Source organism: Ananas comosus, linkage group 11 (assembly GCF_001540865.1).
Source record: "Ananas comosus cultivar F153 linkage group 11, ASM154086v1, whole genome shotgun sequence".
Classification (NCBI taxonomy): Eukaryota; Viridiplantae; Streptophyta; class Magnoliopsida; order Poales; family Bromeliaceae; genus Ananas; species Ananas comosus.
In genome coordinates, this window is record NC_033631.1 from 10,409,970 (window position 1) to 10,470,917 (window position 60,948).

The 60,948-nt window shown below is 35.2% G+C and overlaps 8 protein-coding genes across 11 annotated transcripts in view; 3 read left to right on the forward strand and 5 right to left on the reverse strand.

The window, feature by feature from the left end:
• LOC109717359 (UDP-glycosyltransferase 73E1-like) overlaps positions 1 to 6,127 on the forward strand; it is an 8,319-nt gene extending 2,192 nt beyond the window's left edge. Inside the window, exons 2-4 of one of the 3 annotated variants that reach the window (XM_020243105.1) lie at positions 1 to 3; positions 2,642 to 2,731; positions 2,826 to 3,149. The exon at positions 1 to 3 is cut by the window's left edge and continues 505 nt beyond it. In XM_020243105.1, coding sequence (XP_020098694.1) covers positions 1 to 3; positions 2,642 to 2,731; positions 2,826 to 2,908 — 176 coding nt within the window. In that variant the 3' untranslated portion in view covers positions 2,909 to 3,149. Of the gene's footprint in view, positions 4 to 1,206; positions 1,335 to 2,641; positions 2,732 to 2,825; positions 3,150 to 5,793; positions 5,852 to 5,945 lie in introns of those variants that run through there. The other 2 variants (XM_020243107.1, XM_020243106.1) reach the window with 2 other exon arrangements.
• LOC109717159 (UDP-glycosyltransferase 73B4-like) lies at positions 17,299 to 17,929 on the forward strand. Its single transcript, XM_020242832.1, has 2 exons — positions 17,299 to 17,337; positions 17,435 to 17,929. The coding sequence occupies exons 1-2, from the start codon at positions 17,299 to 17,301 to the stop codon at positions 17,927 to 17,929; spliced, it is 534 nt and encodes a 177-aa protein (XP_020098421.1).
• On the forward strand, positions 21,117 to 23,789 carry LOC109717160 (UDP-glycosyltransferase 73E1-like). Its single transcript, XM_020242833.1, has 3 exons — positions 21,117 to 22,337; positions 22,726 to 22,765; positions 22,931 to 23,789. Exons 1-3 carry the CDS (start codon positions 21,340 to 21,342, stop codon positions 23,426 to 23,428), a joined length of 1,536 nt encoding a protein of 511 aa, XP_020098422.1. The 5' UTR covers positions 21,117 to 21,339; the 3' UTR covers positions 23,429 to 23,789.
• Positions 28,698 to 32,411, reverse strand: LOC109717685 (protein YIPF1 homolog). 2 transcript variants are annotated; one of them, XM_020243551.1, is made up of 6 exons: positions 32,192 to 32,398; positions 32,055 to 32,094; positions 31,875 to 31,955; positions 31,582 to 31,777; positions 29,648 to 29,915; positions 28,698 to 29,132 (listed from the first exon to the last, which is right to left on the reverse strand). In XM_020243551.1, the coding sequence occupies exons 1-6, from the start codon at positions 32,249 to 32,251 to the stop codon at positions 28,917 to 28,919; spliced, it is 861 nt and encodes a 286-aa protein (XP_020099140.1). In that variant the 5' UTR covers positions 32,252 to 32,398; the 3' UTR covers positions 28,698 to 28,916. The 2 variants fall into 2 exon arrangements, with proteins under 2 accessions (XP_020099140.1, XP_020099141.1); XM_020243552.1 differs by having other exon boundaries at positions 28,913 to 29,173; positions 32,192 to 32,411.
• On the reverse strand, positions 33,059 to 36,202 carry LOC109717430. Its single transcript, XM_020243213.1, has 7 exons — positions 35,906 to 36,202; positions 34,199 to 34,241; positions 34,023 to 34,115; positions 33,860 to 33,922; positions 33,584 to 33,679; positions 33,422 to 33,499; positions 33,059 to 33,346 (listed from the first exon to the last, which is right to left on the reverse strand). The coding sequence occupies exons 1-7, from the start codon at positions 36,040 to 36,042 to the stop codon at positions 33,260 to 33,262; spliced, it is 597 nt and encodes a 198-aa protein (XP_020098802.1). The 5' UTR covers positions 36,043 to 36,202; the 3' UTR covers positions 33,059 to 33,259.
• Positions 36,639 to 40,879, reverse strand: LOC109717429. Its single transcript, XM_020243212.1, has 7 exons — positions 40,723 to 40,879; positions 40,413 to 40,604; positions 39,797 to 39,882; positions 38,866 to 39,012; positions 38,339 to 38,462; positions 37,453 to 37,739; positions 36,639 to 37,169 (listed from the first exon to the last, which is right to left on the reverse strand). The coding sequence occupies exons 2-7, from the start codon at positions 40,597 to 40,599 to the stop codon at positions 37,077 to 37,079; spliced, it is 924 nt and encodes a 307-aa protein (XP_020098801.1). The 5' UTR covers positions 40,600 to 40,604; positions 40,723 to 40,879; the 3' UTR covers positions 36,639 to 37,076.
• LOC109717353 (EG45-like domain containing protein) lies at positions 44,226 to 46,796 on the reverse strand. The gene is made up of 3 exons (XM_020243096.1): positions 46,607 to 46,796; positions 46,118 to 46,421; positions 44,226 to 44,441 (listed from the first exon to the last, which is right to left on the reverse strand). The coding sequence occupies exons 1-3, from the start codon at positions 46,710 to 46,712 to the stop codon at positions 44,435 to 44,437; spliced, it is 417 nt and encodes a 138-aa protein (XP_020098685.1). The 5' UTR covers positions 46,713 to 46,796; the 3' UTR covers positions 44,226 to 44,434.
• Positions 51,305 to 58,861, reverse strand: LOC109717352 (potassium channel AKT1-like). Its single transcript, XM_020243095.1, has 11 exons — positions 58,401 to 58,861; positions 57,350 to 57,715; positions 57,142 to 57,199; positions 56,736 to 57,053; positions 56,112 to 56,357; positions 55,931 to 56,029; positions 55,739 to 55,768; positions 55,469 to 55,654; positions 55,019 to 55,216; positions 54,845 to 54,920; positions 51,305 to 52,686 (listed from the first exon to the last, which is right to left on the reverse strand). Exons 1-11 carry the CDS (start codon positions 58,607 to 58,609, stop codon positions 51,827 to 51,829), a joined length of 2,646 nt encoding a protein of 881 aa, XP_020098684.1. The 5' UTR covers positions 58,610 to 58,861; the 3' UTR covers positions 51,305 to 51,826.

Sequence of the window (60,948 nt, forward strand, 5' to 3'; positions counted from 1 at the left end):
CAGGTTAGATTAGATTAAAAAAGTACTTCTAAAATTTATTTATCTTATTAAAGAATTGCTTATCTTCAAAAATAATTTGTTATTTATCTTGAAGGGGTTGGTGTCTTTCTTCTGTTGAGTTATGATTTGGTTGGAGTGGTTTGGTATTGTGGCAGTAAATTTTCCTGTTCTTAAAATTCTCTGGTCCAGTTGTTCATACGGCTGTCTCCTTTAATAATTAATGGTAAAGACTTTTCAATTTGCAAGAATGCTACCTCCCAAATTACAATTCGTTTCGTCATCATTTTTTTCTTGTCTTCTTTGCCTACGGTGGCGAGGCCTATGGTGGCGATGTATCAAACTACAGAGACAACTATGAATGTATCAGGGAGGATATATATACAAATCATAGAATATTAAGAAAATTAAATCTAATCACTTAATTTTTGCATAAACTTATTTACAATTTAGCACCTTTACATGGACCCAAATAAAACAAAGGGAAAACTTCAAATATCCATCTTGTGGTTTCACTTTTTCTCATTTTAATATCCTGTGGTTTAAAGTGTATCAAATTAGTACTATGTGGTTTTGCACTTTCTTACTTAGTACCCTGTGGTTTAAAGTGTATCAAGTTAGTACTCTGTGGTTTTGTACTTTCTCACTTTAGTACCCTGTCGTTTCGCACTTTTTCACTTTAGTATCCTGTGATTTAAAAACCACAGGATACTAACTTGATACAAAAATAAAATCACAGAATACTAACTTGATACAAAAATAAAACTATAGAGTACTAATACACTGTAAACCACAGAGTACTAAAGTGAGAAAGTGCGAAACCACAAGGTACTAACTTGATACAGTTTAAATCACAGGATACTAAAATGAAAAAGTGCGAAACCATAGGAGGGTTTTTCAAGTTTTTCCTAAAACAAATCCTTCTTTTATATGTATATTTTTTCATAGACCGAGATCTTTGTTTTTAAATATTAACAACATACTAATTTTTAGAATTTTTAATATTTATTTTTTATTATATTAAAACTATAAAAATATATATTAATTATATTTGTTATTTTTGGTAATATTTATTTTTGTTAACTTTGAGAAAAATACTTCAGATTTCTAGAAGAGAGGTTTTTATTATTATTAATACATTTATATGTAAATTTAGTAAAAATATTTATATTAATAATTTAAAATTATATTGCTTTCTTTTCGAGCTAGCGCCGTTACTGGAAGACGAAGGAGGCGCAGGCGGCAATGGGTGCACTTAGGGATGCAAACGGATCCCGGTTGGTGGAGCTCCCGCCCCGATCCGCCCCGACGGGAGCAGTAAATGGGAGAAAATAAACGGATTCGGGGCAGTAAACGAGGTAAGTTTTACGATCCGAGACGGATTCGGGACAGAAAACGGGGGAAATTTTGATCCGCCCCGAATCCGCCCCGAATCCGTCCTGTCATGATCCGCCCCGAATCCGTCCCGAATCTACCCCGAATCCGCCCCGTCATGATCCGCCCCGAATCCGCCCCGAATATCATTTATATTTTTTAAAAAATATTCCTAAAAAATAATATATTTACAAAAAAGCTCAAAATACAAATAAGTTATTACTCTTATTTCTAATGTATTTGAAACATTTGAATTTTGTTTTGAATTGTGATTGNTAATGGTAAAGACTTTTCAATTTGCAAGAATGCTACCTCCCAAATTACAATTCGTTTCGTCATCATTTTTTTCTTGTCTTCTTTGCCTACGGTGGCGGCGAGGCCTATGGTGGCGATGTATCAAACTACAGAGACAACTATGAATGTATCAGGGAGGATATATATACAAATCATAGAATATTAAGAAAATTAAATCTAATCACTTAATTTTTGCATAAACTTATTTACAATTTACCACCTTTACATGGAGCCAAGTAAAACAAAGGGAAAACTTCAAATATCCCCTTGTGGTTTCATTCTTTCTCATTTTAATACCCTGTGGTTTAAAGTTTATCAAATTAGTACTTTGTGGTTTTGCACTTTCTTATTTAGTACCCTGTGGTTTAAAGTGCATTAAGTTAGTACTTTGTGGTTTTGCACTTTCTCACTTTAGTACCCTGTGGTTTCGTACTTTCTCACTTTACTATTCTTGTGGTTTAAAAACTATAGGGTACTAACCTGATACAAAAATAAAACCACAGAATACTAACTTAATACAAAAATAAAATTAAAGTACTAACTTGATACACTTTAAACCACAGAGTACTAAAGTGAGAAAGTACGAAACCACAGGGTACTAACTTGATACAGTTTAAACCACATGATACTAAAATGAAAAAGTGCGAAACCGTAGGAGGGTTTTTCAAGTTTTCCCTAAAACAAACCCTTCTTTTATATGTATATTTTTTCAGAGACCCAGATCTTTGTTTTTAAATATTAACAACATACTAATTTTTAGAATTTTTAATATTTATTTTTTATTATATTAAAACTATAAAAAAATATATTAATTATATTTGTTATTTTTGGTAATATTTATTTTTGTTAACTTTGAGAAAAATACTTTAGATTTCTAGAAGAGAGGTTTTTATTATTATTAATACATTTATATGTAAATTTAGTAAAAATATTTATATTAATAATTTAAAATTATATTGCTTCCTTTTCGAGCTAGCGCCATTACTGGAAGACGAAGGAGGCGCAGGCGGCAATGGGTGCACTAATAGAGGACTCGCAAAGGCAGGAGGCGTCGAGCATAAACATGGTGTGAAGTGATTATCACCTCCTTCGCCGGGGGTACCACCTATCGGCTTATAATCCTTGAATGGCCTGCTCCATGTCGTTGTTGATGTCCACAGGGTCACTGGGCACTGCAACTGCCGCTGCCGCCCTCGTCCTCGTCTCCGTCTCCGTCCTCGTCTCCCTACCTGAAGCTACATGAAGACGCGACAATGCGGAGCTCATGCACTTGTTGATGTGGCCACCAAAAATGCATCGCGTATATATTTATATATATATATTAATTGATAATAACATCACGTCAACAAAATGGTCCCTCAATATGTCACGTCCTGCACAAGTCAATCACAGACTATCATGTGTCCAAAAAAAATATTGGACGCGTCCGGTGCACCATAAACCAATACTAAAATATGTATAAATGATAAATTTTCATAGTACAATAATTTATTTAGAGAAAGAGAGAGAGAGAGAGAGAGGAGGTGAAGTAGAAGTAAAAATTAAAGAGAGAGAGAGAGAGAGAAGGTGGAGTTAGGGATGTAAAATGAGTCGGGCGGCACGTGGGCCGTCCGGCTGGGTGCTATAAGCACCCGTGCTGGCCCGGCCCGACCAAAACATTTGGGCCGTGCTGGGCCTACATTTTGCAGCCTGATGGTCCGGCACGGCACGGCCGAAAACAGGCCTGGGCCGTGCCAGGCCGAGGAGGGGCAAGCGGCCCGGCACCCCAAGACATAGCCCCCCTCCTCCCCAGGAGCCTTCCTCGCAAAGTATGCTAGACCTTGGGAGGAGTGGGTTTGGTCCAATGGACCAAACAGTTTTGGTCCATTGGACTAAAAATTCATGTCTATTTTTTTTTCAAAAAAATAATACAAATTTATTTTTTTAATTTTTAAAATATTTGTTATTTTATAATTATTTTTATAAATTTTAAATTTTTAATCAAAATATCAATTTAAATATAAGTATTTATATTTTTAGATTTTAAAAATTAAAAATAAAATAAATATTTTAAGGGGCCGGTCTGGAGCACAGCCTGACCTGGCATGGCCCATGCCTTTCGGGCCGAAGGGCCGTGCCGGGTTTAAGGCTAGATAGCTTGGACCCGGCACGACCCGGCCCAAATTTGAAACCGAGCCGGGCCGACTCTTAGCCAGTTTCAGCNAAGAAGGAATTCCCACAGGCAAAGTTGCATCAATATTTAGTAATGTTGATCAACAATTCTCTAATAGGGATTGTTGGAACCATCTTAGAAACTTAAGAAGAAAGGACTTGGATAATGGAGATGCACAAGCAGTCCTAAGTTATTTTAAAAAGAAGCAGGCTGAGAATCCGAATTTCTTTTATGCTATTCAATGTGATTGTGATGCTCGATTAGTAAACTTATTTTGGGTGGATGCTCGATCTCGTTTGGCTTATGAATATTTTGGTGATGTTGTTACATTTGACACAACATACAAAACTAACAAGTACAACATGCCATTTGCCCCTTTTGTTGGATTGAATCATCATCGTCAATCAATTTTATTTGGTTGTGCTTTGTTACAAGATGAATCTGAACAAAGTTTTATTTGGTTATTTGAAACTTGGCTGGAGGCAATGCATGGAAAGTCACCCATATCTATTATTACTGATCAATATTTAGCTATTGGAGCAGCTGTGAGAAAAATGTTTCCAAGAGCTCGTCATCGTTTATGCCTTTGGCTTATTAAAAAAAAATTTCCAGAGAAGTTGTCACATATATATCATAAAAACTCTGACTTCAAGCGTGAATTAAAAAGATGCATTCGTAATTCACCTTCTATAGAAGAGTTCGAAAGGGATTGGTATGAACTGATGATCACGAATGGCTTAGAAGAAAATGATTGGCTTCAAGGTCTCTACAAGATTAGAGAGTTATGGATACCTGTGTATAACTGAAGGATCTTTTTTGCAGGAATGAATACAACCCAAAGAAGTGAAAGCATCAACACATTTTTTGATGCTTTTGTAGATTCAACAACTTCATTAAAAGAGTTTGTCACAAAGTATGAGAAAGCAGTTGATAATCGTTATGACAAAGAAAAGAAAGAAGATTTTGATTCAAGGCACAAATCACGCATTTTAAAGATTGGGTCAAAAATAGAGCAACATGCAGCATCAATTTACACAAGAAATATTTTTAACATTTTTCAAGATGAGTTTGTTAAAAGCTTTCACTTCACAAGGGAAAAGGTTGAAAAGAATGGCTCTGTTTGTCAATACAAAGTGTTGAGTTGCTTTGATCTCAAGGATAATTTTGTTGTTTGTCTAGATCTAGACTCAAAAGCTGGTAGTTGTGGATGTCATCTCTTTGAATTTATGGGTATTTTGTGCAGGCATATGTTAGCGGTTTTTCATTTTGAGAATATTTTTGAATTTCCTAGTCATTAAGTTTTACAACGTTGGACAAAGGAAGCAAATAGAGGCTATAGATGTTATGGACATGAAGTCGGTGTCGAAATTGATCCTCATATGTCTGTAGCATTACGAAGCATGAATATATGTCGTTATATGAACAAATTGTCTTGTATTGCTGAGAAATCTGATGAGATTTATAGAATTATCATTGCCGACTTGAGTCAACTTTGCACGAAGGTTTGTATGATGGAGAATCAATCTTCTGTATGTAATGAAATTGATGACACAAGTCAAAAAGTGATAGATCAACATGTGCACCAACAGAGAAATGAAGCAACTATAAGTGATCCACATGTATCGCAAACCAAAGGTCGTAAAAAAGTTACCGAGAAGGAGTCACACAGTGGGAGATTAAAAAGTGGTCTTGAGATCTCGTTGGCTCGTGTAGCAGTAAAAAGAAGATAATGTCAGTTGTGCGGGGGATATGGTCATAATAAGCGTAGTTGTAAGGAGAAAGAAGATCATACAAATGTGAAATCATCTGCTAGTCGAAATTCATAATTTCATGTGAATTTTGCTATATACTATATTTTGTGTAAGTATTTACTATCAAATATTTTCTATTTTTATTGAAATTGGCATGTAATTAGTATTTTTGTTACTAACTAAATAGTTTTCTCACATTTTCAATCTTTTCCAAATATCTTTCAGGTACACTTTTGTATCTTACTATAGCAGGTTAAATAGGAGCAAAGATTGCTTTGCACAGGTGATTAGCGCAAGTCGACATACTCATCTTATATACTTTCACTTTTATTATAGATTGAAGTTCTGACTTGTTTTTTAATTTTGACTACTTGCAGGTTCTTTTTTGTGTTCTGTTTTGTAACATTATAATTCATAGAATATTGTCTAGATATTATTTTTGGACTCAACTGAATGTAAACCTTTAAAGATTTGTGATGACATTTCAGGTTTTTGTAATTACTCTAATTATATATATAGGTTGCAAATACAATCTGAAAGGTGATATTTTTTTTCTATTTAGAATGGTTGAAATAGTGTAAATGTGAAACTTATGAAGTTTTTCTTTTTTTTGGGGGGGGGGTGGTTTTGAGCATGAAAGTTTACATAATTTTTTTTATCCCATACTCATGTATAAGGTTTGTTACTCTAATTATTTACATTAATTTTATGTGCACAAAAAACATTCGTTTTTTTAAAAGTGTGAAAGCATATAATGAAGTTTAACAGTAAAACATATTATAAAGGGGTTATTGCTATAATTGGCCCTTGAACTTTACTTAATCTGTTAATAATTTCTTAAAAATTTTATTTATTTTAATGTGAATTGTTGTAGTCAATTAAATTTTGATTTTTTTATAAAATTAAATTTTAGTGTATTAAAATCAATTGCAACCATCTAGTTAATTTTGAAATTAACTGAATTTTACTAAATTTCAGTGTATTAAAATTCAGATTCTTTATCCCTTCTAATGTATGTTGCGAGTAAGTGAAAGGAGTATAGAGCTGCACAGTTCAGGCCAACAAGGAGAAAAAAAATCATGAATGCATGCACCAAAAGATATTGGGGAGAGAGAGAGAGAGAGTGCTAGTGCGAGATCGCGTCAGGCATTAAAGTGATGGTGAGAGATATGACAATTATTTGATCTCAACTCAATGACCAGTTAAAAAAATTGCCATTACTTTATTTCGATCCCTGGATTATATTTAAATCTACGGTCCAAAAAGAGTATAACATTGTTCACCATTGAGTGGTTGTCTGGGGACAAAAATTTGTTGGGCAGCGTGCCCAAACTATTTGGGCACGCTGCCCAACAAATATTTGTCCGTTGTCTGGAGGAGGGTATTGAATTCAAATTCTTAATTAATGTACTTGCGATATATTTGAATTCAAATTCTTAATTAATGTACTTGCGAGAGATATATATATATATATATATAGGGTAATTTCATCACTAGCTTTCTTAAACATGAAAATATTACAAATACTCCTATAAAATTAAAAATATCATATATACCCCTTCAAATGTAGAAAATTATCATAATTATTCTTTCTTCTAACTGACGTTAGGGTAAAGTTATAAAATTACTAATTTACCCCTTAAAAAGTTGGTTGTGTTGTTCTTTTGATAACAAATAATAAAGGAGTAATTTCATGAATACCCTTCTAACTTTTAAAAATAACATTTCTAACACTAATTAGTGGATAAAATATGTGGAAACTCCTCACCTATAGGTCATTTTGAAATAGACTCCCTTAACTTCAATTTTTTAACATTTAGGGCCCTTGAACTTCTAGTTTTTTTTTGTTTTTGCATTTTACTTAGTTAAAAGTTTTTCAATTAAGATTCCTCATACATGAATTTGATAAGATTTTTAACTTAGTTGGAAAAAAAAACACTCAATTGTAAAAGTAAAGAATCACTAAGGTTGAGAGGATGTATATATATAGAGAGAGAGAGTCAGGTTACTATACTCTTATGAGTGTGATCGGCTTTGTACTCATAAGCCGTTTTCAATAATAAAGCTTCTGAATCGACGATCCATACCGTTAAATATTATCTAAAATATTTAAAAATTTCAAGAAATCAAATTTTATAATTTTTTTATATCATTACGATCAAAAGATCTAAAAATTGATAATTTTTAATGGTCGGTATGGAATACTTGCTATTTTAATGGTGTAAAAAAATCAGAATCGATTGAATTTTTGATAGAAAATTTTATTCACTATCTAAATAAAGATCAATATTGAGATTTCGACCGTTCATTTTATGCCCACTTGATGGACGTTATTATGATTTTGAAAAATTATAAAATTTATTTTTTAAAAGTTTTAAATACTCTAGATCATATTTAACGGAGTGGATCATCGATTCGGAAGCTCTATTATCGAAAACAACTTATTAGTACATATGGCTCTATATTTATAAAAGTATTGTAGCCCTACTTTTATATATATATATATATATAATTCAAAGTTAAGACCATACTGAAGTGGACTAATAGTTGAGAGGTTCTTCATACAATGTTACTTTTTTTGTTGACAATAAATGTTCAATTAAAAAATTACTGCTTGAGCAGGTTATATGAAAAATACTCTAATATCAAGAATTTTGATATCAAAATATTTTTAATGTGACTTATGTGAGTTATTTAAATAAAATTCAAAAAAAAATCTTGAAATAATTAATGTTGAATACTACAATGGACAATTGCATTACAACTATTATATAATTTAAAAGCAAAAAATTATAACAAGATTTAATTATTACACTTAATAGACTGTAGATTTTTAATTGTAAAATTTTAAAGAGAATGTTGAATTATTATGTGATTGAAAGGTTAATAATTAATCATATAATTAATCTTAAATTATTACACTTAGTTAAATTAGTAATAAGGGTAAATTGGTATTTATAGAATTTTCGATGATTTTTTAACAAAATGTTAGTCTTAAGGATATTTGTGAATATTTTTGCTTTTTAGAGGGGTATTGTTGATATTTTCTAATTTAAATGGGCATTTATGAAATTATTGTCTCCTAGAGGGGTATTGATGAAATTATCCCTGTATATAATGGGTGAGGCCGTGGGGGGTATAGATAACATATATAATAAACTAGGTTTTGGTTTTAATATTTTATAAAAATGTAAGAAGATGATGCTAAATTATAGACAATTAAGTACATTAATAATTGTCAGTTAAGAGCAAGTTCATCAATATTTCTTTTTTATAAATTTTCTGCATTTTCAGAAAGTATATATAATCTACCGTACGGAATAAATAAGAGTTAATTATTTATTACGACAGTTCTAATAAAAACTTATTAAGAGAATACTCATAATCATTTTTAGAGTTTAGAAGAGATAAATGAAGAACCCAACAACTCAGATTTATTTTTGCAAATTAACTCCCATCTGCGGGGCGGTAGAAATGCAAATGGAGCTCGCCCTCTACCTGTCTGAGTGTTTTCCTCACTTTTTTTTTTTTCTCTGTTTTTTTTTTTAATATTTTTTTGCTGCCTCGGCCTCAATCATCCAATAATTTTTATTTTTTATTTAAAAATTATATATTTATATAAGTTGGTTGGCTGGTTAAATTATCTTTTGAGAGAAATATAATATGCACCTGCCCACCACTTGGGGCGGTGTGAGTCGGCCAGCCAAGGAGAGGGGCAGGGCGAACTCTGGCTTTTTTTTTTGTTTTTTTTTTTTTCAATTTTTTTCTCAAGAAGATTTATAATTTTTTTTTAAGTCCATCTATTTTTATTTATTATCATAAAAATTTAATATATAAATAATTTTTAAATAGTTTAGACTATTTGTATATAATATAAAATTTTAATTTTATAATATTGAGCATTTAGATATAGATTGTATATTAAAAATACAAGAAAGAATTGATAGAGTTAGGTTATTTTATATTTACAATTTAGTGTGTGAAAATGCATAAATATACTAATAAATTTATAAAGTTAAGCGGGTACATTTATATTTAAAGTTAAAATGCTATTGACTGACTCAAATTTAATATATAGAAAAATTGAATAATAAAAATAAAATTTTGAAGATTGGATTTATACTTTTTGTCCTTAAAATTATAAGACGAGTGCACTTTAATTCTCAAACTTTAATATGGTTATAGATTTAAATTATGAACCATGTGACACTTTCATTCTCAAACTTTAATTAGTGTTACAATTTCTGACTTTAAATATAAAGTTTTTATATTTTAGTTTACATTTTTATTGTTATAAATATAATTTATTATTCGTATAGTTTTTGCTGTTATGAAGGACCAAAAAAAAATATTTTGCCGGAGCGTCCACACATCCTATTACATACAAACCCGACAATGGCAAGGTGCAAAGTTAATTTGGCCAGCAGAATAAAACAGCTTGTGCATGTGCTTGAATCAAGACATGAATACAAACAAATACGAAATGGTTGCTAGTGCTTGATCAAGACATGAATACAAACAAAAATACAGAATAGGTAGAGAGAGAGAGAGAGAGAGGAGAGAGAGAGATCTTCATGTGCGAAGAAAATAAAAAGGGCCCATTTGGCATAAAACAATCATAGTTTTTTGGCTTTTACAAAAACCGAACCACTTTTTCGTTTTTACAGATCGACGCTTTTTCAGCAAACTGACTAAAATACTTTTTTTTACTTTTTCTCTCCCTCTTTCTTTCTCTTCTTTTTTCTCTCGTTCATTTTTTTTTCTCTCGCCGAAGAAGCAAGGAGGCAGAGGTGGACGGAGGCGGGGCAGGCGAAACGGCGTCTTCGCCTTTCACCCTCATTGCTCACCGCCCTCGCTTGCCTAGCCGCGCACCCCATTTCCTCGCTCCGACCCACCGACGGCCCGCGCGACTCTTTTTTTATTTTTTTTCCCTCTCGACTCTCCTCACGGTCTCCAACAACGACGCCTCTCACCCTTTCCCGTCCTTTGTCATCTCCCTCTCCTCCTCCTCTGCGCTCTTGGACGACGACGCATTTCGCCGACGCCAACACCGTGGAGGTTGCTGCGGCGCTGCAGTCTCGGAGCGGGGAGTCCTTAACGGCACGTCTCGCCGACGACGTGGCGTTGGCAGGAGGAGACAAAAAATATTATAGAAAAAATAAGAAAAAAAATAGAGAAAAAATTATAGAAAAGAAAGATGAAAATAAAATGCACAGCTAAAAAAAAAAAATTATACTTGTTTTTAAAAAACGTTGCAATGTTATGATATAAGTTGTACTACTAAGATGTAAACTGCAGCTTTAGATGAAAATACACTTTTTAAACAAATTACGCTTTTGAAAGATATTTACACTGTTTCTCCTCTTATTGCACTCTTTCAGATGTAAATTGCATACATTAAGATGAAAGTTACACTCTTTTAATCAAAATTACACTCTTTGAGAGATATTTATACGATTTTTCTTCTTATTGCCACTCTTTCAGATGTAAACTATATCTCTTTAAAGCAGATATTATACTATTTTTCTCTTGTTGTACTGTTTCTTCTCTTGTTGCACTATTTTCTCTTATTACATTATTTTCTCTCTTAAACCTGCACCTTTAAGCGAGAACAGTATAACAAGATGAGAATAAGTGCAACAAGAGCGAGAACAGTACAACAGAAAGAGAGAATAGTATAAATATCTCTAATGATGCAGTTTACATCTCAAAGAGTGCAAGAAAAAAGAAACAGTGTAAATATCTTTCAAGATGTGTAACTTTCATTTAAAAGGTATAACTTTCATTTTAATGGATGAGCTTTACATCTGAAAGAGTTCAATAAGAGGAGAAACAGTATAAATATTTTCAAAGAGTGTAATTTTCGTTTAAAGAGTGTAATTTTTATCGTAAAGCTGCAGTTTAAATCTTATAGCTGCAACGTTCTTTTAAAACAGTACATTTATTTTAAAGTGCAATTTCATACTCATCTTTCTTTTTATATAATTCTTTATTTATTTTTTTTCTTGCTTTTTCTATATTTTTTTTTTTATACAGTTCTTGCCACGCTGGCGACAAACGCGCCGCTAAGACCCTGCTCCGAGATGCCGCGCCCAGCGACCTCCACGGTGTCGGTGTCGGCGAAGATGCATCATCGTCGAAGGCGGGCAGATAGGATGGAGGAAGAGAGCTGAGGGACGAGAAGGGCGGAGAAGAGCGGAGAGGGTCGTCGTCAGAGATGGTGGAGGAGTCTGGAGAGAAAAAAAAAAAGAGATTGCTGTGCGACCTTAGTGAGTCGGAGTGAGGAAGGTGGGGTGGTGCGCGGCTGCGGGCGGATAGCATGAGAGTAGAGGCGAGACTGGCGGTTTCCGCTTCTGCCTATGCTCCGTGCCTCTTTGGCGAGAGAAAAAAAATGAACGAGAGAAAAAAAAAAAAGTGAGAGGAAAGAGGAGAGAGAAAAAGTAATAAGCGGTATTTTGCTTAGGCGGCTGAAAAAGCAGACAAATCTACAAAAATGAAAATGTGGCCCTGTTTTGCAAAAACCCAAAACTAGTGGATTTTTTATGCAAACTGGCCAAATAACAAGGGTAGAAAAAGGGAGACCATCTAAGTTTAATTAGTCTGTCCTATAATTATTTGGGAATGCTTAAATCACGCGATAAAATAAATCTAGCTGTTCTTATTTTAAGGGCGAGATTGATTTTTGCATAGTGGTTACCTGCTCAACAGTTACCATTCGTAAAGGTAATATGAAAAAAAATAATCAAACTAATTACCAAATTTAAACAACCCTACACAATATTTGTCTTGTTTAATTTTGTTACTTACCAAATTAGATAGTGATAATTTGATAAGTTAATAAACCTTTATAAAATTAAATTTAAAAATCAATTTGAGGCTTAAACTTTATAATTTGTACATTAAATTCAAATTTAATTTTAATTTTAATTTTCAGAATGAAAAATTTATGTTTAAATGATAGTATATTTCAATTCAAATGTTAATTGATATTAAGACACGAAATTTCAAATATATTAATTATTTTAAATTATAAATCATGCTTATTTAATAACAATAACTTTTATTTTTTATTTAAATAAGAGGCTTCTATTTTAAATTAAATTCAAAATTGTTCATTTAATAGTAAAAACAACATTAAATTCAAAAATTGATAAAATTAAATTTTAAATTTAGATTTAGTTTATATATAGTTAAAAATAAAATTGTTAACTATTTAAACAAATGATTTATGTTTGAAAATTAACTTTAGATTATAAATCTGAATTTACAAAGATGACATGTTATGAGAGATGGCGATATTTTTAAATTTACAAAGATGGCATATTATGAGATAAAAATTTACCAAATGCCCTCATTGCAATCTCTATGCCATGAAAATATTGTTGCCTCGTTAAAGAGGTGACTGGTACCGATGCCATCAAGTGCCAGTCACCGTCTTTTAATAGATGCATCATACGTCCATTTAAAAAATTTAATGGTTAAGATTTGTTTGGTGTATAGGAGTATTCCTCAAATTATTTGAGAGCAGAATCGTATACCATCGCGCTTTATTTATTAAAAAAAAATTTGGAAAAAAAACGTGTAGGCCTCCTAAAAAGAAAAATATGGTAAAAAGTTAAAGAATAAAAGAATTAACTACTACACAAATATTCCAGTCTTTTTTCCAAGTTATAGTAGAGCTTCAAAATGACAGAAGAGGTCAACTGCACACAAATTTCAATATTTAAAAATCGTGTCAAATTTTACATGCCAAATTAAAATTTTATTAATCCACCAGTGAGATATCTTTTAAAACATTTCTTAGATGGCAAACCCCAAGTAAAAATTGAAAACTTCAGAAAACTTAATAAAGAAAAGGAATAATTTAAAATTTTTATTTATTTAGGGGTGAAGGGTATAAAGTAATATCCATTTAAGGGTGGGTGTACCGAAGTATAATTTCACTCTGTAAGTAGCATTTCCTCTCGCGCCGTGTTACAGCTGCAAAGCTGGTCCCGTTTCTCATTCCCCACCCAACAGCATGGCGACGAAGGGCTCGCCCCCAAACATCCACGCACTTCTGTCCTCGTCCCTTCATGGCGCAGGGCACCTCATCCCGGCCATGTGACATGCCGCGCTGCTCACCGCCGCGGCGCCGCCGTAACCTATCATACCACCGTCAACGCCGCGCGCCTCCGCCCTCGCGATCGCTCGTCGCCTCCTCTCCACTCGCGCTTTCGCCTCGCCGAGACCTCCGTTCCCCGGCGCCTCCTTCGGCCTCCCGAGGGCTGCGAGAGCCTCGACCTCATCCGTCCCCGCGCCTCGTCCTCAACTCTTCGCGCCGCCAGCGGCGCTCCGCGGGCCTCACTCCTCCTCGCTCCCTGCAGGGCCGCGCCCTCGTGCTCGTCGCCGACATCTGCCAGGCCTGCGGCGCGGACGTCGCCGCCGACCTGCATCCCGCGCCTCCTCAACCACGTTTCCTCCGGCCTCACCGTGCTCTCCTACCTCTCCGCCGAGGGCCACGGCCTTCACGGCCCCGCGCCGCGCGCGGCGGAGCCCTTCGAGATCCCGGCGGTAACGCACGGATCACGGCACGCTCGTCGAGGTCTCCGGTGGTTCTTTTCCCCGGGTGGGAGGAGATCAAGCGGAGCACCCTCGAGGCCGAGGCCACCGCCGACGGGCCGTCCTCAACACCTTCGAGCTCCTCGAGGGCGACATCGCGCGCCTAGCGGCCATGCTCGGAAACCCGTTCTACTGGATGGCCCCTTGTGCTGTAGTATAAGGATACGCGGCGGCAGCCGTCGGGAGGGCGGAGACGCCGCCGTCGACGCGCGGCCGGTGGCGTCGAGTGGCTTGCGGCCAAGAAGCCCGCTCGGTAATCTACGTCGGCTTCGGGGCCTCAGCTACGTGCGCCGAGCAGGTCATCGAGATCGGCGAGGGCTTGCGGCGGCCGCGCGCCGTTTGTCCTCGTCATCAAAACAGACCGAGCTGCGCCCGAGGTAACGTCGTGAAATACTGTTTATATATATATTTATATATATAATATATATTATATATATATATATATATATATATATCGTATAGCTATTATACTATTATAAGTATTGGACCTTCGTATTCATAAGTTGTTTTCGATGATGAAGCTTCCGAATCGACGATCAACTCCATTAAATATGATCTAGAGTATTTTAAACTTTTAGAAAATAAATTTCGTAATTTTTCAAAATCATAATAAATTCCATCAAGCGGGCATAAAATGAACGGTCAAAATCGAACGATGTCTTAAAAATGGATGATCAGATCCTTCAATTTAAGATTGGAGTTATTGATCTTTATCTAGATAGTGAATAAAATTTTCTATCAAAAATTCAACCTATTCGAATTCTTTTGCACCGTTAAACTAGCAAGTATTTCATACCGGCCGTTAAAAATTGTCAATTTTGTGAGCTTTTGATCGTAAGGTAAATAATGTCGAAAAATTATGAAATTTGATTTCTAGATATTTCAAATGCTCTATATAATGTTTAACGATGTGGATTGTCGATTCGGAAGCTCTATCATCGAAAACAACTTATGAGTACGAGGGCGATCATACTCATAATAGTATAGTAGCCAGACTCTCTCTCTCTCTATATATATAGAGAGAGAGAGAGAGAGAGTTGAGCTAGAATACTCTCAAAAGCACGGAGGGGGCGGTACTTTTAAGATTTTAACTATTGAATTGAGAGATGTAAGGTTGAAATGATAGTGGTAAGTAGAATAATGTTTGATCCAAGGGGTATTAATAATTAAGGAGTAGATCCAAGAACTAAAAATTTAGAAGCACAAAAAAATTGGTGCTTCTAAAATATTCTAGCTCAACTGCTTATTAAAAAATAACATTTTCCTTTTTTTGTTTTCAAAATTATCCTTTCTCACAAAACATTGCCCATCATCATTAAATTATCCTTTCTCACAAAATATTGCCCATCATCATTTCTTAACCATTGAGCTTTATGGGGTGGGATGTTCAATATTCTATTCTTTTAAATTTTTATTTTATAAAATATTTTTAATTTATTAGATCTAATTGGAAGAATGGCATAAAAGTTATGGGCCATTCTTTTTTTATTTTTTTATTTTTTGAGAAATAGGTAGTATGCTATCTGATTTATTTATTTCATTTATAAATAAACTTAGCTAGAAATGTGAATCAACTAGGATTTGAATTTGAATTTCGGATACCAACCATCAAACCCTTGTCATTTACTCTAAGAACGATCGGTGATATCAGCCATCCTCTTTTACGAAATTCTTATCTGGCCTTTTTAAATTTTTTTTGTTCTCAATAATTTTTAATAAAAAAAAAAGTCTTTGATCGCAGTTTTCCCGAGAACGCATTGAGAGCGCCCACGTTTCCCAAAAACGCATCAGGAGAACGACGTAATTACGGATTAACTAGTATCTCTCAATAATTTTCAGTTTAAAAAAGGGTTAATTATATTATAGGTTCCCTACTATATTTTTAATTTGGCCCCCCTTTTTTTTTTTTTTTTTGGCAATCGTGTCCCTAACTTTTTTATTTTATTTCAATTAAGTCCCAGCTTGACATCTTTTTACATATCAATTTTAGTCCTTAAATTTTGTACGTAAAACACTGTAGTCTTCAAAAATAAAAATTCAAATTCAAAATCAATACTAAATTAAAATAAAAAACTAATGAGAAATTCGAATTCAAAGAGATAATTTTGATTTACAGCTTTATTAAAATTTTGAATTGAAATTTAAATTTTAAATTTGAATTTTAAAATTTGCATTCAAACTTAAAATTTTGAATTTGATTTTGATATTTTAATTTGCATTTAAATTAAAAATTTTGAAACAAAAATTTAAATTTAAAATTAAAATTAAAAATTCAAAATTAAATTCAAAATTTTGATTTTAAATTTTAAATCAAAATTTCAAGTTTGAGTGGCCGAATCCAACACCAGGAAGCAAAACAGAAGACCAGCCCGCTCATAGGCAAGGCATCTTTGTCAATCGTCACCCATCATTCGAATCGAGAGACTCTATTCCGTCACTAGTTACAGCTCTCTAGTATGATAGTTGTTGTTAAGCAGTTATCTATTTAATAAGAAGTACGAATCGAACCCTCGCCTCGACTCACCTCTTTCTCTATAAAAACCCCTCCACTGAGGAGAGCAGAAGCTCCAGGACCCCGCCTCGCTTCTTAAATAAAGAAGAAAAGAAAGACCAGTAGTACCGCTTCCTTCCCGGCAAACAAGAATAGGAATCTTTCTTCCATCTAACTAACCGGGGAAGATCTGGAACTGAACTGACTATTGGCAGTTCAATCACTTGAATATAACAGAAATCAGTGGCGTCAATTCATTGAATCAAGGTTTGGGTATTCTTCAGGCTTTTTCGATTCTCTTTCTGTCTATTTTTGAGTCTCATGTGGTACCGGGTAAAAAAAGGGGACATCAGAAGGATTCAGTGACAAGTCTTTCTATTATCTATTTATTGACGAGCGACATTCAATTATTCGGGGTTCTACTGGGGTACGGTAGGTACCAGTGGTCCAAACCGACTTATTTGATTCCAGTTATCTTATCTTCCGCATGCCCATACTTTTTTTCTTTATAACAAGAGAAATTATTTGATCCATTGATTTGTTAAAGAGAAATTTGTGATTTGAAGAGTCACTCGGTTACTGGGTCACCTATTTCTTCAAGATAAAATTAGTAATTCATAGAAATAGAATAAAATTAAATGAGACTAACAACAACACGCAAGAATTGGAATGCTACGGTACTCATAGTATGAATCTCATATAATATAAAATAATAGTTATTTCTTGTAAAAGATTACAGAATGGTGTTTAATTTGATCAATTGCGCTCAACCAGGTAGCGCAGTGGCTCTCCGGCGAAGGGGGCTTCGAGGATAGAAACAAGGAGAAGGGGATGGTGATCAGAGGGTGGGCTCCGCAGGCGGTGATACTGACGCACCCGTCGGTCGGGGGGTTCGTGACGCACTGCGGTTGGAACTCGGTGCTGGAGGGCGTGATTGCAGGACTGCCCACAATCTGCTGGCCTAGCTTCGGCGACCAGTTCATGAACAAGAAGGTGATCACCAACATACTCAAGACCGGCGTCGACGTGGGGATTAAAGGCCGCCAGATATCGCACATGGATAGCGTGCAGCTGCTGTCGAGGCAGGAGGTGGAGCGGGCGGTGCGGAGTCTGATGGACGGCGGGGAGGAGGCAGAGGAGCGGAGGCAGAGGGCGGCCAAGTTCGCGGAGGAGGCGAGGAAGGCGATGCAGGAAGGAGGGTCGTCTTACAAGGACCTGGACAGGCTCATGCAGTTCGCCTCGCAGAAAGATTGCAATGGAGCAGATTAGATTCTGATATTAGATTATGAATTCATCATTGAATAAAAGTTGGTGTGTCTTTCATGTGTTGAGTTATGCATGAGAACGTAGACATGTCCTGTTGCACCAATTTGGATTATAACTTTTTGCAGCTTAAAATTTGATTTCTAAATAGTTTCAATAGTATAGATCATGTCTAATAAAGCGGATCGTATGGAGGCCTCTTTACTATCAATAGTATTCTAATCTAAGATCATAAATGACCTCTTGTCGCATCAATTTCTTTTTTATACTACAGCCTTGTCTCATCAATTATTCATAAGAATGATACATTTTTGAACTATTATAAATACCCTCGATAAATTTTGACCATTGCACAAATATGTAGTCATATAACATAATTTTATTGGCTTATATAGAAAGAATATTATTAATTGTATTTTCAGTTTTGGAAGTTCATGAATTCTTACTATCAAAGTTTATTAATAAAGCCTCATTGTTATTTATGACTATCAAATTACACACAGTTGGCATCTAACGGTCGATATTTGTATTCAACATTACTTAAAAGTTTCTAAACATCTCACAAATCTCATACAATGGATATTTCGAATGTCAAAAATTTTCAAATTTGATAATAAACTATCAACAGAGTATTATTCAGGTGACCCGTTGAGGTAAAAGACCAACTACAACAAGCCCAAGTTCAAAAGCAATGTAAAAGACCCTTCCTTGCCTATAGGTGGTTCTGAAATAGAACCTTAAGTTTGATAATTTATTTACACTCTCAACACATGATTTTTTTCTTGTAATTGAATATTTTATGAAAAATACTACACGTCCGCCTACTTATAGATTTAATCTTATTACCGTTCTATCCTAAAATTCACAAACACCCTAATTAGGTTTAGAGAGTACAGGTAACTCTTTGTGCATACAGTAAAGCTTTTAGCCACATTTGTGTTTGTTCTCCTCAATCACGAGTAAGAATGATCATTTTTTTAAAAAAAAAGTCTCAAATTTTATTTCAATTTTCTCTGAAAACAATAAGATACCAATCAGGCAACGGCTAAAGTTCAAACGGACAATTGAAGTCCATGACCCAAATCACATTGCACTATATGCACAAGGAAAGAATCACAAGAGTCGAATAGAACAGAAAGTAACAAAACATTCAGCAAATCTAAGAAGAAAAGAGTACAGAGATAATCACGAAGTGTTCAATAGTTGGGCCGGCATGGCCAACATTTATCCGGGCCAAATTGGGTTGGGGGTCGGCCCGGTCCGGTCCTTTTAAAATTCGGCCCGTGCCATGCTGGGCCAAATTTTATGAATACCCGGACCATCACAACCCTTCGGCCCGAATGGCATAGGCCGTTCCGGCTTAAGGCTGGCCCTTTAGTTTTTTTTATTTTTTTATTTTTTATAAATAGTATAATATTTAAAAATAAAAAATAAAATAATTCTTTTATAATATGCTCGCTAAAGAATTAAATTTATTAAAATATTTATAAAATAATGAAATTTTTAAATAATTTTTAAATTTTAGATTTTAGATTTTTGAAAAAAAAACTCTTTTTAAATATATTTACAAAAGAATATTTTAGAAAAAGATTATTTTTTAGAAGGGCCTAGGACTTGGGACCCTAGGCCCTTTTTTTAACTCAGCCTTAGGAGTTGGGGAGCAAGCCCTCCAGCTTGGGGAGCTGGGTTCCCAAGGGCCGCAGGAGTCCCAAGGTCGGGCCGTGCTAGTCCGGTAGGCATGTCCTATGCAGGCCGTGCTGTGCCGTGCCGGGCCGACGAGCTCAGTTGGAGTGGCCTAGTACAACTCGTGATGCCGGATTAGGCGGGCCAGGCACGGGTTTGTACCCATGCCGTGCCTGGTACGGCCCGTAGTCGTGCGAGGCCGAGAGGCCCTTTTTGTACCAATCTAACAATACTTAATTTGACAGTACCACAGAGCCACGTGGCAAGCATTCCTTTGCCTATTCCACATGGCGGGCACAAGGCATTTCTCTCCCCCACAACAGATGTTCATTCTCTCTTTTCTCCTCTCCCCTTCTCTCTTTCTCTCTTTTTCCCTAAGGTGGCCCCCCCACTCTCTCTCCTAACAATCCAGCCAGCTGTCTCCACTCTCTTTCTTCCTTACTCCAGCGGTCCCCCACTCTCTCTCTCTCCCTCCCCTACTCTTTCTCTTTCTCTTATCCCCTCATTCTATTTCTCTCTCTCTCTCTCTCATCAGAAATCTTTTCGTGCAGGGTTCGATCGGCCTTGAGCGGCGACGGCGGTGGCGGCTTAGTATTTTTTTAAGAGTAGGAACGCAGAATATTATGTTATCCACTTCAATTATTAAAACAATAAATTAGGCAACAAAAGTGAGACAGGTAGGCATCGAAAAAAAAAGAATCCAACAATACTTAATTTGCCAGTACCACAGAGCCACGTGGCAAGCATTCCTATGCCTATTCCACGTGGCGGGCTCAAGGCATTTCTCTCCCCCACAACAGATGTTCATTCTCTCTTTTCCCCTCCCCTCTCCTCTCTTTCTCTCTCTTTTCCTAAGGTGGCCCCCACTCTCTCTCCCCTGACAATCCAGCTAGCTGTCTCCACTCTCTTTCTTCCTTACTCCAGGTGTCCCCCACTCTCTCTCTCTCTCTCTCTCTCTCTCTCTCTCTCTCTCTCTCCCTCCCCTACTCTCTCTCTCTCTTATCCCCTCCTTCTATTTCTCTCTCTCTCATCGGAAATCTTTTCGTGCAGGGTTCGATCGGCCTTGAGCGGCGACGGCGGTGGCGGCTTAGTATTTTTTTAAGAGTAGGAACGCAGAATATTATGTTATCCACTTCAATTATTAAAATAATAAATTAGGCAACAAAAGTGAGACAGGTAGGCATCGAAAAAAAAAAATATAATAAAAAGCTAAAGAAAAAAAAGACAGTACCTCTCAGTCTCTTATATAGAGTTTGTATCTATAGTAAAGCTTCAAAATGACTGTAAGAAACAACAGCAACAAACATATTTAATATTTAAAAATCGTGCCGAATTTTATTAGCCAACTAAAAAATTTTATTAAATTCACGAGTGAGTAATCTCTAATAAAAATGTTTTACTAAATGAAACACCCAAATAAAAATAAATTTTTTACACTTTTTTCTTAATCACTTCAAAAGAAGGCTAGATTAGTAAATATTTTTGAATATGAGACTAGATGGGCAAAATTTTTTTACAAAGGCTAGATTAGTAAATATTTTGAATATGAGACTAGGTGGGTAAAAATTTTTTACAAAGGGTAGATGAGGAATTAGATCTGTTACAAAAGCTGGTCCCGCTTCTCTCCTCGCAACGAGATCGTTACAAAAGCTGGTCCCGCTTCTCTCCTCGCAACGAACGCTAGCTAGCTTCTGAGCACTCGAGCTTCCCCAAGCTTCCCCACCCCAACAGCAATGGCGACGAAGGGCTCCGCCCCCAACACTCTCCCGCATTTCGTCCTCGTGCCCTTCATGGCGCAGGGCCACCTCATCCCGGCCATGGACATCGCCGCGCTGCTCACCGCCCGCGGCGCCGCCGTAACCCTAATCACCACCCCCGTCAACTCCGCTCACCTCCGCCCCCTCGCCGACCGTCTCGTCGCCTCCTCCTCCCACTCCGGCCCCTTTCGCCTCGCCGAGCTCCCCTTTCCCGCCGCCTCCTTCGGCCTCCCCGAGGGCTGCGAGAGCCTCGACCTCGTCCCCTCCCGGGGCCTCGTCCTCAACCTCTTCCGCGCCGCCGCGGCGCTCCGCGGGCCCCTCACCTCCCTCCTCCGCTCCCTGCAGGGCCCGTCGCCTTCGTGCCTCGTCGCCGACATCTGCCAGGCCTGGACCGCCGACGTCGCCGCCGACCTCGGCATCCCGCGCCTCCTCAACCACGTCTCCTCCGGCCTCGCCGTGCTCTCCTACCTCTCCGCCGAGCGCCACGGCCTCAACGGCCCCGGCGCCGCCGCGGCGGAGCCCTTCGAGATCCCCGGGGTCCCGCACGGGATCACGGCCACGCGCGCCGAGGCCCCCGGGTGGTTCTGTTCCCCCGGGTGGGAGGAGATCAAGCGGAGCACCCTCGAGGCCGAGACCACCGCCGACGGGATCATCCTCAACACCTTCGAGCTCATTGAGGGCGACACCGCCGCCGCCTACGCGGCCATGCTCGGGAAACCCGTGTACTGCATCGGCCCCTCGTGCCTGAGTACTAAGGATACGGTCGGCAGCGTCGGGAGAGGCGGAGATGCCGCCGTCGACGCACCCCGGTGCGTCGAGTGGCTCGCTGCCAAGAAGCCCCGGTCGGTGATCTACGTCAGCTTCGGAAGCCTCACCTACGTGCCGCCGAAGCAGGTCATCGAGATCGGCGAGGGCCTCGCGGCGGCCGGCGCGCCGTTTGTACTCGTCATCAAGCAGACCGAGGTTCGCCCGAGGTAACGTTACGTCGTGAGACTACTGTTGTATTTAGAGTCTAATAGTCTTTATACTCCTAACTTACTAGTCTTTGGATAACGGGTGGAATAATTCTTTATTCTCAATATTTGAGAATAGTAGTTCTCGTTTACCTATAATAACCGGGTATAATTATTACCGGCAACACTTTATTTTCTATATATAATTACCCACTATTTTATCTATCCAGACGTTATTTTTCTTATCCCTGGAAACAATCCAATTTTCATCCAAACGCTATTTTTTTTATTCTCATATCTGTACCTATCCATATAATAGCTAATTTTTACTTATATCCGAACCAAACGCTAACATAGTATTTTAGCCCAATTATATTGATTTGTTAAACAGATAATTTGTCATTTGAAGAGTCGCCTGGTTATCGGGTCATCTATTTCTTGATGATAAAGTTAGTATTCATAGAAATAGAAAAAAAAAAAATGATGAGACTAACAACAACATGCAAGAATAGAAATGTGAAGGTACTCAAACTAGGGATCTCATATACAATAATAATTATTTTTGGTAAAAGATTACAGAATGGTGTTTAATTTGATCAATTGCGCTCAACCAGGTAGCGCAGTGGCTCTCCGGCGAAGGGGGCTTCGAGGATAGAAACAAGGAAAAGGGGATGGTGATAAGAGGGTGGGCTCCGCAGGCGGTGATACTGTCGCACCCGTCGGTTGGGGGGTTAGTGACGCACTGCGGCTGGAACTCGGCGCTGGAGAGCGTGACCGCAGGACTGCCCGCAGTCTGCTGGCCGCACTTCGGCGACCACTTCATGAACAAGAAACTAGTCGTCGACATACTCAGGACCGGCGTGGACGTGGGGATTAAAGGCTCGCTTGCCTTCATGGATCCGAACGGCATGCAGCAGGTGTCGAGGCAGGAGGTGGAGCGGGCGGTGCGGAGTCTGATGGACGGCGGGGAGGAGGCAGAGGAGCGGAGGCAGAGGGCGGCCAAGTTCGCGGAGGAGGCGAGGAAGGCGATGCAGGAAGGAGGGTCGTCTTACAAGGACCTGGACAGGCTCATGCAGTTCGCCTCGCAGAAAGATTGCAACGGAGCAGATTAGATTCAGATATTAGATTATGAATTTATCATTTGAATAAAAGTTGGTGCGTCTTTCATCTGTTGAGTTATGCATGAGTACGTAGACATGTCCTGTTGCACCAATTTGCTTTTTTTTTTTCCTCTAAAAATAGAATTTTATGGGGATCCATTGCAGATAAAATAATACCACCCAGATTAGGCACATGTCCACAAATCTAATCTTAAAACTCTCTAGTCCGATTTTTCATATGGCTGCCTCCCTAATAATTAATGGTTGAAAAAAGCTCATCCAAAAATTACAATTCCTTGTACATAAGCCTTTTAAGTCAGAAGAGGAGTCAGGTGTAATCTTCTCTTATTTAATGAATCTTATTTTACCTGTATATTTTTCTCTTTTATGATTGTATTAATTTTTGCTGAGGAAATGAGTTTATGGTAAAAATCCGATTTGATGTTTCCGTTGCGGAATCCTAACCATTGGTACCGAATCCACAGTAGTCGGTATCGGAGCTGGTTGCGGATTCACAATATCCGATATCGGGGTGAGTACCAGATTCCCAACATATAACATATTTAATAAATTAGATTTTTATTTCAAATTTATTATCAATTTTTTTTAGAGTTGTGATTCCTCAACTGGCGAGAGAGAAGACTATATACTTGGACATCTGGACACGACCGGACTCTTTTATTTTCTTAAAATGAGAAAAAAATGTGAAGATCATGTTAACCTATTGACAGGATCACATAGCAAATTTCATCAATATTTCTTCAAAATTTATAAGTTTTATAAATTTTTAAAAAAGCACATATAATCTACCGTAGAGAATGAAAACATTATTTATTATTTATTACGACAGTTTAATGACAAAATAATTTGTGTATATATATAGAGAGAGAGAGATCGGCTATATATATTTTTAAAAGCACTAAACAATTTCATCCCTTAAGTTATGCTATTCTATAAATTATTCATTCAATTTTAGAGGACCACTATTATTTTAATCCTACAAAATCATCTAAAGGCCAAAAATTTATAAGTATCAATAACTTAAAAACTTTAAAAGCACGGAAGCTCAATTTTATTTATATATATATATATATTATTTAACTCATTGACTATTTTCACCCGTTAGATTATATTATTAAACCAATAACTTACTCAACCCTAGGGGGCCCACATCATCCAATATATATATATATACACCTAATAGCAACAATCTAATGGTGCTTGTAAGTTACTAGTCTTTAGATCCACCCTTTAACAATCAATAGCCTTTGAATCAAATACTATTTCATCTACACCATCATCCTAACCCTACATCACTTCCATCCGAGGGTTACAAACCTAGTGCTTTTAGAAGTATTCTATCTCAATTATATATATATATATATATATATATATATATATATATATATATATATATATATATATATATATATATATATACATATATATATAATTGATTTGGAATACTATTAATAATATTTAGGCTCTTTTGCTATCGTGTTTTTAGCACTTGGATGAAAAATTGTAAAATTAGGATGATAGTAGTCCCCCAGAGTTTAGTGGTGGTTGGTTGAATAGTATGATCTAAATAGTGGATTGATTAAAATTAATGAGCGTGTGTGTGTGTGTGCACACGCGCGCAGCTAGTATACTATCAATAGCATTGAGATCACGGTGCTATCAAGTTATTTTTAATGATACAGTTTCTAAATTAATGAGCGGCGCTGTTACACTTCATCAACACTACTGAAGATAACTAGACATTAAATTTTATAATTTTTTGATATTATTTATATATCGAACAAAGTCTAAAAATGAACGACTGAAAATAAAAATTTTATAAAAAATAATGATAAAAAGTTTGAATGTCAAATCAAAGGTACTTATCTTTCTATAAATAGTGAAGAAAAATTTTCATAAAATTTTAATAGTTTTGAATTGTTTTACACTATTAAGTCACAATTTCAAAGCCTTTTGATCTCTAGTCAAATAATGTCAAAAAAATATAAAATTTTATTTCAAAATACTTTCAATCTTTCAGCAGTATAAATCTTGTCTAACAAAATCGATCGTCGATTCGAAAGTTGAAACAGCAAAAACAACTTAACAGTATGAAAGTTTTCGTGCTACAGAAAATATTTTACTCTAAGACCATAAATGACCTCCTGTCTTATCAATTTTTTAAATACAAAAACCTTGTTAGATTTTGTGAATCCTGTGATGGGGAGTCGGTCTATATATTCTTTTGGAGCGCACAAGCAATGTTTTTCTTAAAGCAAAGCACAGCTACCTGTACATAGTATATCTTACAGTTCTAAGGGCCAAAAATGGCTTCTTGTCTTGCCATTTATTTTGATACCAAAAATTCATGAATTTTATGAACGCTAGAATAAATTGTAAAACTTACACTTTCTTTTCAGATAAGCAATACTACGAATATACTCCTAAACTAAAGAGGTGCAAAGAGAGTGTAGAGCTTACACTCCGTTATCTAATGACTCATATGAGCCCTCCTCTTATTTCTTAAAAAAAATAGTAAAACCTAAAAAAGATTTTTGAATCTTAGGATTGGAAGATATAAAATTTACACAGCTTTTGAGTGTACATATAATTTTTTCCAATAATTGAAATACTTTACCGTTTGGTTTGGGAATAGGGATAGGGATAGGTCCTTATCCCCCTCTTTATACCCAAACGCTAATTTTTTACCCGAGAATAGTAGTTCTCGATTATCCCCACCAACACCTCCATTTTCTATATAAAACTTCTTAATATTTTTCTTATCCTCGGGAACAACCCAATTTTCATCCAAACGCTATTTTTCTTATCCCCATACTTGTACCTATCCCTGTAATAGCTAGTTCTTGCTTATACCCGAACCAAACGGTAGTTAAAGGTTCTATTTCAGAACCACCTCTAGGGAAGGAGGGGTCTTTTTCATTACTTTTGATCTTGGGCTTTTACGTGAAGGCCTTTGACCTCAACGGATCACCTGAATAATATTCTATTAAATTTTAAAATTTTTGACGATCGAAATATCCATTGTATGAGATTTGTGAGATGTTTAGAAGTTTTTAAGTAATGTTGAATACAAATGTAGACAGTTAGATGTCAACTGTGTGTAATTTGATAGTCATAAATAACAATGAGGGTTTATTAGTAAACTTTAATAGTAAGAATTCATGAACTTCAAAAACTGAAAATACAATTAAGTATATTCTTTTTATAGAAACCAATAAAATTATGTTATAACTACATATTTGTCCAATGGTCAAAATTTATCGAGGGTATTTATAAGTAGTTCAAAAAAGTGTCATTCTTATGAATAATTTATATGTTAAGAGGAGGGTACACCGTTTGGTTTGGGAATAGGGATAGGGATAGATCCTTATCCCCCCCTTTATACCCAAACGCTAATTTTTTACCCGAGAATAATAGTTCTCGGTTATCCCCACCAACACCTTCATTTTCTATATAAAACTTTCTAATATTTTTCTTATCCTCGGGAACAACCTAATTTTCATCCAAACGCTATTTTTCTTATCCCCATACTTGTTCCTATCCCTGTAATAACTAGTTCTTGCTTATACCCGAACCAAACGGTACTTTTAATGTTCAAGTACTAAGGGCAAAGTTGGTATTAGAAATTTTTGTGACGAATCGTTTATTTTGGAGGGCATTTGTAATTTCTCTTGGTTTTGGAAAGGCAATGATGATATTTTCAACTTTAAGGCTGTGTTTGATTCGGGTATAAGTAAGAACTGCTAGTTCTAGGGATAGGTACAAGTTCAGGTATAAGCAGGAATTAGACCAATTTTGCGTTTGGATGAAAATTGGGTTGTTCCTAGGAATAAGGTAAATAGTATTTGGATGATTAGATTGGAACAAGAGGAATAAACATTATAATTTGAAATTAAAATTATATTATGTAATTAATTAACATAAAAATATTACTTAAAAATAAATACAAAAGTAATTATTAATAAGTAATTATAAATAATAATTAATAATAATAATTAATTATAAATAATAAATTAATTATTAATAACGATTATCTAATTAATAATAATAATTATTATTATTAATTATTAATAAATAATAATAATTATTAATTATTCTTATTAATTAATTATAAATAATAAATTATTAATAATATTGATTATCTAATTATTAATAATAATTAATATTAATATTTATTAATAAATAATAATAATTAATAATTAATTAAATTATTATTTTAATAATTAATTATAATAAGTAATTAATTAGATACATCGATTATCTATTATAAGATAATAATATTAATTATTTTATATATAATATTAATTTATTAATTATTAATAAAAAATTAATAAATATTATTAATTATTAATAATTAATTATAAATAATAAATTAATAATAATTATTATCTAATTATTAATAATTAATTATAAATAATAAATTATTTAATTATTTAATTATTAAAATAATAAATAATAATTTAAATATATTAATTAGATTAATTAATAATTTATTGCCATTAAAATTAAATTTAGATTTTAATTAATCTTGTTCTCATCAAGGAACAAGCTTATTCCAGAAAACGGATGGAACAGCAGTTCCAGTCTTATTCCAGCTAGTTCCAGATTCTCGGGAACTACTGTTCCCGGGAGCCAAACATAGCGTTTGGGAACAAAGGGGGGAACAAGGGCTTATTCCCCCCTTGTTCCCCAACCAAACGCTAAGTTTGATATTTTATTTACACCCACTCAACTTAGGATTTTTTTATAATTGAATATTTTATGAACAATACTACACGTCCACCTACTTATAGATTTAATCTTATTACCATTATCCTAAGATTCACAAACACCCTAATTAGGTTTAGAGAGTACAGGTAACTCTTCGTGCATACAATAGAGCTTTCAGCCACGTCTGTGTTTGATTTCCTCAATCACGAATAAGAGTGATCATTTTTAAAAAAAAAAAAAATCTCCAATTTCATTTCAATTTTCTCCCAAAAAGGAACAAAATACCAATCGAGCAATGGCTGAAGTTCAGATGGACAATCGAAGTCTATGACCCAAATCACATCCGGCAAATCTAAGAAGAAGAGTATAGAAATAATCACGAAGTGTTCAGTAGTAGGGTTCCCATTAACTACTCTTCTAATGACTTGTGACCGAGTACATTTTATATTTTGACGCCTGATGTTGAAAGGGAAATGGCACCGTAAATGTTTGGGTTCAACTGAGGCACATAGTAGCCAAAATTGTATGGAAAAATGAACCACCAAAAAGATTTTACAAGAGCACCGCACATCCGATTCAATACCAAACCCGACAAGGGCCAGGTGCAAGGTTATTCACTTTGAAATTTGAAGAATCACAATAGGCCAGCAGAAATAAAGAATGCTTCTTGTATACTTGGACTAAACATGAATACAAAGAAAACTAGGCTAAGGAGGGAGTGAGAGAGATCTTCATGTCCTCACAAAAGAAACGGGGAAACCATTCAGCTTTAGTTTGTACCTACAGTAATGGTGAAAAAATAGAGCTTCAAAATGACAGCAAGAGCCACCTGCAACAGGAATATCCCAGCAACAATGAGGAACCACCGCTCGCCAGCGGATACAATATGAGCACGGAGATTGACGGCAACAAAAGTTGCCGACATGAACCCAGCAACACCAGCAACCACCCATCTGAAGATCTCTACCGGTATAATGGAAAGGCACTGACAACGCAGAAGGTATTACTGTAAGTAACAAGAATAATCTGAGCAATAACAGAATGTTGTCAGACATGCAAACCATATAGGACAAAGCCACAAAAAATGCAAGAACTCGGCCTAACTGGTTCTATAAGCCACTCTTACAATACAAACCAAAAGCACTACACAAGTTACTAACAGATCAAGGTTACAAACATGGAAGTGTAAGAACATGTTTAACCACAAATCAACATAACAGAAAACTGTTATCAGTCCAAGGTCCTTGCATACGCAAGCTTGCGCAAGCAAGTAATAGGAAAGCAGAAGTAGCTTACAAATAGATTAATTGCAGAGTTGAGATAGAAAAAAAAAAATTGAGATAGAAAAAAAAAAAAAAATCCAAATTCTGAGTGATTTATTTCAGAGCTGTACACAAACAAGTCTTAGAGAATAACCAGAAAATATGCTACTATTCAGTATATCTAATAATTAAATGAAGTAAGATATGAATTATAAGATAATGAAGTCCTTTAGCTCACCGAGGCTGGAATGAATATGAAGAGAGAATAACCGTATAGACACCAAAGTTGCACAAGTCCTGATGGTGCTGAGAAGTACTTGAGAATGACATACAAAGCAAGAGGAACAAAAGTTACGTAACCATAGAATAAACCAGCAGACCACGTAACCAGGTTTATGTCATAGTTCCACTCTTTTTTCTGCAATTTGTGCGCCACATAAGTAACAAATGTTCCAATAGCCGCTGCAACAAAAATCAATGTAGTGCATATCCAAAAAGGTCCATACCTGCCCAAAACAATCGAATAGTAAGTTTAAGACTATATAAAACAAACTAATGCTTTTACATTACACGATTACTGTAAACAAACATCTGCAAAAGAACAACATGTGCATATGAGCATGACCTTCATCTAGGTTTAGCTATCAAAGACAAAAAGGATCGACTCTTCTTTCACTCGGAAAAGCTATATTCAAGTCTTGAAAATTTTAATGGCGTAGTCAATAGTACAAGGATTAACCAGTATAGAAGCCCTAAAACAAAACCAAACTAGGCAAGAGTCTAATACGACAAACTTATAACCTTGTATAGAAAAGGGCAAATTTGGGCATGTGCACTATGTCACCCTGTGGTTTGAAAAGTTGTCTTTTGCTATCTTTTTTTCCCTTTTTTTTCAACCCATGGACCTGCCGTTAAATATAGAAATTACAGGCCACAGGGTAGTAAATTAGGTGATGTAATAGATTGACTGTAGCAAAGATAAGAATTTCAATGTAAATGAGTGGTTATCTAAGGAGATAGTACAACTAATGATGAGGCATATATGCTCCAAGGTAAGAGTGATGTCAATTCAGAACAACAAGAAGGAGGGTTGTGCCAGCTGATTCTAAACATAGAATACAAATGCCTCTGCACATATAATTTAGGGAAATCAATTAGGTAATCTAATAGAGGTACGCGCCCAACGTGGCATGGCTAGAGGTAATTAGGAAAGGAAAACCAACAGTTTGTCCAGGGGAGGATATAATCAAAGATAGTATTGTGGCGAACGACGATTCATATGACCGTCCTATATATATTCCTTTTTAGAAAGTATATGGAAAACTAGCAAATTTATAATCTACTAAGATAGAGTTCAAAAGAATAGGAAAAGCCAAATATCCCCAAAAATGAAACCTTGATTTCCTCAAGTCTTTTATGCAACTATAATAACAAGTTTAACATTCATAATATAAAACTGATGAAGATAAACTATGGCTCAAGTCACTTGTAGATTTGTAATCTAGTCCAAATTATCATAAAAAAACCAATAAATAAATCAAATAAGAAAAGCTAAATCAAGAAGGTGACTGCAAATTTGACCATTTAATTTGGTTCTCAAGCAGTTAACCACTATCTCGATCTGCATCCTAGAATTTGATCAATCAGATGATCATGCAAGGGCCTACCTAAGCCACTTCAGTCCTATTTTACCAAAAAATGATTTCCATTTCACTAATAAACTTTCTTGTAAGAAATAGAATACACCTATGACCTCGTATCCTCAGCAAGATTTTACAAATAAATAGCAGAACATGCAATACTTTTGCACAGGCACAACTATGCATGGTATCATTGACAGAAAACAAATCTAACACATCTTTTTTTCACTATCATGATCCCACGAACCTTTGTAAAAGATAAATCATCGCCATAAAGCAACATGAATTGGAGATCTAAGGCATTAAGCTAGCATAGAACAAACCATTTGTCAAATAAAACTAGTAATTATTTCATAATCTGTGCTAAATAATGCATATAAAAGACTGAAAAACACAAAACCTTAGATCTACCCAAGGTAATGTCAAACTCTAGCAAAGGTGCAACTGATTTACTTGTACAATCTGCAATTTAATTATAAAGATTAATAGCAAAGCTATGCGCAAGTAGATCTATGTAGGAACATAACCATACAGGTCCGGATTGTCCGACGTCTTCTCGTTAAAGCTCCCCTTGAATGGGAAGAGCGAATCTCTGATCCGTTCCAAAACATCTGCAGTATCAACATCAAAGTACGGCTTATACGCCGCCACTGTGAACATCCGGTACCACCCGTTCTGTTGCGAATCCTCGCCAGAGGCACTCCCCTGCCCCGGCTTCGAGAACGTATCTACCCAACCAAATTCCAAATCGAACATCAGATCTGAATCCAAAAACAAAACAAAAACCGCAAAACCAACACATTGCAGATCTACCAGATCTCATACCATCAGCATCTTGTGGAGGTCGGTACGCAGCGGAGATCTTCCCCTGGGCCTCGGACGGCGGGAAGGTTTGGAGATTGGACTCTGCAACGCATTACGATCCAAAATGGGGGCGGTAAGGACCTAAGATCGAATGAAATGGAACGGCAAGCGGAAACCCTAATCCTAACCCTAATTCCTCACCTGCGAACTTGACGGTGACATGATCGGGACCTGTGGCGGCCTACAAAGAGAGAGAGAGAGAGAGAGAGAGAGAGAGAGAGAGAAGAGGTGAGAATAAGAAGAGATCCGAGAGAGGAGGAGAGGGGGGGTACGCATACCGGTACGGATCCGGAGACCTTCTGGTTGTCGATGGTGGTGTAGCCACCGCTGGACATCATCGTTGAGGGCTAGGGTTTCGTCCTCCTCCTTCTTCTCCACCCGTAAATAGAGTTGGCGGAGAGAGAGAGAGAGAGAGAGAGAGAGAGAGAGAGAGAGAGATTTACTGTAATTGTTTGAGAAATTTACTGTTATTGTTTGTGCGTGATCTCTTTTGATCTCTCTCTCCGTCAAAAGGGGTCGTAGCTAAAAAAATAAAAAATAAAAAATAAAAACTTAAGCGCAACGCCACCGGGCTGGAATAGTTCGGTGAGAAGAGTAAAACGGTTTCGTTAAGCTTTGGCGGCGTGACGCGTGTGCTTTGAGATTCGGGTTAAATTTTAATTCCTCCCCACCGTGTTCGGCTCGCTAATTAAGATTCTTCTGACGCAGTTTGACTGCACTGTACATTTTAATAGAAAATACACGGAAAAAAAATATATACACCTATTGCCTTCAAAATGTTCTTATTTGTAATGGACAATGTTAAATAAGCTTTGCGGGCTCTAGCGCTGCACCATTATTGAATAATAATCCAAGTAAAGATTGAACTATATGTTATTGTTTGCTCAGAAACAAAAGGTTCAGTTTTCTTTAAAAAAATTATGTACATGTTTGATAAGAAACTGTCCTCTGAATCTCGTCTTATTCCTATCAAATCAAATTCTGAGTTCAGTATCTCCCAGCTAAAGATCTGTTTAACAAAGAGCATGAAGTTCGCTGTTCAAAAACTGGTTTTGCTGCTACGCTTACAGCCAAACAATAAAATCAGTAATAAAACGGTAAACAGTATATATATCATCAGATACTGAAAGGAATAAGCAGAATGCTTTCGCAAATGATGGAAAAATTCATCTTATATATCAGTACAACTGTTGAAGGTGCAAAACTACTTTGTAGAGCCCTGTACGTATGAACTTCATTTACAACATACAGAGGGACAACAACATGGTTCACTAGAGAGGCTAAAACCATATTTACATGATTAAAGTTAAGTGGATGCTCAAATATGATCATCTATCATCTAATAATCAATAAGCCACGCCACCAGAAAAACCATCTCCGTCATGAAGCAAGCTCTCTGTTAACCAGTAACCGTCCCAGGAACCGCCTAGTCTCTGTACATACATGACACCACAAAACAATGAAATACCTGCTACAAAGTAACTTAATTAAATAGAGCAGTATACTACCTGAACCATTGTAAATTCAAAGATCTCTTCTTCCTCTGGACGCGATCCTTGTATCCAAACTCTTTGCTTGAATCGGTTCTATGCACAATAGGTAATGTTCAATCACTTGAAACTTGCAATTAGATAGTAAAAATAGTAAATTTTATAGTTGCATGGAGATACCTCTTTAACCCATAAACTGCTTAAGATCTTTCTTTCCTTGTGAGAAAGCAGAACCCGGTAAGTTGAATGGTGAAATATCCGTCTGAAGCGCTCAAACTGCAGTAGTAATTTACACAGGAGAAAAAGCTGAGGAGAAATGTAAGGGGGATACAACAACAAGAATAGCCGCCGCCACCACCACAATCGAGTCTTTACTGCTAAGTGTTTATGATATGGTATATTTTGGATATAATTAACAGCAGAAAATTAAAAGTGGAAATAGTATAGCCTGCTAACCTGCCCTAGATCAAACTGTGGCCCAAAGTAGGCAGATCTTTCAAAAGGGTCAAACCCAGCAAACTGATAGGAATGTACCATCTCATCAAATTGACGATATATATCTTTCGCAAAAGTATCAAATGTCAAATACTCTCAAATACTTATATGACAACAAGATTACCCTGTACATGACCTCTATCCCATAGTCTTGGCGAGGTTGATCATTGTATTTTAATGCATCAAGCTGGCACTGAACAGCTTCTTCTGCATTAAGCTGAAATATTTGATCACACTAGATGTATCATTTTGAAATCAATTGATAGCAATTTGTGCTGATTTTTGTACTGTGGGCATTACATCCAGCCTGGGGCCAAAGGGCCTTTTCTTCTGAGACTTGAGCCTGAAAAGAGGATAAAATAAGAACCAATTAAAGAGCAATCACACTTTCTGATACAGATGATGGCACGAGTTCAAAGTAACCACCTTCAAATGTCTGTAATAACATGCATGAGATTTTTAACACAAGGACTGCGATGTGCGCGCGCGCGCGCGCACGTGTGTGAGAGAGAGAGAGAGAGAGAGAGAGAGAGAGAGAGAGCTAGCAGAAACAAGAATTGGCATAGCAAGCATTACAAAAGCCTTGACATAATTTAGAAAGACAGCACAAAAAGATTTCATGAAAGAAGACATCTAGTGCAGATGTGAAAATTTGATTACATCCACTATCTCAGCCTCTTGAAATGAGTGGGATATCACATAAGAAATGCAATACGACAAGTACGACAGGGAAAAATTTTAGTACAGTTTTACAAATTAATACAATCTGTTAAGGATCTGAGTTTCTTTAAGTCTTTACCACTTTACGGCAACCGAAAGTATCAGGCAAATAACCTAGCAATTCCGCATTAGGTAACCACTCCAATTTATGAAAAGTATAATGGCTTCAGCATGTTTTAATGTACGAGAAGAAATAAAGCACAAGAAGGTTTTTATAAGGTATAAACATGAAGAATAATTAAAACTTCCATAGCAACCAACAAATCCAAGTAAATGCTCTTCTTCTAACGAATAAATGATTATGGCAAAGAGTAATATTAAATTTCAGAGAAGAAACAGTTAGAAGTTTTTTTCATTTAATGCCAAATGATCACACAATCCAGTTAAAGAATGTCATTTAGATCATCTACTCATCTTTTAACTACTGCTGAAGAAATAAAGCTATGCAGCATATATACATGGAATCAAAAGGAAAGGAACATTTTGAATCATGTTTCAGTTGAATCTATGGATATCTGATACACCGATAATCCATGCATTTAAAGTACTAAGAATTACATCATAATCCTGGACTATAACTAGAATACTACTAGAAGTAAACTGAAAAGTTTACTTTTGCATCATTTCCAAGGATGGGGCATCTAAATCGATGATTAACACCGTAAGTACGATCTAGGCTATCTAACATTCTTTCTTTCTTTTTTTATTAAACAGGGGTATACTCTATTTGAGAAATTACAAGGAAACATTCTAAAAATCAAATTTCATACTTTTTCAACGTCATTTGTACAGAATATTGTGGTTCCAAAACTGACATTTTTTAACGGCTGATATAAGGTGAATTTGAGAACAACTGATCACGAGGTAAACAGTGTCATAAATTCGTAAAATTCAGTTTCTATATACTTCAAATAGCTAAGATTCGTGTCTAACTCCGGTAACAACTCGGAAATAAGCGCTCCGTTTACTTCTCAAAGTATTATAGCTTTTTCTCCACAATCTTGCTTGTTAAACTCTTTTTAGAACAAGCGGAGTTATTATCAACTGGATGATTACACTAGACGAGATAAATGTACAAATACTTGGAAATGATTCCTCTATTTGAAACAAAATTCATCGAAAAATTGTAGGCAAATCCTAGTTCTTAGCTGTTACATAATTAAGAGTAAAACATAATGTTCCTCTCAAAAAAAAAAAAGAGGAAAAGACAATCAAACCCTAATTTACCAAAAAAAAAAAACAGAATTGAGGAAAAAAAAATAGAAAAAGAAAAATTGGAGGAGGTACCAGTCGGAGGAGAGGAAATCGGGGACGTCGGAGGCGGCTCTGAAGCGCGCGGTCGCAGGGAATCGCGTGGATCGACCGCGTCGAAGGGGTCGCGCGAGGAGAGAGATCGGTGGAGGAGACGATGAGCACACGGCCATTTTCGTCGAGTTCCGATGCTATTCGGGGGAACTCGGGTGATTCGTTTTCCCTATTTCTCCGGAAATGTTTTCCTCCACCATCGAATACCCTCACGTGCGCCCTCGTTTCGTAGTCACGTGACCGTAGCGCTTGAATAATGACCGTAGAAGTGTGTGTATAGCTGCTCAAACTAGAGTATTCGTGAATAAGTTGTGCAGGGCCATTAAGCCTTCTTTAATAGTAATAATAATAATAATATATATTAGTTATTAAAATCATTTACTAAAATTGAAAAAAAAATCAGAAAAAAATATATATATTATGACATGTTTTCTACATACAATTCAACCTAAAGCTTATTAGCACCCTGCGCACGAAACTGTAGAAAATTCCACCTTTAGTTTTAAACGAGTCCAATTAAAATTTTGACAAATTGGGCCAGTTGAACAATGCTACGGAACTGTTTTAGATGAGATGTTTTCAGTAGCCTCTTTCGGATGATCATATATTTTTAAATTCTCCTTTCACTCAAGATAAAAAAAAGAAAAACACCTCAAACTTCTTTCCAACCATCAGAAAAAGCAGAAAAACAAAAACAAAAAAGATAATCCTAATATATTTCCACCTCAAGAATCTGAAACACGAGAGGCGTTGTCATGGTACAACATAATTTATAACAAACCATGCAGTTAAACAATAGTAACATTCCAGGAGTATTTGCCATAACAAACGTTAGGCCAAGTAACTACTTGATTACTTGCCCACATTGACGCAGCAAAGGTTGGGGGTGACCCGAAAGGCTTAATGTAAACCTTGGGTAAATTCCCAAATTCAGAGTGCTTTAAGCAGCTGGATATTACCCACAGAAGCAGTTTGGTACATCGTTTGTTTAGTATATTATGCCCAACGAGGTTATTTGACAACGAAAAGCTGAAAGGGAAACGACACCCAGAAATTGCAATTTTAATAGTAGGTTGTTGATGCAACATTTACAGTGCGTAGCACTACGCTTTTCGACTTGAAAAGTGAATGTACATATTCAACCCAATTATCCTTACAGAAGTTTCAGCATTTTCAGACGTTCTTCATGCTCCGTATCCAACTTTGGCGGCGTGTAACAACCATGGAGGTCCTCGACCACATATTCCTGCATATATTCCAATATCGGCTTAACTAACTACGATGACACGAAAGGTTGAAGCTTTTCCACATGTATACCCTGATGGTAGTGCAATTCTTATTGGAAAAAGTTTTCCAAAGAGGGGCACTTTTGTAGCATAAAAATGTAAGAGACGTATGTATATGTGAAAATTCCGATTTGCAGGATATATACATAAATAGATGATATTGCAGGTGCATAGATGTAAATGTCTCTTAAAGATAACAAAAATTTAGTATAAATAAAACATCTTGTATATAGAGTTACTTGCCTTTGTGAGCTCCCTTTTGGTCAGGATATGATAATGCCTCTGCCAGATCCTTTGAATGGCCATAGTTGCCGCGAGAAAACCATAGGCAATTCCAAGGATGGCAAAAATTATGACAAAGATAACAACTAGGGCAAAGCAAGCCTCCATGGAAGCGGGGAAGCAGTCAAGAATGCCCCACCCATAGCAGCAGTTGCGGCATCCAGCCATGCATGGATCGTTGTTATTGAAAGACGAGCAGTGCAATATGAGCCCGAAAAACCCAAGCAGCACAAAGAAAACCACCACCCCTGCAACATTTTCCAGCAGGGGAGATTAACTATAATGGGCGGAAGTGCAAAATTAGCAGGTAAATAATTTTGTACTGAAATTTCCTCAGTTGTTTATACCCGGAGTAGAATAGGAAAATTAGAAAGAGCAGAAGAGAAATAGGAGGAGAGGGGAAAAAAGGAAACAATGAAGGAGAAAGGACAAACCTAGATCATTGCAACTAATAACTCACTTCCAAATAATTTTCCAGCAAATATAACATGATTTCCATCCTCTCGAGCAAGACGGCAATGAAATAAGCACAAAGAAGGACATTTCAAGTTCAAACTTCGCATAATCTTGCATACATGTAAGATATATAATTTTTTTAATAGAATAGATGTAAGATAAACTAAATCATACATAACCTAATATACCAAATTGGATGACATCTACTGGCTTGTTCAACTCGTCTCTACCAGACTGCTATAAGAAGGTACTAGGAATGCTAAACCATCCAACAGGTGACAATAATATAGCATCCAAAACAGTCATCAAAAGAACTTCATTTAATTCAAAGCATATAAATTTTTCAAGTCAGTAAAAAATGTATTGAATCCAATAAGATTTAGTAATGTACCTATGCAGTAGTAGAAGGGTATAGGATGCTTTGAGAGTATGTGGTCCCAACCATCAGTGAAACTATTTCTGAAGTTTCCATTTCTGTCTAAGAAGTACGCAAAACCACCAATGGTAGCAATGACCTACGAGATAAAGGAAAAGGTGATAAAAATCAAACCATTCATATGATAAAATTAACATATGGACTACATATATTATTAAGCCTAAAAATTAGTAAGGTCCTATTATAAAGAAATTTATATATTAGTGATTAATACCCCTTACATTGTTTGCAACTGCAACAGTGAAAACTTGACTCTTATTGTGACACAATATAAAAGGCAGATGTAAAGTCGTCCCATTCCTTCTATGAAAGCAAGATAAACACGGCTTATCCAAAAAAAAAACTTTTGCAGTTCGAATTGGCACACTATCATTGAAAAGTCATTCAATCTTTCTATCATATGCTATCTAAATTCACCAAACGTCACAGTACTTACAAATTATAACAATCTAATGGGCAGTATTCACAAAGTTTACTCTTACAGTTTGTACAGCAAGGAATACAAGGAGAACATCTCTAGCAACGAAGATGCGAAACTTAATTTTACGCCACGAATAATCTTCCAGCAGTTCTACTCGAAGATGGAACTGTGCCTTGCATGTCGTGCAGTGTGAGAATGCAAACCTTTCTTGTAAATATATGTATAATAATAATATGAGATTGAACTATCAATTGATATACCATTAAACAATTAAACCAAGACAACTATCGCTTTCCTTAGCAATATGTATGCAAGAGAATAAATTATAATATAAATAACCAACACGGAAAAAGATTTAAAGGAAAATGAAACTTTCTGCTCATCTTTTAATACCCTCATATTGTATGAAAATTAGAATATGAAAAAGAATTTTCTTCACTTATACATATTGATGCATTTCGTAGCTATGGAGCAGACCAATAGTTCAGTCCTACTCTATTATTATCTAACTCTTTTTGAGACCCTACGAACTAAGTCCCTAGTTTAAGGTATCTTACATCCCTTGAAATTAGGACTTTGTACATGTATTAAGATCCCAAAATGAGTCACTCTTATATGGCAGGAAAAGGAATGTGTGTGTGTGTGTGTGTGTGTGTGTGTATATATATATATATATATATATATATATATATATATATACACTGCTGAGATGCTACTGTCCATGTGAAAAGCAATTCAACCCACAGAAGTTCAAAGCATAGTGTTGGGTACATTGGTCAAAAATTTCAATTAAGAAAGGCTCATGACCTTCTTCCTTACTCTTGTTTTCCTCTTCTGTTTATCTACTCCTTTATTTCTCGTTTCTACTACCTTTCCTACTCTAATGCCGGAAATCTTGTAGATTTCTGCACATCTTTTCCAGTAAGGCAAATTTGCAATTCCGTACAGTAACATGCAGTATTATTATTCTAAAGAGATGTGAAGAACGTTACCTTCACTGATCGCCAATGATCAAGGCATGAGCGGTGTACAAACTGCTGAGTACCTTTACACATGCAGGGGGATATTAACTCATCGCCTACACAAAAGCAACAATGAACTGCTGTCATTTGGCAAAGGCGATATCTATTATTGACAATCAAAATTCTCACAATTATTTATTGGACTACCAAAAAGCGACTAGCCGAACCAATAGTCATCATTGACACAGCAGAAAGATGAAGAGGATCAATCCCTCTTTCACATTCAATTAAAATTACAATTCAAAGTACTCTTAACTTTAGATATGATAAATGTACTTAAGCTTCTTCATTCTCATATTATTCTTACTTTCTTTGCCAATATGTTTTGCTCGTCGCATTTGAACTTATTTGAATAATAAATCTAAATGCAATTGCAAACAGGCAGAAAAACCATGCCCACATTGCATCTCCATATCATCAGCATTACACACCGCAGACGCAGCGCTACATTAACACCAACAAATAATCCAAAAGGCATACAACAACAACAAAAATCATAACCAAATGCATAAAAATGTAGCTCCAACCAGTACAAATTCACCATAAACCAGCTTAAAAACAGCAAAATTATACAAAACAAAATAACCTGCATCCGAATCATGTTCTAGGCAAATACGGCAACACACCGCCGAAGAAGCCTCGATTTCCTCGTCCTTTATCTCACCCGAGCTCCCATTAGACGATTCCGCGCTCTCCACCTTCTTCTTGAGAAGGGGATCGGAATCGTTCGGATTCACATCTTCGTCTCGATTCATTTGCCATTGTCCCGCCATCGTATCTACACAGAATCGCACAACCAAACCCTTAATTTCCCCAAATCATCGACTCCCGAGCATGTAAATTCACCGCCGAAAAATCGAAATAAACAAATGAGATCAACAAATTTGGATTCGTACCTTTCAGATGAGGATCGGATGGATCAGTAAATGATGCGAATTGAGGAAAAATTCGCGGGGAAAGAGAGAAAGGAGGAGAGCGTCGAGAGGTTTCGGAGGAGATGGGGCGTAGAAAGTCAGAAGAAGAACGTGGTAGCCTCCGAGCCTTAACGTCCTTTTGGTTCTAAGCTGGTCGATGCTAACGCGCGCCGCACGAGTCGGGTGCACGAGTGCACCACACGAGTGAACAAAATTCTTCATCCACCGTTCATCATCATTTCGATCACACGAATCTCGGAGTTATTATAAATATCAGATCAGACCATATCTTGCGGACTGATGAAATGGCTTCACTGAGGCCATCCTACTGAATCTTTAATTTGTGCAAAAATTTAAAAAAAAATAATTTAAGGGACGGTCCCTAATGTGAGAATATTGTATTTACTGTTTATACAGCTTTAAAATTCGCGGCCTTTGTAGTATGATACACATAGATAAGATAGTATCACATTATTCTCCATCAAATATCGATTTTGTGTCATTTACTAATAAACGTTAGATGAAATGATCTCATATTAAAAACCTCCTTCCAAAGTTTAAATTCGTGCACAGCAAATTTGTGGGGATGAACCCCAATGTAAGACCATTCAAATCACCTTTTATGTAGCTTTGAAATTCGCACCATCTATTTGACAAATGATAAAGGAAATTGCATCACATGAAGAATGGTCTCCGTCAAATATTTATTTCGTACTAATAAAAATTTAAGAGTAGTGAAAACAATTCGGAATGTGCTGACATCTAATTTTGACACTAAGCAGCAGGCTAATTCGAGGAAAATATGTAGTGCCCAGAAATCTTTCAGCGTAAGATTCAAATTTTGGTAGACATATCAAAGATCATTTCAAATAGTGGCTTTGTAAAAGGAGTTCGGCATTGATGAAGCATGCTGATGGATGAGGATTTCGGCAAGGCCCAAAAAAGCAAGTTTGAATTATGTTTAAACTTTAAAATTCAGACCGTCGACGAATGTAAAAAACGAACATCATTTTCAAGAAGAATTTAAGGAGATAACGCATAATTAATTTTCTCACGAATGTAATCTTGGTTACAGTTTTTCTGTATTTGAATCTAAAAATGTAAAGTAAGAACAGCGGCTACAAAGAGTGGGAGAGTTATCACGAACCGCAAGAAATTGTACTAGGAATAGTTATAACGTAGGTTAGGAGTAGTTGTAAGAGAGAGATCCCCTCCAAATATCATCTTCTCCGGCGCCAACCACCTGGTCCACCCACGACCAATCTAACCACCGTCTAACCTACCTGCTCATCATCAGCGAATGCTTGTCCACACTACACATCTCCGCCACATGCAATCATCTATCTCGATAGCTATCTTATTACAATCATTTTTCTTGATCAACCTATGTCCAGATCAATGACTGAAAACTAAAAAGTCAAACAAATCACAATTTGGCCAGTACCTTAAGCCTCAAATCGCTTGTCCAGACAGAATTCACTTTTATTAAAAAGAGTCCAATTGAACCGTTCTCTCCGACATGTATTTAAGATGAAATCAAATTCAGCCTTTAATGAGCGAAACACTAAGAGGCGAACAGGCGATGTAATTTTTCCGCCAATAGAACATAAAGATGATCTCATCTACCATTCATATCGTTTTAAAATTCATATATATGGCCTATGGAGACGAACGATAGATGAAACAGCACATCAAAATTTCACTGAGCAAGTATGGGGAGTGTTAGTATTGCTTTTACGCCTGTTCCGCTGGACACGACAACGAAAACGGAAGGTGCAAATTGCATTTTAGCTAGAGTACCAAAAACATTGAATATGAGCCGTTCATCTTTTCATTAATGGCGTACTAGACGCATGATCACCGTACAAGTAAAATTTAAGACGATTAGCTATTCTTTAATGGTGCTAACGTGCTCAAGCGGTTTGAAAATAAAATTTTTATTTTTTTAACACTAAAAATTTTCAAAATCTTATCTAAACTCTTGGATTGGATTCATTAAAATATGCACTCAATTTTTCGGTATTCAAGTAGCATTTATTTTTAAAATAAGCTCTCGCTCAAAGGAATTAGTCCTTAATTCATTCTTTTTAGTACTCCCGTATTCTTCTACCGTCTCCTATTTTTAGAATTTTATACTTTTCAATGACCTATAAAAAATAGCTGTTGTGAAAATCAGAAACAAAAATATGACGCTATGTATTTTCTTTTAGGACTACATGAATGATTTAACAGTATGAGATCTCAATTTTAGAACCTAATGGCTTCACATTTTTAGATAACTTAATTTCTAAAAATTGAATAAAACGATAGCTTGATATCTTTCCCAATTTCTCTCATAAAATAATAATAATAATAATAATAAAGGTGCTTAGATGTTGATTTTTCTTTACATTTAATTTTATGTACTTGTAAGCCTAGGTCCAATAACATACATCCAAAGAAAGAGAGAAGATGTTGTTTTCAGATGGACCATGCATATATATATATATATATATATATATATATATAGATNGGCTTGGTACTATCAATAGTATAATAGCCGGACTCTCTCTCTCTATATATATATATATATATATTGAAAGAATGGTAACATGTTATCTATTTTGTTTATTTTTTAAAAAAAAATTAAATTTAATTGAACTTATAAAATAATTAGACTTTAAATTTAGAATCGGATGCCAACTATTAATTTTTTTATCACTTGTATTATGAACGGTCAGTAATAAACTATCTATTTTGAATTACGCTCTATAATTAGACTTTATAAAAGACTCCCTAGTAGATAGACTTCTATGAGACTCAGAAAGGCATCTTCTATGGAGGTGTAATTTGGAAATGCATTCTTCAAATAAAATTATTGTATTGCATTAGAAGTATTTAGAAAAAATGAAAATTCCGAAAAAGCTTTACAGACTGCACTCTTCGGATGCTGTGCAGTGGGGAAGAAAAATCTTCTCTAGGAAAGAAAATTTGATAGCCATTTCATACTGTCCAACAGAAGAGCTCAAAAGACTCCTGGGATTTTTAGGACTTCTGGTCTCCTTGGATTTTTAGGATTTTTAGAACTTCTGATTAGAATTTATTTGGTATAAAATTTTTCTTTCGTCAAATTAGAAGATAGAAGTTTGATTTTCACTTATTAATGAAAAATCTCAGCATTTATGATTTGGTAGTATAATATATTTTACTTACGAGATGATTAAAACTTATGTCAAAAGAAATAATTTGAAGGCCAAATATACTACTCTGTTGTAGATATTTTGCCACACTTCTATCTTTTTGTCACAATAATAATTTTGTATTCCAAATAAAATATTATTGGATATATAACTCATTCCGACATCCAAGTAAGATCTTGATGATTTAAATAGTTGTGTTGAGGGGATTCTTTCGCTGTTTGTATTGTTTGAATAAGCCGTTTGAGAGAGTATGGGTATTTTTTTACATGGGTTTACAACCTCTTAATACTAAGATTAAACCATCAATGAAATAGAACAAAAGCAAAAGCTTTAAAATTAGAAATGACATGCAAGACATTCAGCAACATGTGTAATTTTATACTCAGAAGAAAGGAATAAATGTGAACAAATGGCTGCAGAAACAAGAAACTGTTGCAGAATCAATTTCCCGGAAAGTGGAGAAATTCATGAATTCTTTACAATTGATCGACTGGTTTGCAATCTCTGCATTCAGCTCAAACTCTGCACATAAAAAGAAAAGGGAAAAGAAAAATTGAGCTCAAACTCTGTTTATCTGAACTTTAATAGAGAGTTTTTCATTTCTGTAGAATGTCTCTAATTATGTTGTATTTACTATTTTCCCTTGTTTTTCTATTAATATCGTGTTTAATTTTTATTTTTTTTAAAATATAATTTTGATAGTGAATTACTTCCAATCCTTTCATCTAAAAATATTTGTTTGGCGACAAAAATAAAAAATTTTTAAAAAGTTTATTTTGCTTGCAATTTGTTTTTTTAAAAAAATTATCATCTATCATTTGGCCGGATGTATTATAAATTAATCAATCATGACAATAATAAGAAAATCGTTCTATCAGTATATAAAATTATATAAAATAAGTATTTACAAAAATATAAAAAATAACAATGATGCCAACCAATCGGGGCCTAACTTTGTTTGTAAAATGCCAAACTTAGCCTAACTTTGTTTGTGAAAATAAATAAATAAATAAATAAATAAATAAATAAATAAATATAATATATACTATTAGATATATAAATATATATATATTATATATATATATATATATATATATATATATATATTATATATATATATATATATATATATATATATATATATATGTATCAAATAGTAACAACAATCGGTGATTTATAAATATCTCAGAAAACATTATAAATATAATTAAGTTCTGATTCGATCACAGGGTAGTAATTCAATGACATAAAAAGTTGAGAACTAAATATAAAATCAAACACCTAAAGTTAGTTTTGGAGTTTGATGAATAAAACATAGTTTGCAGAATATTGAGTTTCCAGGTTTAAACCAAAAAAAAAAAAAAAAAAAAAAAAAATTGTTTCTCTCAATATTCAGAAGTAGGAGATTATCTAGATTTGAATTTTATCAGACTAATTTGCTAGCTGAATATATATATAGAGAGAGAGAGTTCACTTAGTATATTGATAGTATATGAATAGTATTTATTATTAATTTTTTTATTCTAGGATTATTACCATTTCACTAAATTTTACTAAATTTTAAACATCTAATGGTCAAAAAATTAATAGCAAATAATATTCATATATAACTATCAACTCTCTATATATAAATATATATAAACTATAACCATTTAATGAAAAAAATCATATTTGTCTATTAAAAGTCTCGCATTGAAGCAAAAACAAGAAAATTATTGGGTTTGTACGATTAAAACATCATTTTCTGTCAAGACATGACTTGTCAAAATGTGTGAAGATCCCGTTGCTTCTACGCCAGTCCAAAATGCTTTCTCATCAACTTCGATTTTTTTTTTGTTTTAATTCACATTTCTTCACCTTGTAATTTTTTAGAAATTAAATGATTTTTATCAACTTAAGTAAAATTTATAACGAGTGATTTTTAGTATTTTTAAAAATAACTATACATTCTTCCCTGATTCTTTCCCTTTTTTTTTGAAAAAAGAAAAAAATAATATGCTAGAAATGTGAATTAATTAGATTGCTCTGTTTTTTTTTTTAGCAGAAAAAAGTTGAACAATTCATTGAATTTATAAAAAAAAAAAACTTAACTAAGTTACAGAACTTAAAAAAGGGATCGCCACATTTACATTTTTCACCTTTCTTTTCGGATATCATTTGATTTTTTAAGTTTTTAGAGAGTTTAAAATAACACTTACTGATCAGTGTACTCCACGTTAATCCCCACCACGGATAGATTAGCGATCATGCCATAAGCCTGTGTGTTGAGCACCAGCGTGGTCCCGTTTCTCGACGGCGGCGACGCTAACTTCGAGGCCCTGTCGACGACGACGATGCTCACCTGCTGCCCCTCGGCGCAGGCCCCCCGCGTCGCCGCGCTGAGGCACCGCACCAGGTACTGCCTCCCGCAGGCCGCACCGTTGTCCCATATCCCCTCCCCCGCCGCCGCGAACAATTCGTCCACCGGAAACTGGCTCTGATCATTCCCGTAGCACGCAGTAGCTACATAAATATATGTACATATATGCATACATATAAAAAGAGATGAGTAAAATAAAGAATTGAGATTATTGAGATGTATCATAACCTACGTAACTACTGTTACATCCGATCATACAGAATTTAATTTATGTATAAAAATAAGTTATGAGAAACCGACGCTGATACCCAACACGGACTACGCTTACGGAGGTAGGGAGGGCCGTAGGAGGCGGCGGTGCCGACGTCGGCGACGGCGGACGAAGGGAGCGCGAAAAAAAAGAGAAAGAGGAAGAGGAGAGAGTTAGTAAGCATGGTTGACCGAGGCGGCTAAGGGCTAAAGGAGACAAAGGTACATAGTGCCTTGATTTCGCTTTGTAGATAATTTTTTATACGTATTTTGAATTTATTTAAAGTAATATTTGAATATAAGTTATTGGGATGTTGATGAGGGGATCTGATTTAGTTTGGGGTCAATGTTTCGAGTCAACTAAGATCTCTGTATCTTTGTGCAGATGCAGGCTCCCTCACTGATTAGCGGCGCCGATGCAGCAGCGGAATCTAGATGCGACTGCGTTGACTGGTCAAACGGAGCGATTCGGTATTGTGAGTAGAAATTATTAAAGTATTTATGAGACGCGCTTTTCATTTATCCCCTTTTACAATATTTGAAAGCTAAAAATATATAAAATTTATTTTTTCTTAGCAGGAAATACAAATCATATATAGTCCAGCGCATTTTAAAGCGATTTTTGCTGACTTAGTCTTTCTTTTTTTCTTTATTTTGATTTGATTTTTTTTCCTTTCTTAGTTTGTATTTTCTTGTTCTTTCCCTAGTTTTTCCTTGTTATCTTTCTTTCGTGTCGCATTTTTTGTTTGTGTTTTTTTTTTTTTATAAGCGAGGCATGGTTGCCTCACTATTATAACTATGTTCATATTTTATATAAATGAAGTAGATTATATGCGCACCGACTGTTCCTAACGCAAGTAGTAAAAAACTCGATGATTGGTATCCGAGATCTCAAGTTCTAATCCTAATTGATTCACATTTTCAGCTAAGTTTGTTTCTTTCACATTTCCAGCTAAGTTTATTTCTAAAAGAAATAAACGATGAGCTATCTTTATATTAAAAAATGTATTTAAGTATTTGATTTTTTTTTAAATTTTGATTTTGCTATCTAATCTTCTAATTTTTTTGAATTGAGTCGGTCAATGATACTTTTATTTAAAAATTTAAATTATTGATTACTTTAATAAATTTATGATTCCAAAATTTCATGACTTATATTCTAAAATGCTAAATTCCAAAAACTAAACCTTAAAATATTAAAAAATAAAAATTTATGAGTGTGCACCGGGTGTACCCAGTAGCTGCCACTGCTCTCCCAATATTGGAAGAGCAGTGATCGCCCGTGTGGATGGGCGCCACGTGGCTGCGATTACATGTGGCATCCATGGGAAGGCAATCCCGAAGAACATCTTTGAGTTATCTCTAAAAAAAAAAAAAAAAAAAAAAATCCAACAAATAATAGTCTTTGGACGAATAATATATAAATAAATCTTACACCTTATTCAGGGAAACAGGCAGCATTGCTCATAATATATCTATATTCTAAAAAGAAATGGATAAAAAAAAATCCATACTCTATCCGCTTAACTTCATATCGGGTTCAGGATCAGATATTTACATTTTTAATATACCCATTGAATCTATTTGAGCAAGTATGGATAGTGAATATTCGTACACTATCTGCTTAAGTACGGATAAGATCTAGATCAGATATGGATACTTGAATGCGTGTATCCATAGCATAAATCAAAATTAAAATATAACATTTATAATAGCTTGGTATTAATTACTCTAAAATATATGCAATTACCACCCTAAATACTTATAACAACATAATAATCAAAATATATTAATAAATCCAAACACATATAACATAATTGCATAAAAATATAAAATTAGCCACATAACATATACGTAAGTCCAAAACACATGCGCATACTATAATTTAGTTTAAACACATATCCAGTAAGTCCAAAATATTATAGTAAAAAAAATAAGTATTAAGTTTATTAATTTTTAATTTTTTAAATGTTTTTCTCTTTGTGTGAACTTTTGACTATTATGTATTTTACCGGGCGCGGGTTCAGATCAGGGTCCAAATATGAAAATTATTTTAGATCTTACCCACTGAAGGATTGGGTTTGAATCGATATGAACATAAGATATTGGCATTTTACCAGCATACTATTTAATCCCATCCGGATTGGGTTCAAAATAACAGATATTTTAGTGATCACTGATCATCATTTTGAAGATATTTTAGTGATCACTGATCATCATTTTGAAGATATTTTAGTGATCATTGATCATCATTTTGTTGTCAGTAACAGATTTTTTGTTGTTTTTCTATCGAAATAAAATTAGTGTGATTTCTGTTGAGGAAATTCGCAACGAAAAATTGGATTGTAATTAAAATTTAACTAATTTTATGATGAAAATAAATAAATCAACTTATAGATAAATACAAATATTCTAATAAAGATTTGATCTTATCCGGAAGCGCACTGTCCTAAGGCGTATTCCCGTCTCTACGTGCGGGATTAACCGGAAATAACACCCCAAGATACGACCGGAATTTTTCATCCTGCGAGCACGATCGTGAAGGAGATTGACGAAGATTCTTTCAGATAAAGGGAATATTCAAAAATAAAAGATGAATGAATAAAATGGATAAGAATTAATCAATTATCTAATATCTAATATCTTTTCTACCTACTCTGTCTTAACACAAGAGAAAAAGAAATGGCATACAAAAAAAGAGGATTTTACGCTTTCTTGTTACGAGAAAGAAGTGGAATCTGCACAACGGAACGAGATTCCGTTTGGCGAAAGAAACGAAAAAAAATATTTCATTGGTTTCTTTTTTCACTAAGAAAGAAAATAAAATAAATAAATAAATAAAGTTAATTAAACAAATAATAATAATAATAATAAATAACGATAAATAATAAATAAATAATTAAAAATTTAAATAGAATAAAATTTAAATTTTAAAATTTTGAGTTTTTCACAAATAATTTCTGTTAGCAGCATCTTTGTCAGATGTGACACTCTCTATAATTCAGATATTATTCCGTCTAACTCTTCAGGTCCATATTTTTTCTCTCACATAGAGGTTAAGAGTGCACATCAAATCAATCCATTCAATTTCAAATTCCTTGGAAAATCTTATCCTAGATGAGTTTGTAGATCAGTGGTAAGCATAGGATATGCGTGACAACTAGAATAAATCCAACGATTGATTGGCTCTTAATTTGAAAAAATTTATACTACATTGATTGGACAGGACAGATGGAATCTATGTATGTGTACATTCATTATGCACTTGATTGGAAAGGGAACTAATCTCCTCCCAATTTTACCATTTTTTTTAAATTCCTAGAAAGGTTTTCTTTGAAAAATAATTTTCACGAGCCTTCCTCGCGAATGGGACGTGCGCCAATTATTATTATTATTTTTTTTTGAGAAAAGATAGTGTGATACTGCTTTATTCATTTAGAATATGAATTTGACTACAATACGAGACGAACATGGCTCAAAATATATATATATATAATTTTAATTGTTGGATGTAAATTTTACATTTTTTTTTCATCCAAATATTAAATATTTTTAATTTTTATATTAAAAAAATAATAAGACTAGTATGAAAAGAAATTATTAGTTAGAATGAAAAGATGTAAAACTTACATTCACTTTCTGAATACATAGGAAGCATTACTCAATGGAGCAATGGAACAGGTCTTTACGAAGTTCAGGAAATTTAGATTTATTTGATGAGAATCAAACTTTATTAAAATGAAAATATTTTAATAAGCTTTATTAAAAAAAATGAATAAAGGGCACCATAGGAGGAGCCGATGATCAAGTTCACACACGTACACAAGGTGTTAGATAGTTGGTGCATGTTTAGTTCCCTTTCTATTTTGATTGTAGCTATTTTTTATCGAAAATTTTGGCAAATAGAAAGTTAGAAGAGTACGCTGTGACCAAAAAAAAAAAAACAAAAACAAAAATATAATTAACATATTCAAAAGCAAAAACACCTTCTAAAAGAAGAATAATAGAAACAGTAATTCAGAGCTTTTAATTCTACTGTAAAGAATATATATAAAAACAAAAATTCCAATGTAGTGCGAGACCTCATTATTGAACTAAACAGGACAGACGATACATATTCTCAAGACAGCAAAGACAGCTAATAGCAAACAACCAAGTTATGAAAAAGATACTTCCCCATCAGCCTCTCCTTTATCTAAGAACCCAACTTTGTTTTTTTTTTTCTCCATTGCAAGATACTGTTAGGGATGTCAATGGGTATGGATACCCGAAATTTTATCCGAATCCGAACCCGAATGAAACGGATATATCCGATGGATATGGATATGGATTTGGATATGGATATAAAAATTAAAAACCCGACGGATATGAATTCGGATATGGATTTTGATTGTACCCGACCCGAACCCGAACCCGACCCGAACCCGAATTTATTTTGTATTATATATAATATATATATAAAAATTTGATGTTATATTTGAATTTGTATTTTAAAATTTTAAATTTAATATAATATATTTTGAAATATTGAAAAAAGAAATAATTGTTTCGGGTTCAAATTTTCGGGTTCGGGTTCGGGTTCGGGTTTCGGATTTTTGGTCGGGTTCGGGTTTGAATATGAATTTTTAAAATCCGTCGGATTCGGGTTCGGGTTCGGGTCTCGGGTTTGGAGTCGGGTTCGGGTTCGGGTTTTTAAAAATCCGTCCCGAATCCGACCCGTTGACATCTCTAGATACTGTGAAGTGCTCCAATCACTGAAAGGGAATAGGAGGTGTATATATATATATATATATGTATTTCCACTTGGAGTACAAAACTCCCATGTCCATACAAAATTCAATGAAGATTAAGTAGAGTGCCCAATTAGGAGTCAAAGAAGCACTTCAAATCTCTAATAGCTCCAAAGGGAGCGAAATAAGATGGTAAGAGCTTACGACAAAAGCTGCAGCAACCAAGTTGGAATGAGAAATGTTTCTCTCTGTAAGAATCATAATCTTGCATAATAATAATCACGCGCTGCAACTCAAGTGTGTGCTTTTCACAACCTTTTTCCTGTGAACGTTGGAAAATTTTTACACTTACAACAACGATGAGCAAAAGATGGTAGCATCTATTTTGATGATGTAATCATCCAGGCTCTCCCATTTGGGTTCGTTGTCCCATCTAACCAAAAAAACTATCCACGAATTCACTATTTTAATGTTGCCAATATCTCTAATTCCTATAACAAGAAACTGGACTGTTGAGACGAGAAGCATTGGCAAAAGGGCGTGGCAGAACTTAAATACTAACCTATCTTTCATGTGTTAACATCTCCCGCCCAGTCGTTGCTAGCTAGAATGAGATGATCACCGTCTCTTATAAGCTTCACGTCGTCGACCTCCGCTCCATCTTTTGTAAGCACTTTTGTAGGCAAGAATCCGAATTTCTTAGCGCCGATGTCGAGGAGCTCCTCCATCGACTCGGGTAGAAGCACAAGCTTTCCTGCAGTATTTCCCTTCTCGGGGCAGCTGATTGTTACCCTCAATAATGAATTCCGATAGTAATTGCCACCAATGCCTCTAGAGGCCCCAACAGGGGAGTGTAGCTCGCTGTTACTCTTATTCACGTGAGCCGACGTGATAACCCCGAAGAGCGAGTTGTGGAAGTTGGCTCTCCGCCTTATATTGTTGCTGCTCTCTAGCAAACCATCTTGGCTGATGTGCGGAATCACAGGCTCGCTACTATATTTTCCAATCAAATGAGGTACTGGCCTTGGGCTCTTGAAAGAAGCAGTTCGTTCAGGTGCCTTTTTGTCTTCAAAAAGCGCTTTTATCTCATCATGGCCTTGCTGGTCCGCGAGGTTTCTCGGGGTCCAACCGTGGAAGTCTGGCTGATCTATGTTGGCTCCAATTTCTAATAAGAACTCAACCAACTGACTATTGCCTTCACATACGGCGAGGTGAAGCGCGGTGCTTCCGTCTTTTCTTGGTAATGTTATGTCTCCACCATACCGACGAATGTCTTTGAGGAGATCTATGTTGTTCTCCTCGACAGCCGTGCAAGCATAAAGGCCCGTGTCGCCAGATGAGAGGTCTGCACCGTTGTCTACTAAAAGACGGACCACAGCTTTGTGCTTTCCAAGTAAAGCCTCCCATAGGGGAACTCTTCCTTCCAAGTCTGTGTACAGCCGAAAGATCAATGATATGGTAGCAAATTTAGATAAACAATGTTACCATGATTATACAATATTAAAATTGGAATTAGTGGTTGCTAGACAGAAGGTTTAAGACCCAATTTTTAAACTAAACAATAGACCCAACAAATATCCAGGAATAAACAAGAAAAAGAACCTCTAATGGCATTCTTGTGTTATGGCCACATTTCAACCCTAGCAATACCGAAATTCGATTAGGGTGTGTTTGGTTGCTTGTAAAAGCACCCTGAAAAAAAAATTTCTGTTGAAAAGTGGATTTCGGATGTTTGGTTGGTAGTAAAAAAATTTTCCCCGAAAAGTTTTTTTACGAAATGGGATGAAAACAGGGGTTTTCGTTTTCCGCTCAAATTAAGCGGAAAACGAAAACGCGCAACACGGCGCGGGGGAAGAAAAGCGCGCGGTCCACGAGGTCGAGCGGCCCTCGTGGACCGCGCAGAGAGGTGCGTGAAGAGAGAGGTCCATAGACCCCTCTCTCTCCACCTCTATATATATATATATATATTATTATATATATATATATATAGAGTGAGGTACTATGCTATCGAAGCACGGAGCCTTCCGTGCTTCAGCTCATTTTCGATGTTGTACTTTCGAATCGTCGATCGGCCCGTTAAATTGATTAGAGTATTTGAAGTAACTAGAAAATAAATTTTATAATTTTAACGATATCATTTGCCTAGTGAACGAAGGGCTCAAAATCACGGCTGAAAATAAAATCTTATAAAATTATAATATGACATTAAAATTTATGAATCAAAGATATTGATCTTGTTTTATATAGTATAAAGAATTTTCTATCAAAATTTCACGTGATTTGAGATATTTCTACAACCGTTAAACTTGCAAACGGGCTCACTAGGCCATTGAAATTTGTTGATTTGAGCCATTCGATTACTAGGGCAAATGATATCGAAAAATAATAAAATTTATTTTCTAGATACTCCAAATACTCTAGATCAAGTTTAACGGAGCCGATCGACGATTCGAAAGTCGCAACATCGAAAACGAGCTGGAAGCACGAAAGGCTCTGTGCTTCCGATAGCATAGTAGCCTCACTCTATATATATATATATATATTATTTTTAATATAAATATACAATTATATATAATATTTTATTTGTAAATATTATTTATTAAATATATGGTAAATTATTTTATAGTATTAAATATATGTACTATTATATATATTATATTATATACCTATTGTATAATGTATTTTAAATATATTTTATTTATTAAATATTAAACTATAATATTAATATATGTAATATATTAATTATTATATATTAATAATATTTATAGTAATAATATATAAAAATTATAATAATAATATATATAGTATATTAATTATTATATAATAATAATATATATAATAAAAAATATATTATATAGGTTTCAACTACTTTTCTTTTCCTTCAACCAAACAACCATCATCGAAAACTATTTTTCTTTTCCTACAAACCAAACACTACACTACGTAAAAAAAATTTTCCACCGAAAATTTTTTTCCACGGAAAATTTTTTTTCGCAGTTTTACGTCAAACCAAACAGCCCCTTAGATAATATTCATTCTATACAAGAAAAACAGCAGGTGATTTCCTTGGCATAGTTTCTACCATGTGCAGTTGCAGGTTCTGCCTTCTGCCAATCAACCTAGAGGATGCTATCAATAGACCTCTTTTCTACCATAGTAAGCTATACCTGTAATCTCCACATATTTGATAATTGGTTGCTAGTGATCTCTTAAATCTTATCAGAATGAATGAGGAACAAGGAATAATAGTTCTTTAAATGCCTTAAATTGCGGAGCACTGAGTGCGAACCTTTCTGAAAGGAAGAATAACCTTTTAGAATAGCAGTTCTCTAAAGCAATAAGCTAATCAGATATTAACTCAACTACTCTTTTATAGGTTAACCTATGCAAAAATATGTTTAATGGAAACAAACACAGTTTCAAAGACCTATGAGAGTGAAGAAAACTAGAATATTATCTAGATAGCTATTCTCGGAAGTGAACAACAATTGTTTGTATAACTTAAAATTTAAGAGAAACTATACAGGTATAAAAGTGGTTAGCTCACTTTGAAACTTGCGCAATATACATACAAGCTGGTATCATACCTCTGCAGTTGGGATCTGCCCCAAAATCCAGCAGGAGTCTCACACAGTGGTCACTTCCCTTCGATGCTGCAATGTGCTGTTTTCCATGTAAAAAGGACCAAATGAAACATTTGTTTCAGAGGGAAATAACTTAAAAATTAAAGAATATGTATGTCAATCTAAAAGTTCCCTGACCAGCGCTGAATGCCCATTGTTGTCTGCTTCGTTTGGATTCAAACCACGTCTTAGAAGTTGATGTAACAAAAAATCGTCTCCTCTAATTGCAGCAAAACACAGAGTAAGAGGCAAATCCAAATGTCCCCGCGTCAGCATGTTCTCTATCTCCCTCAAGACTCCTTCCATGACAGGGTCTTCTTTCTTATCTTTCAGATACTGCATCCAATTAAAAGAGTTGATGACGACAGCTAGAAGATAGTGAAGTTCAAGATTACTTTCACAACGTTTTTTTGGCCAAACGTTTACAGCAAATCTTTTTCACTTAGTAATTAGCCACAATAAAGAATCTAAATAGCTTTGTAAAAGGAGTAGATGGTTTCTTCAAAGTAAGGATGGAATATCTCCACCAACATGCAGTCATGAAATTTGAAATAAAATATTTGTACAAGAGGAAAGATGGGCATGAACCTGAAGCAGATTGTTCATGATTATTGTACCGTCTCCAACATTTGACTGCACGATACTAAGAAATGTTGTACGGTTTAAACGTAACAACTGACACAATGATTTGGTACGGACGGTGAATAGCTGGGGTCTATAGCAAAGAACACCAATCTCTCCAACAACATCTCCTGCTCTAGCCACCCCAATAATCTGCAGAATATCACTAGCTCTTTAATGAAGCTTATCCAATGTATATATTTACCGGTGCAAATGCTAAACCAACTAGACACTTACCTGTTCCCCGTTCTTGTGGTCTATTAGATCCTGCAAATAGGTAGTTCATATGCATCAGCTTCAATGAATCTATGCTGAAACTTATTAATAGAATGCAAAGTAACTTCTTAACCTTATTTCATGTGTATTCACTGAATTATGTATATAAGCAAACAGCAACAGTTAATCCTCGAAGAAAGAGAATGCTCTTACCACATTGCCAGTGACTAGTATATAGAAGTCTGTAGGTGCTTCATTCTGCAAGATTACATCCTCCCTTGGAGGAAAGTATTCAGCTTTCATCTCAGAAACCTTCATGGATTTTAATGTAAAAAACTGAGAGGATGATTAGAGAAAGTAATCATGGGAAACAGAAAAAGTTACAAAGCCTCACCAGTTGGAAAAGTAGATCACAAGAAATCCCTCGGAACAAATAAACCTTTTGTACAAGATTGTAAAACAGATAGTGGGAAATGCTGGACCTAATAGCTTTAGGAAGGGCATCAAGAGTCTCTTGTTGTTGAAGTCCTTCTGAATCTGTCCTGAACTTCAAACTTAGATGAGAGATCATCTGGTCTTGTAGCCGGACTGGAAGCTGGTTCCTTTGTGCGAAGCCACTAGCAGCTTGGATTGTGTCTCTCTGTACATCAAAGCACATAAGCCAGTAGGAAATAAAAAGCGTAAGTAATCTACTACTGAATGTATCGGTGAACAGAAACCAGCTAACTTATCTCCTGCAATTTGGCCAACTAAGTTTAACTTAATGCAAAAGAACTAAGCAATGTCATTAAGTTGATTATTCTGGTGATTTTCCATATTAAAAATTTTCAAACAAACAAATTAATTGTTGCTGCAAATTTTGTTTCAAATGGAGAAAAAGAAACAAAAGTGCTGACTGAATAGTATTTTCAAATTTGTAGGTCATTTGCACAAGATCAGACACAACAAGCAAAAAAAGTTGATAGGTTTTTCATGAATTCAACTAGACCTTCATATTTTACCAGTTAGAAGAACTCACATATTTTCTAGTACGGCTAGTCCCATGGACAACCAAATTAGTCATATTTCCGATCAAATAAGCTGTCAGTCCAAGATTAAAAAGCATGTAGAAGGTGTTAAAAATCATTTCTCTTGTGTTCTCTGCATGCAAGTCTCCATATCCAACAGTGGTCAGAGTGGTGATCGACCAATACATAGACGTCACATAACGGATCCACAAGCTTTTCTCATGGAAATTAGGCATAGAACTCCCAATCCATGTCTTATCGGGATCATGATACCTATCAGCAAGAAGATAATAGAAGCACCCAGCACAATGCACAGCAAAAAGCGTCACCTATAAGATCATCACAATTGAAATGTGAAATATTAGGCTAAAGTAGCAAATTTAGATTAAACAGAGGATTACTGGTTGAACTACTTACACATATAAGCTTCGCACACCGCACCCAAAAGTAGTTGAAGTGCCTATCCTTCTCCAATCTAGCAAGTGTATAAGAAAATACTATGTAACTCCTTTCGTTGCAAAGAGATAGTCGGTAAAGTTAAAGCACTTCATAATATTGTGCTTGGTTCTCATCTTCATAATTAGATGTATAGGAAACTTTTTTTGTCCCATAAAATCACGCATACCTAGCAAAGAGTGCACTGACTCTTCGAAGACGCCAAAGCCGGAGCATGTTAAAGAATCCATACGAACGGAGGGATGGAGGAAGAATCTTTCGAGCGAGTTCGTTGGGGATAGTGGAAACAAAATCTAGAATAAACCAGCTCCTTGTATACTTCCAAGCGATTTGCTTCGGGCTGTCTATGAGCAGATAAGTAGCCCTATCAAGGTAGGCTACGAAGAATGTTAGAATGATATCGATTGCAAAGAATCCGTTGACAATGTTATCAGCTAGAGCTAGGCCTCCTGTTGGATTCCGAATGAATCCGAATTCGAACGGAGATACCCAAGCAGAGTAAATGACCAGAATAATAAGAAACGTCTCCCATCCTCTGCAAAAATATACACAAAAAGAAAAGGATAAACAAAAGTTCTGAAAAATAACATAATTTTAGGAATGAAGCGTCAATTCCACTTTTTCTCTTCTTCTTAATCTCTTTATGTTTTTCACGTTTCAAGTCTTCAAATTAAAATTGAACTCCAACAATAGAGGGCACGAGTGAAAAGAAGGATCCTAATGAATTGATAAATCAAAAATGATTGTGATTCAGATTCCACATTCTAGAGAACACAATCAGCTGTAGCGATTAATTAAAAAAACAAATGTTTACAATCTAAGTAAAGAAGTAACTTTTCAACAGAAAAACAATTGAAAAGAAGTAATCCCAATGACCGAATATGGAGCCCACCAAAATTGAAAAAATGGTTACACTTAAGATTCTTGTAAAGATTCGAACAAAGAAGCAGTGCACGAAAATGAAAGGAGAATTAAAAAAACACAAAAAAGATAAAATGGTCGCCATCAGAAACATGCCGCCGCTTGTTTTGTAGAAAAATTAAAAGAGAACGAAAGAGAACTCGATACTAGATTAATCCAGCAACATAATCTCGTAAAGTAAAACCACGAAAACGTTGTTTCACCTGCTCCCAATGAAACAGAAACAGCCCTAAAAGAAGAAGCCAAGCAATAAAATGATGCAATGGCTATAACAATCAAATCTGCGGGAGAGTTTATACCGATATCTCCGATCGTAAGGGGAGATGATGAACTTGCGCAGCTTCACCCTGCGATTGCTCCTTGCTCCGAGCGACGGGAGGATCCCGCTCGACAAGCTATAGTGGCTCCCGTCCCTGGAGACCACCTCCCTGTCCGTGGCCTCGCGCCCGCACACCATCGTCGGCATGAAGAACACCCCCTTCCTCCACCTCTCCGCCATTAGCGACATGTCGAAGAGCTTCGTCGTCTTCTCCGCCGCGACCTCCTCCTCGACTAGGGCGACGACGAAGACCCCCCTCCAATGGCTTGGGGGTTCGGATCGCTATGTGAGGAGGAGAGGCCTATACTACGAGACACGACATGGGTGAAGAGAAACCCTAGGATTTAGGAGAATCGTCCACCCAACCGCCATAGCCGTCCTCTGAATCTCTCCTTCCTCTCTCTCTCTCTCTCTCTCTCTCTCTCCGTAAATCGCCACACACGGAATCAGTTACTCCGGTGGTTCGCCTTATATAGAGGTGGCTCTGCGGACTCGGGAGGTGCACGCGCCTCGAGGCGTGGTGTTTCTCGGGCGAATTTACGTAATCACCCCTGAGCCTTCGCAGAATGGGCGTGTGCGTCCCCTTGCTTAAAATGTAAACGCGCGGGAGTGGCAAAATTGTCAAACGACTCGCGCCGACCAGCCCCGAAAAGCAAAAACGTTATAACGCACGCGTGTATCGCGAGGTTGCAATTGCATCCGACAACGTTGAATCCCGCGCCAGGTCTAGGACCTAAAACCTTCTTAAATGCAGCTAATAAATTGATAGCTTAATTTCATGTAGGTTCCTACAAATCTACTAAATTACAAATCTATTTTTATAAAATTTAATTTTTATATACTATTTCTATAAAATTCTTAAAATTTTAGATATGTTTCTATGATTTGTTATTATTAAAATTTTATAAGTAAAATAATTTTTGGTCATCACAAATATATTTCTCCAAAAATCTCAACTATTAATTGAAAATGGATAAAAATGTCAATTCACCTCATTGACTAATTAGGGTAAAATTTCTTATCTATGCTTAACGAATTTTTTCTAATGGATCCTAAGGGCATGAATATATTTAAAAATATCAGGACTTTTGTAGAGACGTCATATGAAAATTAAATTTTGTAGAAATATATTGCAATTCACTATTTTTGCAGGGACCTGTATTGAATTAATCCTAAATTAAAATATTTAGTAAGCTATTAAAAGCTAATTATTAAACAATTCACAAGTTGTTGCTCAAACTTTAAAAAAAAACTACAATTATTAACTTAATTACACCCTAATTTTTTTTGGCCCTTATTAATTCACTTATCTAACTATTTTTTTTAAAACTATAACTCTAAAAAAAATTAGCAACTCTTATATCCAAAATTATCCATAAGAAGTGTGAAGATAATATTTTTTTTCTTATGTGTTTACATGCATGTACAGATATATCTCATCGCATGAAAATTATTTTCTCTCTATCAAAGCTGTTGAATTTTTATAGTGTAAGTAATGAGCACAATTTTTTTTGTTTTATATAATTATTAATGGAACATGCAATTTTTTCCTTTATTTTTGTCGAAGAAATGAAACATGCAATTTAGTTAGCTAAAAAAGCAGGAAATGCCATTAGTTGGAGTAAATTAATCTTAGATTTAATTAACAAAATTAATGAAGTTCTATTTCAAAACGTCCAATAGTTGAGGGATCTTCATATATTTTTAGTTATGTTATAAAACATTCCATGATAGGTAGTAACTAAATATGAATTACAGGTTTTTTTAATATTTTCTTATAAACTATATATGGAGACTTAATTAATTAGAGATATAATTCCGTACTTATTTCGCCAAAGAATATAGAAAAAAGTTTGTTGGTTAATTTGAGAAGGATATGACCAGGATATTTAGGATTTGACAAGTTACAAAACTAAGTATACAAAACCAAACAGAATCTACAGCTTTGGTTTAATATGGTTCTATTTCTTGTTATAAATAATTTGATTTAATTTTGGGAATTACTCAAATAAATATTTTGATTTAATTTTGAATGCGACAAAGTATGCTTGCGTGCAGATGTACGTATGTATTTTATATGTTTGTTTTTGCAGATATAGATATGTGTCATATCTATATCTATACTATATATAAAAGTGTATAGGAATTTCGATAATGACGGACGAAATTCAAAAATAAATAAAATAATATTTCATATATTCTTTATAAACGGATATGATCAATTTATTAAAAAAATCTTAAATAAGAACGATCGGTTATGATCAATCTGTTAAAAAATAATATTCTTATCCAATCCTACGAACAGTTGTATCAATTAAAAATGAACGGTTATGATCAATCTGTTAAAAGATAGCATTTTTATTCATCTATAAATTCAATCCTATGAACGATTGTGATTAATTAAAAACGAACTTTTATGATCAATCTGTTAAAATTTTAATCTAAATAAAAAATTAAATTTATTATAAATTTAAATTAAAAAAAAGTTTAAATCGTATAAATTAAATTTAATTTGGGTATCAAATTTG

Bases quoted from the DNA above. Each gene is read 5' to 3' on its own strand.
- LOC109717159 (XM_020242832.1), top strand. From the start codon at position 17,299: ATGAGACTAACAACAACACGCAAGAATTGGAATGCTACG. The intron at 17,338-17,434 runs GTACTCATAGTA...GCGCTCAACCAG, and splicing joins GCAAGAATTGGAATGCTACG to GTAGCGCAGTGGCTCTCCGG.
- LOC109717160 (XM_020242833.1), top strand. From the start codon at position 21,340: ATGGCGACGAAGGGCTCCGCCCCCAACACTCTCCCGCATTTCGTCCTC. The intron at 22,338-22,725 runs GTAACGTTACGT...TGTCATTTGAAG, and splicing joins CAGACCGAGGTTCGCCCGAG to AGTCGCCTGGTTATCGGGTC. The intron at 22,766-22,930 runs GTTAGTATTCAT...GCGCTCAACCAG, and splicing joins ATCTATTTCTTGATGATAAA to GTAGCGCAGTGGCTCTCCGG.
- LOC109717685 (XM_020243551.1), bottom strand. From the start codon at position 32,251: ATGATGTCCAGCGGTGGCTACACCACCATCGACAACCAGAAGGTCTCC. The intron at 31,956-32,054 runs GTGAGGAATTAG...AATGCGTTGCAG, and splicing joins TGTCACCGTCAAGTTCGCAG to AGTCCAATCTCCAAACCTTC. The intron at 31,778-31,874 runs GTATGAGATCTG...TTGGTTGGGTAG, and splicing joins ACCTCCACAAGATGCTGATG to ATACGTTCTCGAAGCCGGGG.
- LOC109717430 (XM_020243213.1), bottom strand. From the start codon at position 36,042: ATGGCCGTGTGCTCATCGTCTCCTCCACCGATCTCTCTCCTCGCGCGA. The intron at 33,500-33,583 runs GTATCTCCATGC...TATTGTGCATAG, and splicing joins GCAGTTTATGGGTTAAAGAG to AACCGATTCAAGCAAAGAGT. The intron at 33,347-33,421 runs GTAGTATACTGC...ATGTATGTACAG, and splicing joins TTGAATTTACAATGGTTCAG to AGACTAGGCGGTTCCTGGGA.
- LOC109717429 (XM_020243212.1), bottom strand. From the start codon at position 40,599: ATGGCGGGACAATGGCAAATGAATCGAGACGAAGATGTGAATCCGAAC. The intron at 39,883-40,412 runs GTTATTTTGTTT...GCTTTTGTGTAG, and splicing joins AGAACATGATTCGGATGCAG to GCGATGAGTTAATATCCCCC. The intron at 38,463-38,865 runs GTAAGAGTAAAC...TTTATCTCGTAG, and splicing joins TATTCCTTGCTGTACAAACT to GTCATTGCTACCATTGGTGG.
- LOC109717353 (XM_020243096.1), bottom strand. From the start codon at position 46,712: ATGCTTACTAACTCTCTCCTCTTCCTCTTTCTCTTTTTTTTCGCGCTC. The intron at 46,422-46,606 runs GTAAGCGTAGTC...ATATTTATGTAG, and splicing joins CTACGGCCCTCCCTACCTCC to CTACTGCGTGCTACGGGAAT.
- LOC109717352 (XM_020243095.1), bottom strand. From the start codon at position 58,609: ATGTCGCTAATGGCGGAGAGGTGGAGGAAGGGGGTGTTCTTCATGCCG. The intron at 55,769-55,930 runs GTAAGAGCATTC...ACCTATTTGCAG, and splicing joins TACTAGTCACTGGCAATGTG to GATCTAATAGACCACAAGAA. The intron at 52,687-54,844 runs GTATGATACCAG...GGCTGTACACAG, and splicing joins GGCAGATCCCAACTGCAGAG to ACTTGGAAGGAAGAGTTCCC.